Source organism: Bufo gargarizans, chromosome 10 (genome assembly GCF_014858855.1).
Source record: "Bufo gargarizans isolate SCDJY-AF-19 chromosome 10, ASM1485885v1, whole genome shotgun sequence".
NCBI lineage: Eukaryota > Metazoa > Chordata > Amphibia > Anura > Bufonidae > Bufo > Bufo gargarizans.
In genome coordinates, this window is record NC_058089.1 from 126,377,497 (window position 1) to 126,449,585 (window position 72,089).

The following is a 72,089-nucleotide window of genomic DNA, read 5'->3' on the forward strand; positions in this document are numbered from 1 at the left end:
AATTTTTCCTATAAAATCGATATTTTACTCTGTTTTTGTGCGTAAAGCTTTAATTAAATTGTGGGTCTGGTGATCAGTTAAGGCCTTTTAAGCAGCATGGTGATACAAATGAGTGCCAAGGTGACATGGTGTGGAGATGTTAGCATGAGGAGGCCACATAGCGGCACAATGACTGACGCCACAGATTGTTGAGAAAGATGCAGATGGAAACAAATCTGTAGAGCTGTATGATGGTCAACTGCAGATTAATGCAGCCATCAAAATCAAGTTGGGTTTGCCGGTTCCACCTCAGCTCACCAGCAGGGCCCACACCAAAAAATGTTTACTACTGGGTCAGCTTACCTGCAGGCTCACAACTCAAATCTTTTACAGGGTCAGCTCAGCTTCAGGCCCACAACTCAAATCTTTTACTGGGTCTGCTCACATTCAGGTCCGCAACTCAAATCTTTTAAAGGGTCAGCTCACATTCAGACCCTCGCATAGAATTTTTTAGAGGGTAAGTTCAGCTGCAGGCCCTCACATATAAATTACCTGCAGGCCCGCAACTCATGCTGCCTTGCTTTGAAGTAGTAGCCGTAGCCGTTTATCAGGCTCCCTCTCCGAAATCGAACAATGATTCCCCGTTACCGGTGGTGACCATGTTAGGCGAATAAAAGAACATTGAAAGTTGGTAGGGAAGATATTCAAATTGATCGTGGACGTCACAGGAACGTGCAATCAGGCAGAAGTTATCTAGAGTCAACAAAGTGGCAGCAGGGCCTCTCCTGTATAACATTTCCTTATCCAAAATACAGCAGTGACATTTGTGTGATTTTTTATTACTCATTCCAATAACAAAGCATCTTAAGATTCCTGTATTGTTATCTATTGTCACTAAATCCACGAGTCGGAAGTGTTTGATTTGCGCACCACCCATTTGCCTTCCTTGGATGTGTTAGCCGTTTCTCAGTCTCCCTCTCCGGAATCAAACACTGATTCCTCATTACCCGTAGTTACAATGGTTTTGAGCTGAATGTTACATCGAAAGTTGATAGAGAAGATATCCAAATGGATTGTGGACATCACGGGGACGTGCGATCAGGCAGATGTTATCTAGAGTCAACAAAGAGGCAGCAGATCCTAGCCTGTATAATGTTTCCTCATCCAAAATACTGCAGTGACATTCCCTGTAATTTTTTATTACTCCTTCCAATAACAGGGCATCTTAAGAGTCCTGTATTGTTATTTATCGTCACTGCCTCCACGAGTCGGGAGTGTGTTATTTTCGGGCCACCCTGCTTGCCTGTGGATTCCTTGGATGTGGTAGCCGTATCTCAGACTCCCTCTTCGGAATCAAGCACTGATTCCCCGTTAACCGGAGTTTACAATGGTTTTAAGCAGAAAATTAAATTGAAAGTTGATAGGCCAGATATCCGTATGGGGGACGTGCCATCGGCCCCAGGTTAACTAGAGTCACCAAAGCGGCAGAAGGCCACCACCCATAATGTTTTAGATGGTCAGATCAGCAGACCCTTGCTCCTAATGTTTTTGAGGGTCACCAGCAGGCCATCAATCATAATTTTTAAAGGGTGTGTATGATGCACTCCTTATGTGTAACAAAGGGTGTATCGGAGTGCCTCTTCCTTGTAATATTTGGCAGCACTTGCACTTTATATACAAGTAAATATTCAGGAAAGAATGTATTGTTTCTAAAAAAAAATCCTGCGTATTATTGTCATTATGTAAAAGTGGCGTACTATTTGGACAACATAGTTCCCAGCAGCGACCAGCTAGTCCAAGATGCATCTATATATCCTCCCCATGCTGTTACTGAACCATTTCGGTGGTGTTACCAACAATTTCTGACATTTTCTTAAGAACCAGGCACCTTCCCCTCTTCAGAGCAGGGGGTACCTGGTTTAATGCTCGGGTTCTCCCATTGACTTTCATTCAACTTGGGTGAGCACCCGAATATCACAATGAGTTCAGCCCGAGCCCCCCCCCCCCGAGCACTACGGGGCTCGATCAACACTAATCACCACATAAAGTGATATATGTCAGATTTGAAAAAAACTGTCTGGTCCTTAAGGTGAAAAATGGCCCGGTCCTTAAGGGGTTGAAGCAAACAATTTTGTGAGTAAAATTATCTAATGTAACATCACAAATAGTACTGTATATAATGAGGATCTAACAGGCTCAGCAAGTGGCCCCATGATCAATGCAAAGATTAAGGAAAAAAGTGGTCAAACCTGACGAGTATCATTAGTTATGGGAAAAGTTTTGGAGAGATTGCCACCATCAATGCCGAATTAGATTAACACTGCAGCAAGGTATCTTCAATGGACCCTGACAAACGCCTTCTCCATGTCAAGCTTTAGCAGTAAAGAAGGTGTACATTTGTCCGCATAATTAATGACAATTAAATATCTTCATCCAGAGATTGGCCCCTTTCAGACGAGCAAGATTCATGCATCAGACTTGCAGCATGAGTATGTGGCAGCTACCATCCTGACCTCCCAGCACCGATGGGGTCGCATAGCATTATACTGATTTATGATGCAATGTAACCCTTAGAGTTCTGGAATGTATTGTATAAAACTGACATAATGCTGTCAGTGTTATCCAATACATTTCATAACTGTAAGGAGCTATTGCCTTGCCTTAAAAAATTGATCTTTACGCCTCTATGAGAGATTATGAAACAGTCTCTAAGGTACAGTAGATTTTTTGCAAACAGTTGTAGGTCTATATTTAGCAGGGAAATGGGATGGAAATTATCTTTGTAGAGACTTACCTGGTTTAGGAACTGTTATAATTAGAGATGAGCAAAATTTGAAATATTTGATTCAGCAGCTTTGCTGAACGTCGACAAGAAATTTGAGTCGTCATTAATCGCTTTCCATTCTATGCAGCAGATACAATGAAGGGGAACGGCGATCATACTGCCCCCCGTCATCTAACCCCTCAGGTTCCGCGTTCAACACTGATCACGGCACCTGAGACTCACATTCAGGTGCTCAGGGATTAATCTGGCATTAAAAAAATATATATTATACTCACCTCATCCACTTGATCGTGGAGAGGCCATCCACTCCTGTCTTGATTGAAGAAAACCCACCCAAAGACCTGTGGCAAGTGTAATGATGTTACCACGTGATCACGATGATCATGCGTGGTGATGTCAGTGACAAATTTATACTCACCTTATCCACTTGCTCGCTTCCATGAGTGATGACATCATCGCGCAAGGCCAGCGTGATCATGTAGTGAGGTCATCACGCTCGCCGCAGGTCCTTTGGCGTTTTTTTTTTTTTCAATCAAGACGGGAGTGGATGGTCTCTCTACGATCAAGTAGATGAGGTGAGTTTATTTTTTTTTAACTTTTAGCCACCATTTTAGGAAAAATTGATTCATTACTAGGGATGAGCGAACTCGAACTGTATAGTTCGGGTTCGTACCGAATTTTGGGGTGTCCGTGACACGGACCCGAACCCGGACATTTTCGTAAAAGTCCGGGTTCGGGTTCGGTGTTCGTCGCTTTCTTCGCGCTTTTGTGACGCTTTCTTGGCGCTTTTTGAAAGGCTGCAAAGCAGCCAATCAACAAGCGTCATACTACTTGCCCCAAGAGGCCATCACAGCCATGCCTACTATTGGCATGGCTGTGATTGGCCAGAGCACCATGTGACCCAGCCTCTATTTAAGCTGGAGTCACATAGCGCCGCCCGTCACTCTGCTCTGATTAGCGTAGGGAGAGGTTGCGGCTGCGACAGTAGGGCGAGATTAGGCAGATTAACTCCTCCAAAGGACTTGATTAACTGATCGATCTGCAGCTGTGGATCATTGAGCTGCTGATCCTCAATTGCTCACTGTTTTTAGGCTGCACAGACCGTTTGTCAGTCTCATTTTTCTGGGGTGATCGGCGGCCATTTTGTGTCTTGTGGTGCGCCAGCACAAGCTGCGACCAAGTGCATTTAACCCTCAATGGTGTGGTTGTTTTTTGGCTAAAGCCTACATCAGGGTGAAGCTGTGACACCAAGTGCATTTAACCAGCAATAGTCTGTTCATTTTTTGGCCATATACAAAATCAGGGGCAAGCTGCGCCTGTCACCAAGTGCATTTAACCCTCAATGGTGTGGTTGTTTTTTGGCTAAAGCCTACATCAGGGTGAAGCTGTCACACCAAGTGCATTTAACCAGCAATAGTCTGTTCATTTTTTGGCCATATACAAAATCAGGGGCAAGCTGCGCCTGTCACCAAGTGCATTTAACCCTCAATGGTGTGGTTGTTTTTTGGCTAAAGCCTACATCAGGGTGAAGCTGTCACACCAAGTGCATTTAACCAGCAATAGTCTGTTCATTTTTTGGCCATATACAAAATCAGGGGCAAGCTGCGCCTGTCACCAAGTGCATTTAACCCTCAATGGTGTGGTTGTTTTTTGGCTAAAGCCTACATCAGGGTGAAGCTGTCACACCAAGTGCATTTAACCAGCAATAGTCTGTTCATTTTTTGGCCATATCCCAGTCTAATTCTGTCACTAAATCCATACCGGTCACCCAGCGCCTAAATACTAGGCCTCAAATTTATATCCAGCTAAATCTGTCCCTAGTGCTGTAGCTGGGCGAGTTATTTAGTGTCCGTTCAAGCACATTTCTTGTTCTGGGTTGAAATACAATTCCCAATTTAGCAATTTCATAATTTAGTGGTTCCTGCTATATCAGAGCTCTTTGAAATCTATCCCAAAAAGGGTATATAATATTGAAGGTGCACATAGGGTCATTCAGAGTAACTTCACACACACCCGCTACTGTGTATTTCCAAGTCTAATTCTGTCACTAAATCCATACCGGTGACCCAGCGCCTAAATACTAGGCCTCAAATTTAATTCCCTCTAAATCTCTCGTTACCCACCGCTGTACTGTTGTTGCTGGGCAAGATATTTAGTGTCCGTCAAAGCACATTTTTTGTTCTGGGTTGAAGTACAATTCCCAATTTAGCAATTTCATAATTTAGTGGTTTCTGCTATATCAGAGCTATTTGAAATCTATCCCAAAAAGGGTATATAATATTGAAGGTGCACATAGGGTCATTCAGAATAACTTCACACACACCCGCTACTGTGTATTTCCAAGTCTAATTCTGTCACTAAACCCATACCTGTCACCCAGCGCCTAAATACTAGGCCTCAAATTTAAATCCCTCTAAATCTCTCGTTACCGTTGTCCTGTTGTAGCTGGGAAAGTTATTTAGTGCCCGTCAAAGCACATTTTTTGTTCTGGGTTGAAGTACAATTCCCAATTTAGCAATTTCATAATTTAGTGGTTCCTGCTATATCAGAGCTATTTGAAATCTATCCCAAAAAGGGTATATAATATTGAAGGTGCACATAGGGTCATTCAGAATAACTTCACACACACCCGCTACTGTGTATTTCCAAGTCTAATTCTGTCACTAAATCCATACCGGTGACCCAGCGCCTAAATACTAGGCCTCAAATTTAATTCCCTCTAAATCTCTCGTTACCCACCGGTGTACTGTTGTTGCTGGGCAAGATATTTAGTGTCCGTCAAAGCACATTTTTTGTTCTGGGTTGAAGTACAATTCCCAATTTAGCAATTTCATAATTTAGTGGTTTCTGCTATATCAGAGCTATTTGAAATCTATCCCAAAAAGGGTATATAATATTGAAGGTGCACATAGGGTCATTCAGAATAACTTCACACACACCCGCTACTGTGTATTTCCAAGTCTAATTCTGTCACTAAACCCATACCTGTCACCCAGCGCCTAAATACTAGGCCTCAAATTTAAATCCCTCTAAATCTCTCGTTACCGTTGTCCTGTTGTAGCTGGGAAAGTTATTTAGTGCCCGTCAAAGCACATTTTTTGTTCTGGGTTGAAGTACAATTCCCAATTTAGCAATTTCATAATTTAGTGGTTCCTGCTATATCAGAGCTATTTGAAATCTATCCCAAAAAGGGTATATAATATTGAAGGTGCACATAGGGTCATTCAGAATAACTTCACACACACCCGCTACTGTGTATTTCCAAGTCTAATTCTGTCACTAAATCCATACCGGTGACCCAGCGCCTAAATACTAGGCCTCAAATTTAATTCCCTCTAAATCTCTCGTTACCCACCGCTGTACTGTTGTTGCTGGGCAAGATATTTAGTGTCCGTCAAAGCACATTTTTTGTTCTGGGTTGAAGTACAATTCCCAATTTAGCAATTTCATAATTTAGTGGTTTCTGCTATATCAGAGCTATTTGAAATCTATCCCAAAAAGGGTATATAATATTGAAGGTGCACATAGGGTCATTCAGAATAACTTCACACACACCCGCTACTGTGTATTTCCAAGTCTAATTCTGTCACTAAACCCATACCTGTCACCCAGCGCCTAAATACTAGGCCTCAAATTTAAATCCCTCTAAATCTCTCGTTACCGTTGTCCTGTTGTAGCTGGGAAAGTTATTTAGTGCCCGTCAAAGCACATTTTTTGTTCTGGGTTGAAGTACAATTCCCAATTTAGCAATTTCATAATTTAGTGGTTCCTGCTATATCAGAGCTATTTGAAATCTATCCCTAAAAGGGTATATAATATTGAAGGTGCACATAGGGTCATTCAGAATAACTTCACACACACCCGCTACTGTGTATTTCCAAGTCTAATTCTGTCACTAAATCCATACCGGTGACCCAGCGCCTAAATACTAGGCCTCAAATTTAATTCCCTCTAAATCTCTCGTTACCCACCGCTGTACTGTTGTTGCTGGGCAAGATATTTAGTGTCCGTCAAAGCACATTTTTTGTTCTGGGTTGAAGTACAATTCCCAATTTAGCAATTTCATAATTTAGTGGTTTCTGCTATATCAGAGCTATTTGAAATCTATCCCTAAAAGGGTATATAATATTGAAGGTGCACATAGGGTCATTCAGAATAACTTCACACACACCCGCTACTGTGTATTTCCAAGTCTAATTCTGTCACTAAACCCATACCTGTCACCCAGCGCCTAAATACTAGGCCTCAAATTTATATCCAGCTAAATCTGTCCCTAGTGCTGTAGCTGGGCGAGTTATTTAGTGTCCGTTCAAGCACATTTCTTGTTCTGGGTTGAAATACAATTCCCAATTTAGCAATTTCATAATTTAGTGGTTCCTGCTATATCAGAGCTCTTTGAAATCTATCCCAAAAAGGGTATATAATATTGAAGGTGCACATAGGGTCATTCAGAATAACTTCACACACACCCGCTACTGTGTATTTCCAAGTCTAATTCTGTCACTAAACCCATACCTGTCACCCAGCGCCTAAATACTAGGCCTCAAATTTAAATCCCTCTAAATCTCTCGTTACCGTTGTCCTGTTGTAGCTGGGAAAGTTATTTAGTGCCCGTCAAAGCACATTTTTTGTTCTGGGTTGAAGTACAATTCCCAATTTAGCAATTTCATAATTTAGTGGTTCCTGCTATATCAGAGCTATTTGAAATCTATCCCAAAAAGGGTATATAATATTGAAGGTGCACATTGGGTCATTCAGAATAACTTCACACACACGCTTCTGTGCATTTCCAAGTCTAATTCTGTCACTAAATCCATACCGGTGACCCAGCGCCTAAATACTAGGCCTCAAATTTAATTCCCTCTAAATCTCTCGTTACCCACCGCTGTACTGTTGTTGCTGGGCAAGATATTTAGTGTCTGTCAAAGCACATTTTTTGTTCTGGGTTGAAGTACAATTCCCAATTTAGCAATTTCATAATTTAGTGGTTTCTGCTATATCAGAGCTATTTGAAATCTATCCCTAAAAGGGTATATAATATTGAAGGTGCACATAGGGTCATTCAGAATAACTTCACACACACCCGCTACTGTGTATTTCCAAGTCTAATTCTGTCACTAAATCCATACCGGTGACCCAGCGCCTAAATACTAGGCCTCAAATTTAATTCCCTCTAAATCTCTCGTTACCCACCGTTGTACTGTTGTTGCTGGGCAAGATATTTAGTGTCCGTCAAAGCACATTTTTTGTTCTGGGTTGAAGTACAATTCCCAATTTAGCAATTTCATAATTTAGTGGTTCCTGCTATATCAGAGCTATTTGAAATCTATCCCAAAAAGGGTATATAATATTGAAGGTGCACATTGGGTCATTCAGAATAACTTCACACACACGCTTCTGTGCATTTCCAAGTCTAATTCTGTCACTAAATCCATACCGGTGACCCAGCGCCTAAATACTAGGCCTCAAATTTAATTCCCTCTAAATCTCTCGTTACCCACCGCTGTACTGTTGTTGCTGGGCAAGATATTTAGTGTCCGTCAAAGCACATTTTTTGTTCTGGGTTGAAGTACAATTCCCAATTTAGCAATTTCATAATTTAGTGGTTTCTGCTATATCAGAGCTATTTGAAATCTATCCCTAAAAGGGTATATAATATTGAAGGTGCACATAGGGTCATTCAGAATAACTTCACACACACCCGCTACTGTGTATTTCCAAGTCTAATTCTGTCACTAAATCCATACCGGTGACCCAGCGCCTAAATACTAGGCCTCAAATTTAATTCCCTCTAAATCTCTCGTTACCCACCGTTGTACTGTTGTTGCTGGGCAAGATATTTAGTGTCCGTCAAAGCACATTTTTTGTTCTGGGTTGAAGTACAATTCCCAATTTAGCAATTTCATAATTTAGTGGTTCCTGCTATATCAGAGCTATTTGAAATCTATCCCAAAAAGGGTATATAATATTGAAGGTGCACATTGGGTCATTCAGAATAACTTCACACACACGCTTCTGTGCATTTCCAAGTCTAATTCTGTCACTAAATCCATACCGGTGACCCAGCGCCTAAATACTAGGCCTCAAATTTAATTCCCTCTAAATCTCTCGTTACCCACCGCTGTACTGTTGTTGCTGGGCAAGATATTTAGTGTCCGTCAAAGCACATTTTTTGTTCTGGGTTGAAGTACAATTCCCAATTTAGCAATTTCATAATTTAGTGGTTTCTGCTATATCAGAGCTATTTGAAATCTATCCCTAAAAGGGTATATAATATTGAAGGTGCACATAGGGTCATTCAGAATAACTTCACACACACCCGCTACTGTGTATTTCCAAGTCTAATTCTGTCACTAAATCCATACCGGTGACCCAGCGCCTAAATACTAGGCCTCAAATTTAATTCCCTCTAAATCTCTCGTTACCCACCGTTGTACTGTTGTTGCTGGGCAAGATATTTAGTGTCCGTCAAAGCACATTTTTTGTTCTGGGTTGAAGTACAATTCCCAATTTAGCAATTTCATAATTTAGTGGTTTCTGCTATATCAGAGCTATTTGAAATCTATCCCTAAAAGGGTATATAATATTCAAGGTGCACATTGGGTCATTCAGAATAACTTCACACACACACGCTTCTGTGCATTTCCAAGTCTAATTCTGTCACTAAATCCATACCGGTCACCCAGCGCCTAAATACTAGGCCTCAAATTTATATCCCGCTGAATTTGAATACAATACATTGGGCCAAATAATATATTTGTTGTTGTGGTGAACCATAACAATGAGAAAAACATCTAGTAAGGGACGCGGACGTGGACATGGTCGTGGTGGTGTTAGTGGACCCTCTGGTGCTGGGAGAGGACGTGGCCGTTCTGCCACATCCACACGTCCTAGTGTACCAACTACTTCAGGTCCCAGTAGCCGCCAGAATTTACAGCGATATATGGTGGGGCCCAATGCCGTTCTAAGGATGGTAAGGCCTGAGCAGGTACAGGCATTAGTCAATTGGGTGGCCGACAGTGGATCCAGCACGTTCACATTATCTCCCACCCAGTCTTCTGCAGAAAGCGCACAGATGGCGCCTGAAAACCAACCCCATCAGTCTGTCACATCACCCCCATGCATACCAGGGAAACTGTCTCAGCCTCAAGTTATGCAGCAGTCTCTTATGCTGTTTGAAGACTCCGCTGGCAGGGTTTCCCAAGGGCATCCACCTAGCCCTTCCCCAGCGGTGAAAGACATAGAATGCACTGACGCACAACCACTTATGTTTCCTGATGATGAGGACATGGGAATACCACCTCAGCATGTCTCTGATGATGACGAAACACAGGTGCCAACTGCTGCGTCTTTCTGCAGTGTGCAGACTGAACAGGAGGTCAGGGATCAAGACTGGGTGGAAGACGATGCAGGGGACGATGAGGTCCTAGACCCCACATGGAATGAAGGTCGTGCCACTGACTTTCACAGTTCGGAGGAAGAGGCAGTGGTGAGACCGAGCCAACAGCGTAGCAAAAGAGGGAGCAGTGGGCAAAAGCAGAACACCCGCCGCCAAGAGACTCCGCCTGCTACTGACCGCCGCCATCTGGGACCGAGCACCCCAAAGGCAGCTTCAAGGAGTTCCCTGGCATGGCACTTCTTCAAACAATGTGCTGACGACAAGACCCGAGTGGTTTGCACGCTGTGCCATCAGAGCCTGAAGCGAGGCATTAACGTTCTGAACCTGAGCACAACCTGCATGACCAGGCACCTGCATGCAAAGCATGAACTGCAGTGGAGTAAACACCTTAAAACCAAGGAAGTCACTCAGGCTCCCCCTGCTACCTCTTCTGCTGCTGCCGCCTCGGCCTATTCTGCTGCTGCCGCCTCGGCCTCTTCCTCCGCCTCTGGAGGAACGTTGGCACCTGCCGCCCAGCAAACAGGGGATGTACCACCAACACCACCACCACCACCTCCGTCACCAAGCGTCTCAACCATGTCACACGCCAGCGTTCAGCTCTCCATCTCACAAACATTTGATAGAAAGCGTAAATTCCCACCTAGCCACCCTCGATCCCTGGCCCTGAATGCCAGCATTTCTAAACTACTGGCCTATGAAATGCTGTCATTTAGGCTGGTGGACACAGACAGCTTCAAACAGCTCATGTCGCTTGCTGTCCCACAGTATGTTGTTCCCAGCCGGCACTACTTCTCCAAGAGAGCCGTGCCTTCCCTGCACAACCAAGTATCCGATAAAATCAAGTGTGCACTGCGCAACGCCATCTGTAGCAAGGTCCACCTAACCACAGATACGTGGACCAGTAAGCACGGCCAGGGACGCTATATCTCCCTAACTGCACACTGGGTAAATGTAGTGGCAGCTGGGCCCCAGGCGGAGAGCTGTTTGGCGCACGTCCTTCCGCCGCCAAGGATCGCAGGGCAACATTCTTTGCCTCCTGTTGCCACCTCCTCCTTCTCGGCTTCCTCCTCCTCTTCTTCCACCTGCTCATCCAGTCAGCCACACACCTTCACCACCAACTTCAGCACAGCCCGGGGTAAACGTCAGCAGGCCATTCTGAAACTCATATGTTTGGGGGACAGGCCCCACACCGCACAGGAGTTGTGGCGGGGTATAGAACAACAGACCGACGAGTGGTTGCTGCCGGTGAGCCTCAAGCCCGGCCTGGTGGTGTGTGATAATGGGCGAAATCTCGTTGCAGCTCTGGGACTAGCCAATTTGACGCACATCCCTTGCTTGGCGCATGTGCTGAATTTGGTGGTGCAGAAGTTCATTCACAACTACCCCGACATGTCAGAGCTGCTGCATAAAGTGCGGGCCGTCTGTTCGCGCTTCCGGCGTTCACATCCTGCTGCTGCTCGCCTGTCTGCGCTACAGCGTAACTTCGGCCTTCCCGCTCACCGCCTCATATGCGACGTGCCCACCAGGTGGAACTCCACCTTGCACATGCTGGACAGACTGTGCGAGCAGCAGCAGGCCATAGTGGAGTTTCAGCTGCAGCACGCACGGGTCAGTCGCACTACAGAACAGCACCACTTCACCACCAATGACTGGGCCTCCATGCGAGACCTGTGTGCCCTGTTGCGCTGTTTCGAGTACTCCACCAACATGGCCAGTGGCGATGACACCGTTATCAGCGTTACAATACCACTTCTATGTCTCCTTGAGAAAACACTTAGGGCGATGATGGAACAGGAGGTGGCCCAGGAGGAGGAGGAGGAGGATGAGGAAGAGGGGTCATTTTTAGCACTTTCAGGCCAGTCTCTTCGAAGTGACTCAGAGGGAGGTTTTTTGCAACAGCAGAGGCCAGGTACAAATGTGGCCAGCCAGGGCCCACTACTGGAGGACGAGGAGGACGAGGATGAGGAGGAGGTGGAGGAGGATGAGGATGAAGCATGGTCACAGCGGGGTGGCACCCAACGCAGCTCGGGTCCATCACTGGTGCGTGGCTGGGGGGAAAGGCAGGACGATGACGATACGCCTCCCACAGAGGACAGCTTGTCCTTACCCCTGGGCAGCCTGGCACACATGAGCGACTACATGCTGCAGTGCCTGCGCAACGACAGCAGAGTTGCCCACATTTTAACCTGTGCGGACTACTGGGTTGCCACCCTGCTGGATCCACGCTACAAAGACAATGTGCCCACCTTACTTCCTGCACTGGAGCGTGATAGGAAGATGCGCGAGTACAAGCGCACGTTGGTAGACGCGCTACTGAGAGCATTCCCAAATGTCACAGGGGAACAAGTGGAAGCCCAAGGCCAAGGCAGAGGAGGAGCAAGAGGTCGCCAAGGCAGCTGTGTCACGGCCAGCTCCTCTGAGGGCAGGGTTAGCATGGCAGAGATGTGGAAAACTTTTGTCAACACGCCACAGCTAACTGCACCACCACCTGATACGCAACGTGTTAGCAGGAGGCAACATTTTACTAACATGGTGGAACAGTACGTGTGCACACCCCTCCACGTACTGACTGATGGTTCGGCCCCATTCAACTTCTGGGTCTCTAAATTGTCCACGTGGCCAGAGCTAGCCTTTTATGCCTTGGAGGTGCTGGCCTGCCCGGCAGCCAGCGTTTTGTCTGAACGTGTATTCAGCACGGCAGGGGGCGTCATTACAGACAAACGCAGCCGCCTGTCTACAGCCAATGTGGACAAGCTGACGTTCATAAAAATGAACCAGGCATGGATCCCACAGGACCTGTCCGTCCCTTGTCCAGATTAGACATTAACTACCTCCCCATAACCATATATTATTGGACTCCAGGGCACTTCCTCATTCAATCCTATTTTTATTTTCATTTTACCATTATATTGCGATGCTACCCAAAGTTGAATGAACCTCTCCTCTGCCTGTGTGCTAGGCCTAAATATATGCCAATGGACTGTTGCAGTGGTGGCTGACATGAAGCCTGATTCTCTGCTATGACATGCAGACTAATTCTCTGCTGACATGAAGCCAGATTGTCTGTTACGGGACCTCTCTCCTCTGCCTGGGTGCTGGGCCTAAATTTATGACAATGGACTGTTGCAGTGGTGGCTGACGTGAAGCCTGATTCTCTGCTATGACATGCAGACTGATTCTCTGCTGTCATGAAGCCAGATTGTCTGTTACGGGACCTTTCTCCTCTACCTGGGTTCTGGGCCTAAATTTATGAAAATTGACTCTTACAGTGGTGGGTGACGTGAAGCCTGATTCTCTGCTATGATATGAAGACTGATTCTCTGCTGACATGAAGCCAGATTGTCTGTTACGGGACCTTTCTCCTCTGCCTGGGTTCTGGGCCTAAATTTATGAAAATTGACTCTTACAGTGGTGGGTGACGTGAAGCCTGATTCTCTGCTATGATATGAAGACTGATTCTCTGCTGACATGAAGCCAGATTGTCTGTTACGGGACCTTTCTCCTCTGCCTGGGTTCTGGGCCTAAATTTATGAAAATTGACTCTTACAGTGGTGGGTGACGTGAAGCCTGATTCTCTGCTATGATATGAAGACTGATTCTCTGCTGACATGAAGCCAGATTGTCTGTTACGGGACCTTTCTCCTCTGCCTGGGTTCTGGGCCTAAATTTATGAAAATTGACTCTTACAGTGGTGGGTGACGTGAAGCCTGATTCTCTGCTATGATATGAAGACTGATTCTCTGCTGACATGAAGCCAGATTGTCTGTTACGGGACCTTTCTCCTCTGCCTGGGTTCTGGGCCTAAATTTATGAAAATTGACTCTTACAGTGGTGGGTGACGTGAAGCCTGATTCTCTGCTATGATATGAAGACTGATTCTCTGCTGACATGAAGCCAGATTGTCTGTTACGGGACCTTTCTCCTCTGCCTGGGTTCTGGGCCTAAATTTATGAAAATTGACTCTTACAGTGGTGGGTGACGTGAAGCCTGATTCTCTGCTATGATATGAAGACTGATTCTCTGCTGACATGAAGCCAGATTGTCTGTTACGGGACCTCTCTCCTCTGCCTGGGTGCTGGGCCTAAATATATGCCAATGGACTGTTGCAGTGGTGGCTGACGTGAAGCCTCATTCTCTGCTATGACATGCAGACTAATTCTCTGCTGACATGAAGACAGATTCTCTGTTACGGGACCTCCCTCCTCTGCCTGGGTGCTGGGCCTAAATATATGCCAATGGACTGTTGCAGTGGTGGCTGACGTGAAGCCTCATTCTCTGCTATGACATGCAGACTAATTCTCTGCTGACATGAAGACAGATTCTCTGTTACGGGACCTCTCTCCTCTGCCTGGGTGCCGGGGCCTAAATATCTGAGAATGGACTGTTCCAGTGGTGGGTGACGGGAAGCCAGATTCTCTGCTATGGAACCTCTCTCCAATTGATTTTGGTTAATTTTTATTTATTTAATTTTTATTTTAATTCATTTCCCTATCCACATTTGTTTGCAGGGGATTTACCTACATGTTGCTGCCTTTTGCAGCCCTCTAGCTCTTTCCTGGGCTGTTTTACAGCCTTTTTAGTGCCGAAAAGTTCGGGTCCCCATTGACTTCAATGGGGTTCGGGTTCGGGACGAAGTTCGGATCGGGTTCGGATCCCGAACCCGAACATTTCCGGGATGTTCGGCCGAACTTCTCGAACCCGAACATCCAGGTGTTCGCTCAACTCTATTCATTACCACAAACCGTGAGGAAATTTTGGTTTGCGGCGAAATTCGGGTCGATGTCCACTTAGATACTCTGATTTGCTCCACACTAGTTAAAATAGTTGCACACAGCATCTCCTGTGCAAAATGTCCTAACCTCTTGGCTGAATGAAACACTTTCAGTAAATGAGGAGCTAAAATAGTGTTGAACTTTTTGTAATTGTCATTAGGCCTGGGGGCTTGTTAGATTTTAGCATTCCATAATTTCTTGCAAAGGAAAGGCACCAGACCAGTATGTGACTCTTCCGGATAAATAGTTGTAAATTATGAAGTCAGGTATAATAATAAGGTATTGAGTCAGAAATATACTCAGGATTGAAAATGTATAGCGTTTATAATATATAGAATTCTTGTTCTATCTTTAGTTGTTTTCAGATGCTTGCCTAAAAGAGCTCCAGATTTGTTGCCATGACTATAATATGTAGCTTTAAGTTAGTGTAGAGCTAAGTCATACATGCAAGTTAATTAAGTGACGTTGATGATATAACTTTCTTTAGTATAAAGTCATTTGATATGCTGTTAACTTAAACAGAACAAAGCGCATGCAACACTTGCTCCAATTGTTGGGCATACTTTGGGCAAATTTAGTGGAAAACTGAAATTTCACATGGACATAATTATTCAGACCCTTAGCTATGAAACTTGAAATTTAGCTCTGGGGTCTCCCAATTCCTCTCGATCATCTTTGAGATGCTTCTACACTTTGACTGGAGTCCACCTGTGGTAAATTCAGTGGATTGAGCATTATTTGGAAAGACACATTGCTTTCTATATAAGGTATCACAGCTGCCCATGCATATCAGAGCAAAAACCAAGCCACAAGGAGGAAAGAATTGCCTGCAGAGATCAAAATGAAACATGATTGTGTGGAGGCACAGATCTGGAGAAGGGTAAATTTCTGCTGTACTGAATGTTCCCAAGAGAACAGTGACCTCCATAATTCTTCAACGGAAGACATTTGAAATAATCAGGACTCTTCCTAGAGCTGCCCCCCCATCAAACTAAGTATTCTAGTGCAACGTGCCACCCCCAGGACCGATCGTCTCCCAGGTCTATAGGAATGCAGAGTGCTGATGCGGCCTTACTAGTACTACATGTGTCACGGTGCTCCTACCTGGACACTGTTGCTCCCCAGTGTTAGGCTCAGTAGCAATAAAGGCGAGAGTCGTAGCTGGTGGAGAATAATCCAAGTCCAGACTTTATAAAGTTCAACGGCTTTAATTAAATAAACTTGCATCCAGACAATATTTCGTCTTTCTCTGGCTCCAGCAGGTTTGGGGGTAAACTAGCAAGCAAACATGGATACCTTGCTTTGCCTTTCTCTTCTGTGCTGAACTCTGGCTTCAATCCAGTTTATTGACTTTCTGGCAGTTATGGTACCTTTGAGTGGGGTACCTTTGAGTGACCCCCTAGTAATACTCCATCCATAAACTGCAAGGAGTCGGGGTACTCTATGAGCTGCTTCCCCTGGAAGATTCCTGCTGCAGGAGGGGGGAATGCTCCCCTCACTGTGCCATGTCTTGTCTCTTTCCAATTCTTATATCAAATATATATTCCTGTAACCGTTTCCCTGGTAGTAAGCAGGACTAGCCCACTTCTGCCCAAAAGGGGGAGAATGGAATGGTAAGTTCCATGCTATCTAAAGGTCCCTATCTGCCAGATACACTACCACCCGCTGGGTAACCAGAAACAGTGCATGAAATAAAATATATAAGTTACATAGCAATGTTATTAAAGCAGAATATCAAAGGACCTGGAATCAAGTACAAAGATGACATCATTTTTTAACCATTAGCGACAGTAGCAGGGTGTAGGACTGGTAGTGCCCGCTCTGGGGTACTACACTAGGAAGGAATAGCATTGATCAGAGATGTGACCAAGAACCCAATGGTTTCTTTGGCTGAACTCCAAAGATTCTTTGTGCAGATGGGAGAAACGTCCAGAATAACTGCAGCATTCCATCAATTTTAGCTTTATGGCAGAGTGGCCAGAAAGAAACCTCCCCTGAATAAAAGACACATGAAAGCCTGCCTGAAGTTGACAAAAAGAAAAACACCTAGGCTGTGAGAAGCAAGAGTCTCTGATCTGATGAAACCCAAATTTAACTTTTAGGCCTCAATTCCAAGTGTCAAGTCCGGAGGAAACCATGCACTGCTCATCACCTACCCAATACCATCCCTACAGTGAAGCATGATGGTGGCAGCATCATGCAGCAGGGGTGTTTTTTCATAGCTGGGACAAAAAGAATGGTCAGAGTTGAGGGAAAGCTGAATGGAGCAAAGTACAGAGATATTCTTAATGAAACCTAGTCAAGAGTGCACTGGACCTTAGGCTGGGGAGAAGTTCACCTTCCAACAAGACAATGACCCTAAGCATTCAGCCAAGACAACACTTAGCTACAACTCCATGAATGTTCTTGAGCGGCCAAACCAGAGCCCTGACTTAAACCCAATTGAAAATCTCTGGAGAGACAACAAAGGTTGTCCACTGACGTTCATCCATCCAACGTGACAGAGCTTGAGATGATCTGCAGGGAAGAATTGCAGAAAGTCCCCAAATCCAGGTGTACAAACTTTGTGGCATCATACTCAAGAAGACTGGAGGCTGTAATCGCTACCAAAGGTGCTTCAACTAAGTCCTCAGTAAAGGGTCTGAAATTTTAATACTTATGTCAATGAAATTTTTCATGTTTCCTTATTAATAAATTATCAAAGATTTGAAACATTCTTTCTCCACTTTTTTATGGGGTATTGAGTGCAGAATGATGGGGAAAACTTTTTTTTCCCTTAAGCACAAGGCCAAAACATAACAAGATGTTTAAATAGTGAAAGGGTTTGAAGACTTTCCGGATGCATTATATAATTAGAGATGAGCGAATTGAATCCCACAAAGTGGAATTCGATCCGAATTTCAAGATAAATTTAATTCGCCTAGAAGCCGAAATTCCTTGTGCTTCATGTTAGTGAATCCTTTTAACCTGGAATAGTGTAAAAAAATAAATTCATACTTATGGTATCTCTGTCATGCCCCCCTCTGACGATGTGCGGAGGTCGGCCAGGATAGCAGCACGAGTTTAGTATTTGTTTTGGAGCCGTGCTGGATCCGCCTCTCATCAGGTGCACTGGGTGGGGTCATTAGTTTAAATAGCACACCAGCCCAGTGCTCTGAGCGTATTATAGGAATCATTTTGGTCTTGGAAGCTAGGAAGGAAGGTTGTCGGAAAGATAAGTGTGATTTCTAGTTTGGTTGTTTTGTTTTATCTCTCCCATCCAGGTTCTGTGCGAGCAGGCTGCTCCTATTTCCCATCTTCACCATCTCACGGAATTTAGGGTGAATTCAGCCCAGGCACGGGGACACATCATACCTACCATTAAGGTCTGCATGTGGGCTGAGCAGTGCAGGGAAAGAGGTCAGGGATTAGCTAGGAGGTGACCCTTCCCCTGTCTCTCGCCCAGAGCCTGGTTGGTAGTTATCTGTGAGTCTGAGTGCACGCCCGCCATGACAATCTCCTCCATTTGCTTGCGACGGGCCACCAGTCGCCATCTTGATTGAAGATCTCAGCCGAAATCCCGCGAGTGGCGCCAGATCTTCAAGAGAGATGGCTGCGGCCATCCCGAGCAAATGGAGGCGGTAAGTTTGATTTCATTTTTTTAATGTTCATTTTACGCTGCTTTTACACTCAGATGCCGCAATCATGTATGAACGTGGCATCTGAGGGGTACAATGATGGGGGGGGGGGACGCTATCGCAGCTCCCTGTCATTGTATCTGCTACTTACAAAAAATGCGCTTCGTGAGGAAGTAATTTGTCACTAAGCAAATTTCTTTATAAAATTCAGCGAATCAGCAGAATAATTCATTCATATGATTCTTGAGCTCTGATAGACTGATTTTGAGAGTTTTGAGGAATCTAAAGAGAACCACATGACTTAAAAAAAAAAAAAAATTACCTATCATAATCAGAGAACCAGTTTGATGCTTGTTAGGTGCACATATGGCTATGTGTATGTGGAATTCTTAATTACTTTATACAGTATAACTTAATACTAGGTTGTCGCTGGCAGCAGTGCTGACACCTTATTTTCTGAAGTTCTGGACAAAAAGAATTGGTATTTTTTATACTTCAGTCTGAATAGGTATATGCCTTTTATTTTTCCTAGCTTCCCTCCAAATCTCCTAAATGAGCCATTAAAGCCCTTAACATTAATAGATGCAAGTTTAAAAACCATAATGCAAAACAGGTAATTGCTGTATGATTAGACGCACATAAAGATTTAATGACATAGTAATTTCCAAGCAGTATATCAACACTCTCAGTAATGATAACAGCCAGGTAGATTAGAATACAGAGAAGAAAAAAAAAAGAAAAAGAGAACTTACAAGATCATGTACATAAACACTAATGCCAATTTTGAGTGCTATAGGTGGAATGACCCAGTAAATCACAGCTAACAGTTAACTGTTTTTCAAGAGTTAAATATTGTGATTTAATGTTAAAAGCATGCCAAATTGATGTCTATGGACAACAAACAGTTAACACTGGCAATCTTTGACTAGTTTCCAAGGTGATGGGCTGGTCCTTCCCCTGGCTAGTGTAAAGTCTTAGTTCAGCAAAGCTAGAGGCAAGACCTGCATGTGTGAGCTCCTACTATGAAGGCCCAAAGAGAAGCTTCATTCAGGAAACACCATTCCTGAGACAGTAAAGCTGTCATAGAACAATTTAAATGAGAGATTGCCCCTGACAGAAAGAGAACAGACATTCATAAAAAAAGTCTAGAGCCATGAAGCCAATGCTGAATTCAGATAGTAAGGTACCACATGTCTATGGCAATAAGGGTATATTTCTACCCCGCCCCCCCCATCACCCCAGACTGACTGACCATCCGGATCTAAGATCTGGGAACTTCAGAATGGGTTAATGATTATGGAATTGCATGCCTGTAGGTAGTTATTTGGTTAGATTGCAAAATGAACTTAGAGTGAGACTCAGGGAGGATTACTATCATAATTGTTACTGCCTATACAACATTATTGGGAAAAGCCTACTCTGTAGCATACTCTACAGCAGTGTGTATTGCAGCTATATGAACAATTTATTGCAAACAAACCTGCCTGGTCCTTGACTCCATTCGCCTTCCACTGGCTCTGCACCTGCCCTCCTTTTTTGTAACCCATCACCTCCTACATTTAGCATCATGGGCATGGTGCCCCCCAACCACCATCAGGCAGGAGCCCCAGTACCAAAGGATGTCCCAAGGGAAGAAAGGATACACCATCCTTTCACTACATGGGCAGCCCAGGGAGCACTAGAGGGAGAGGGGTTAGCCACTGTGAATGACTACAATCACACTCTGAGGCCACTCCAATTCTCTCCTGGCCTCCAGTAATTAGCTGTGCCTCCCTTGCAGCCCACTGCATGTGACATAGGGGAAATATTCTAACAAAGAGTTCAAAAGAAACCGATCAAGGTTGAGACCTACAGATGTAGTCAATGTTATTTTGATACCAGACATGCAACATCCACATGCAACATCTCTCAAGTGCAACTTTTTAAGTGCACAGACTGAATTATACCAGAATGTAATATTATGGATATTGATTCCACTTTGTCATCACTGCTTACTGACCATCACCCAATTCTCTCATCTCCAGGTATGATTGCATTGAAGCTTACTGCTACACCCAGCTTTTCCAGTCTGATATTGTCCACCCCCTCTCATCTCTCCTTCTAAATCTTGGTATGATTGCATTGAAGCTTACTGCTACACCCAGCTTTTCCAGTCTGATATTGTCCACCCCCTCTCATCTCTCCTTCTAAATCTTGGTATGATTGCATTGAACTATTAATGTCTCTTATCCTGCTGGATTTATTGAGTATTTGTTTACATTGACTATTTCACCCCTGTGTCTGGTGCTATCTTGAGTTGGCCATATGTAGCCCCCTCCCCTCTTGGTCACACCTGATTGATCACTGAGTGGTATAAATCTAAGGTCTTAGGTCTTCCAGACCTTGGTCTTTCCACATGCAACATCTCTCAAGTGCAACTTTTTAAGTGCACAGACTGAATTATACCAGAATTGGACCAGAAGGGGACCACAGGTAATTACAGACATAGTCAATGCAAACAATGTTTACATTTTTCCTCGTACTCCTCCTACTTGTCCATAACCTCCTGAAATACCCCCACATCCATTCACCCAGCAAGGAACTATTCATCTCTTCGTCCATCTTACCTTCTCATCTGACCGCTTGCACAAACCTGTTTGCCAACATAAAACACTTCCTTCCCAAACACACACAGACACCTCATGCCCTCTCCTATTCTCATCTATTAACACTTTCTCTGCTTCTCCTTACTGCTGGTGATATCTCTCCAAATCCAGGACCCCCTCAGCAAATCTCCATTATCACCTCCATGTCCCACTACAAATCTCCGTCTACAAATTTCTACAACCCCTTAAACCTAATAACCATTCCTCTGACCCCTGTGCCTTTAGTTCCTCTTGCAGGAGCATTATGGAACGCGCGCTCCGTCTGTAACAAACTGTCATACATCCATGAACTGTTCATCTCTCAAAACCTTTCCTTTCTGGGTCTCACAGAGACATGGCTGACACCCTCAGACACCACCTCCCCTGCTGCACTCTCTTATAGTGGATTTCAATTCACTCACACCCCCCGCCCTGGCTGCAAACATGGTGGAGGAGTTGGTCTTCTCCTATCAGACACCTGCTCCTACAGCCCAACTCCACTGCCACCCTCCATTACGCTCACCTCATTTGAAGTACACTCTGTTCGCATCTACTCTCCCTCCAACCTTCAAGTAGCAGTCATTTACCGCCCCCCAGGCCCAGCCACCATATTTCTTGACCACTTTAACACCTGGCTACTACACTTTCTTTCTGCCGACATCCCCACTATCATCATGGGTGACTTCAACATCCCTATTGACACCTGCCACTCGGCCGCCTCTAAACTCCTGTCGCTCTCTTCCTCCTTCGGCTTATCACAGTGGTCTTCAGCTCCCACCCACAGAGATGGTCACACTCTGGATCTGATCTTTTCCCGTCTCTGCTCCCTATCTAACCTTTCTAATCTGCCTCTCCCCCTATCCGACCACAATCTACTCACCTTCTCTTCATTGGTCTCTTCTGCAGCTCCCCCAGTCCACACACTAGCACACCCCCGCAGGAACCTCAAACAGCTTGACTTTTGCTTGCTTTCTGACTCTCTTCTCCCACTCTCTACCATCTGTTGCCTCCAAGACCCAGAAGCTGCTACCACCCTATATAACACCACATTAAGTACAGCTCTGGACACTGTTGCCCCCCTCACACACAACAAAATCCGGAAAATCAACAGACAACCCTGGCACACCAACCTGACCAAAAAACTCAGACAAGCTTCCAGGGCTGCTGAGCGGCAATGGAAGAAATCCCATTCTAAAGATCATTTCACCGCATACAAGCAATCCCTCCTCATATTCAAATCCTCACTCGCTGATGCAAAACAGGCTTACTTCTCATCTCTCATATCTTCCCTGTCCCACAGCCCTAAACAACTTTTTAGCACTTTTAATTCCCTTCTCCGTCCCCCAGCGCCCCCACCCTCTCCTCTCTTCTCAGCTGAGGACTTTGCCAAATATTTCAAACAAAAGATAGTCCACATCAGAGAAAGCTTTACTACACAGTCCCCACAGACCCTCTACACAACTGCTCGGTCCTCTTCTCCCAAAACCCACTTCTCTACCATTACAGAAGGTAAACTCTCCACTCTACTCTCCAAATCTCATCTGACCACCTGTGCACTTGACCCAATCCCATCCCACCTCATCCCTAACCTCACTGCAGTGTTTATCCCAGCCCTAACTCATCTCTTCAACCTATCACTAAACTCTGGTGTCTTCCCCTCTGATTTTAAACATGCTAGCATTACACCCATCCTCAAAAAACCTTCACTTGACCCATCTTCCTTGTCCAGTTATCGCCCCATATCACTTCTTCCGTATGCCTCAAAGCTACTTGAACAACATGTCCATTCAGAACTGTCCTCCCACCTCTCCTCCTGCTCCCTCTTTGACCGCCTACAATCTGGCTTCCAACTCCACCACTCGACCGAGACTGCCCTTACCAAAGTCACCAATGACCTACTCACAGCCAAAACCAAGAAACAATACTCTGTCCTCCTTCTCCTTGACCTGTCCTCTGCCTTCGACACTGTTGACCACTCCCTTCTGTTGCAAACGCTCTCATCTCTTGGCATCACTGACCTGGCCCTCTCCTGGATCACATCATACCTCACAGACCGGACATTCAGCGTCTCCCACTCCCGCACCACCTCCTCGTCTCATTCCCTCTCTGTTGGTGTCCCGCAAGGCTCTGTCCTAGGACCCCTGCTCTTCTCTATCTACACTTTTGGCCTGGGACAGCTCATAGAGTCCTATGGCTTTCAGTATCACTCCTACGCTGATGACACACAAATCTACCTCTCTGGTCCAGACATCACCACCTTACTATCTAGAATCCCACAATGTCTATCTTCTATATCATCCTTCTTCGCCTCTCGCTTTCTTAAACTTAACATGGATAAGACAGAATTCATAATCTTTCCCCCATCTTGTTCAACCCCCCCTACAGACCTATCTATCACGATCAATGGCTGCACACTATCCCCAGTCAACAAAGCCCGCTGCCTTGGAGTGATCTTGGATTCTGCCCTTTCCTTCCGACCGCACATCCAAGCCCTTTCCACCACCTGCCGTCTCCAACTCAAAAACATCTCCCGCATCCGCGCTTTCCTTAACTTTGAATCTGCGAAAATACTTGTACATGCCCTCATTATCTCCCGCCTAGACTACTGCAACATTCTCCTCTGTGGCCTTCCATCTAGCACTCTCGCACCCCTCCAATCTATCCTCAACTCTGCTGCCCGACTAATCCACCTCTCACCCTATTATTCCTCTGCCTCTCCCCTTTGCCAATCCCTTCACTGGCTCCCCATTGCCCAACGAATTCACTTCAAAGTACTTACAAATACATACAAGGCCGTCCATAACCTGTCCCCTCCCTACATCTCTGAGCTAATTTCCCGATACACCCCCACACACACTCTCCGATCCTCACAAGACCTCCTTCTCTCCTCTCCTCTTATTGCCTCTTCCCACAATCGACTCCAGGATTTCTCCCGTGCATCCCCCATACTCTGGAACTCCCTACCCCAACATATCAGACTCTCACCTACAGTGGAATCCTTCAAAAGAAACCTGAAAACCCACCTCTTCAGACAAGCCTACAACCAGTGACCCTGCTGCCTCTATACCGCCACGACCTGCTTCACCCGCACCTACTGTGTCCTTCTCCCATACCATGTAGATTGTAAGCCCTCACGGGCAGGGCCCTCTCTCCTTCTGTACCAGTTTGTAACTCATTTTGTTTATGATTAGTGCAATTGTCTGTATTATGTATGTGCACCCCTTATCATATGTACAGCGCTATGGAATGAATGGCGCTTAAATAATACATAATAATAATAATAATAATACCAGCTGCACCAAGATGGTCACTTTAAATCAGTTAGTTATTTCTGTCATGTGTTTTTTTATTTCTGTCATGTGCTTGCATTATTGTGCTAAGACAGTCAAAATAACGGTGGCTACATATGTAAATTGCTTTTACAGAACCACAACCAGCAGTGATCAGCATATAGATATAGTAATGTTGACTTGTATCTCAAAGCACAGAGGAACAGGTGTGATTTTTGATGGGAATCAACCTGTAGAACTTACTAGAGGTTAAACATAAGACCATCTCACAAAATATGTAAGGATAACCATCAAGGAATATCCGTACAGTACCTCAGTACTAGTAATGAAACAAAGGATTGCATATTATCACTTTGCAATGAGGTACCAGTACAAATTAGAGAATAGAAATCAATCAAGTATGAGAAGGTATGTACCACAGAAGAGTCTTCATCCAGATGACTTGGTGAATGATGCCTAGCTGAAGTAGATAAGGTATTAAATGTGAGGAAGCATCAATCTTCCAATAACTGCATTGCCTGTGGTAGGGATCAAATTGTAGTTTTAGAGCAGTTCTGTAAAGGCAAATATTGTTGCAGCAGAATCAGTCTTCTTGGATCAACTAGTTTAGCCTAGAGAACAATCTTTATCATTAGCTGTGCTCACATGCTTCTTATGGACTTTTGCTAAATCAACCATCTTGGCCTCAAAATAAGATGAAAGTATGCTTATATTAGTAATTAAACATGAACTAACTTCTTGAAATTCGTTTCAGGTCCAATTTGATTCTATTCAGATCAAAGGTACTCCTATCGGCCTGCAAATTGGAGTATGACACACTGAGGTCTCCTGGCGCAAATATGCTTTTCTCTTTTGTCCTTCTATATTATTTTTTTTCGAATTTCAATGTCAAGCTTAACACAAACAAATACTTTAAAATAATAATGAATCTTTTGATATATATGTCTTTACAGAGAAAGAGGTTCTAAGTCAGCTGCCTAAAATTAATACAAATAAGTCACAGGGGCCTGATGGGATACACCCAAAGCTATTAAAAGATTTCAGCACGAACTAGCAAAACCAATAACAGATTTATTTAACCAATCATTGGCAACATGAGTCCTCCCAGAAGATTGGAAATTGGCAAATGTTGTGCCCATTCACAAGAAAGGTAGTAGGGAGGAATTGGGCAACTATAGGCCAGTAAGCCTGACATCAATAATGGGGAAATTAATGGAAACCATACTTAAGGAGAGGATTGTGGAACATCTAAAATCCCATGGATTGGAAGATGAAAAACAGCATGTGTTTACTTCAGGGAGATCATGTCAAACTAATCTTATTGATTTTTTTGATTGGGTGACTAAAATAATAGATGGCGGAGGTGCAGTAGACATCACTTATCTGGACTTTAGAAAGGCTTTTGATACTGTCCCACATAGAAGGCTTATCAATAAATTGCAGTCTTTGGGCTTGGACTCCCATATTGTTGAATGGATTAGGCAGGGCTGAGGGACAGACAACAGAGGGTTGTAGTCAATAGAGTATATTCAGACCATGGTCTTGTTACCAGTGGGGTACCTCAGGGATCTGTTCTGGGACCCATATTATTTAATATCTTTATCAGCAAAATTGCAGAAGGCCTCGATGGTAAGGTGTGTCTTTTTGTTGATGACACAAAGATTTGTAACAGGGTTGATGTTCCTGGAGGGATACACCAAATGGAAAATGATTTTGGAAAACTAGAGGAATGGTCACAAATCTGGCAACTAAAATGTAATGTTGATAAGTGCAAGATAATGCACCTGGGACGTAAAAACTCAAGAGCAGAATATAAAATCAGTGATACAGTCCTAACCTCAGTATCTGAGGAAAGGGATTTAGGGGTCATTATTTCAGAAGACTTAAAGGTAGGCAGACAATGTCATAGAGCAGCAGGAAATGCTAGCAGAATGCTTGGGTGTATAGGGAGAGGCATTACCAGTAGAAAGAGGGAGGTGCTAATGCCATTGTTCAGAGCACTAGTGAGACCTCATTTGGAGTATTGTGCGCAGTACTGGAGACCACATCTCCAGAAGGATATTGATAGTTTGGAGAAAGTTCAGAGAAGAGCTACTAAACTATTAGATATAATAGAAACTTTTAAATACATAAAGGGAATCAACACAGTAAAAGAGGAGAGAATATTTAAAAGAAGAAAAACTGCTACAAGAGGACATTGTTTTAAATTAGAGGGGCAAAGGTTTAAAAGCAATATCAGGAAGTATTACTTTACTGAGAGAGTAGTGGATGCATGGAATAGCCTTCCTGCAGAAGTGGTAGCTGCAAATACAGTGAAGGAGTTTAAGCATGCATGGGATAGGCATAAGGCCATCCTTCATATAAGATAGGGCCAAGGGCTATTCATAGTATTCAGTATATTGGGCAGACTAGATGGGCCAAATGATTCTTATCTGCCGACACATTCTATGTTTCTATGTTTCTATAACAACAACTTTACTGAATGATAAAAAATAGACAGATAAATAACAAAATAAACAGTATAAGCACCAAATAACACTAATGAAGTATAGCAATACTACTTTAAATTAAACTATACAGTAAAAATTACATATAATAAGGCTGCAAAAAGTTAGTCACTAATAATAATACCTGATGTTACTTAACAAGTATGACTTAGGTAAGAATTAGTGTTGAGTGAATCTAAGTATCCAAAGTGGACTTCGATCCGAATTTCAGGGAAAATTAGATTTGCTACAAATGTGCTTCATGGTAATGAATCAGTTTTTCAGTAAAAAAAATAATAAACATACTCACCTTCATCCATTTGAGCGTAAAGAGGCCGCGGAGGCATTCTTGATTGAAGATCCAGCACAAAGTCTTGTGCGCGATGATGTATGACGTCACCACGCCGACCAGCCCAAATATTTTATCTCTGAGGCTGCAATCAGCACAAGTCATCAGATCTCTAAAATGTGCAGAGTCAACCACATGGAAAGGGAGGGACTGTAGTACAAGCAACTTGGCCAGGAGTAGATTCAGCTTCTGCACTGTTGAATGAGTGCACGCATACTGTTATCTCTTTGTAATCGCCTTGTGATTGATTGCTGGCGAAACGTGTAATGAGGAATAGGAGGAGAAGCATCCGGACCAGTAGACAATGGGAAGGAAATATAGCTCTCTTTTACTGAGGTGGAGAAGCCCTGACTGCTGGAGAAGGGGTGCCACAGTTTTCCTAGGTCACTTTATGGTTACGCTCCATGTGTTGACATAGGGCCATGGTGCCAAGATTGGCACCCTGGCCGCACTTCACCTTCTGCCCACAGGTCCTACATATGGCCATGATGACGTTCTTGTCAACTTGATAAAAAATTCCCACACCTGCGAAAACTGCATTTTACCTCCAGCACTGCGTGATGACTGCCTGCCGAAGCCTCTATAAACCCGTGCACTGCTAGTTGTTTCCGGACAGGTAGGCTCCTGAGTAGCAGACAGTCTACCATAGGCACGTTTGGCTCCAGATCTCAAACTGCTGCCACCCTGCTGGCTCACAGCCACAATTACACCTTACTTGCTCAGCGGAACGCTGCCATCCTGCCTCTGTCTCATGGGCAAGCTTCCACCCTTGCCCCCTGAATATTAATATCAAGCCCCCTTTTCACCCGACTCCCACGTGATATCGGCTACATCATCATCCACTACTGTCTGCTCGTCACTTATGTCACTATAACCAGTCTCATGTTCATTTCCCTGACCACTTGCAACACTTGCACCCACGTGACTCTTATCTTCGCTACTTGCACTTCTACAGGGGGACGCAATGGACCTCTCCTCCAAATCTGCACTGGGCAGTAGCTGCTGACTCTCCTCAGTAATATCTTCTTCACTGAAAAGCAGAGCAGAACTGGTGGCATACATCAATTGCCTGGCAGAAGGAGCAGAAAAGGAAAGGGGCAGGTTCACGACAGGGGAGGGCACAGAGCTTGTTCCTGGGCCATGCCAACTAAGTGTGGTGTTAGAGGAACCCACAAACTCCTGGCTGTGGGTGTCTAAGGCCAGCTGAGAGGATGTTGTAGACCGAGTCAACCATTCCAGGACAGTGGGATTGGTCGTCAAAACACGACCGCTGGATGACACTGGCAGCTCTGACCTGTTGCTGCGACTGCTGCTACCACCATCCCTTCTTTTAAAATAAGTTATTTAATATCTACAGGTGAAACTTGAAAAATTAGAATATCGTGCAAAAGTCCATTTATTTCAGTAATGCAAATTGAAAGGAATGGCATTAATGCAGCTTAAAATTAGAATTTTTTGAAAAGGTTCAATATTCTAGGCTCAAAGTGTCTCACTTTAGTCTGCTTATTAATCCATACCCCCCTGAGAAAAGGGTACCCCAAAATTGAGACTTTGGGGTTTTATAAACTGTAAGCCATAATCATCCGAATTATAACGAATTAAGGCTTGAAATTTCTCATTTTGCATGTAATGAGTCTATCTCGTATATTAGTTTAAACTTTTAAGTTGCATTACTGTAATAAATTAACTTTGCACGATGTTCAAATTTTTCGAGTTTCACCTGTATGTGGACAACACACTAATGGTTATATTACACAGGTTATTCGCTCCAAAATGAGAATCAAGGCCTGATGGAATTGCTTATCTATGAAATCAGGTGTACACCATGCTAACGGTTAGATTACAAAGGTTATCCATCCCAGTATGAGAATCAAGATCTAATGGAATTGCTTATCTATGAAATCAGGTGGACACCACATTACTCTGACAGCTCACTCCACTTTCACATATGGCTAAAGTCAGTTTTAGCCAAGTCAGATTTATGATCGGTTCTTTAAGACTGTGATAAATGTGGTTTGACGGTAGCAGTTTATCTGTCAGTAAGCAGCTTTACAAAAGTCGCACGTCTTTACGAAAAATTCGCATGTTCTATTAAAAAGTGGCATAAGATAAGCATGGTCCTCACTGGAGTAAAATTGCGCATTTTTTTGCGACTTTTTAAATAGTTGCAATAGTAAATCTGTCTAGAGATTCATTTACATAAGAAAACGCACCCACAATAACGGTTATACTACACAGCTTATTCACCCCAATTTGAGAATAAAGGCACAATAGAATTGCTTATATATTAAACAAGATGGGCACCCTTCAATTAGATAGCCCTGTGCTCTACACAGGGGATTGATGCCACTGCACTTTCTTCTAAAGATCCCTTCAGCTTACAAAGCCTGAACTGCTGTCTCCCAATGCTCTCCCTATGCCCTCCCTACAGTTTTCTGAAAACTCATCGTACGATCATCCCAACACTATCCTTGCACTGTCCGTATTCCAGATTATACTATTAAAAGCTTTGTAAAACACTTTCCCTAGCACTTATCACATTTGTCCCTATGCTCAGTTCACTGTAAAATGGAGGAGATTGAGACAGATGAGGCTTTATATTATCACTTGTTATTCAATTTTTTGGTGGGAGCTAAAACAACCATAAAAGTGAAAATTTAGACTTTTTTCTCAGTTTTCCCATATGGGATAAAGCAGTAACATTAGAGTTTATGAGAATTATACTATGTTCCTTTGGAGCCCTGCCACAGGGGCTCCATAGGAACTAATGCACAAAAGCCTCCTGTCAGACAGGAGGACATGTGGCTGCTGCACACACACTTTGGCTCACCCCACTTGAGGGAGCCGGAACACACCCGGAAGTGCACGCTTCTGGGTTTTTGCGCCTCCAGATGCCATGGTCACATTTCATTATGGCATCAGAAAATGTAAAAGTCTCCGATCAGCTTTACCACCTGTCACAGACATGAGCTCTGGGTACCTGCCGGCAATGGCGCACACTACATGCGTGAATGAGTGCCATATTTAAAGTTTCAACTGCCAGCGTATATATACGTAAGACGGTAAGGAAAGGATTAAACAATGAGAAATTACAGGTTTGGTAAACTGTTTTTAAAAGTTTTTTTGAAGTAAGGCACAATTGGACAAACTCTGTGACCACAATTTATTGGCACACTAAAATACTCTTATTTGTGCACTTTTAAATGGTAGAAAAATTGCCTTATTGGGCATCCCTTAAGTGTGACTAAACTTACACTGCTATTAATTCATTATAATACAGTTATTTGCTCACTTATAAACTTTAGAAAAATTGCAACAGGTTTTTGGAAAAAATACATGTCCTGAACCTGCCTCCGGCAAGTTATGTATGCCACTGGCTCTGCTCCACTTGTCAGCCAGCACCTTTTTTTAGGACAATCAGCAGCTACTGGCCAGCCCAGATTTGGAGGAGAGGGCTGCTTCCTCCTGTAGCTGTGCAAGTAGAAAAAATGTGTTGGGTCTGCGTGTGGTTTGGGATTCGGCCATAAGACTGGTGAGGGTCACATAAGTGACAAACAGACAGTAATGGATGTTGATGTAGCCGGTCGCACGTGGTAGCTGGGTGAAAAGAGGGCTTCATCATCATCATCGTCATCAGGGGGTTAGAATGGCAGTTTGCTTGTGAGAAAGCAGCAGGGTGGCAGCCTGCCGCTCAGCCAGCAGGGTACAAGCGTGGTCGTGAGCCAGCAGTGTGAGGCGAGAGCCAAACGTGCCTGGGGTAGGCTGCCTGCTACTCAGGAGCCTACCTGCTCAAAAACAGTTAGTGGTGCATAGGTTTACAGAAGCAGCAGTAGGCAGTTATCATCGAGTGTTGAGGGTACAATTACATACTCGCCCGTGTGGGAATTTTTCATCAAGTCACTGGAGGACATCAGTGTGGCCTTATGTAGGATCAGTGGGCAGAAGGTGAAGCGCAGCCAGGGTGCCAATGTTGGCACCACGGCTCTGTGTCAACACATGGAGCGTCACCATAAAGTTGTAGGGAAAACTGTGGCACTAATGTACAGGCTGATGCATCTCCCAGCGGCCCGCACCCCTTTTCTAGCAGTCAAGGCTCCATCACCTCAGCAGACGAGAGCTGTGTTTCATTCCCATTGTCAACTTATCCTGATGCTCCTGCTCCTCATCCTACTCTTAGTTATGTGTTTTTTCAGCAATAGATCACTGAGGCGATTGCAAAGAGATAACTGTATGCGTGCACTCATCCAACGGCACAGAAGCTGTATGTGCTCCTGGCCAAGTTGCTGGTATTACAGTCCTTCCCTTTTCATTTGGTTGACTCTGCACAATTCAGCGAACTGATGGCTTATGCCAAGTCAAGGTGGAGTGACCTAAGCCATCACTACTTCCTTAAAAAAGCTGTACCAGCCCTGCATATGTACGTACAGCAGAAGGTGGGCCAGTCCTTAAGGCCTGTAGGTGTCTGGTACAGTTCATGGCAGCGCCGACGTGTAACTATGGTCAAGGACAATATATGCCCACTACAATGCTCAATTGCAGGGTGTAGTATTTCAGCAGATGGCCAGTCTGTCTTAGGGTAGCAGGGTACCTGAAGCTTATCCACAAGCAAGTGATGTAAAGTCCACCCCCAGCCCTACATATGTAATCTTTACTGACTTTGTCCATGCACTGTCCCTTGTAATGGTTATTAACCTTCTGTAAAGTTCAAAACTTTTTTTTGCTCTCAGAGTCAGACACTGGTTTTAGCCTCTTTTCAAGTTACTCTCAGCTCACTAGTCTGGTGTATCCCTGTCGGCTGCTTCTCTCTCAGACACAAGCTACACACTGACTTCTTCACTACTGCTCCCAGATCAGATGGTGGGACCAGTCCACACCTAGCAACTGTATCTATGGAGAGAAAAATTAACACTTACTCATTTATACAGCCTGTAGAACATACACAGTAAAGTCACAGAAACCCATTTAGCAGTGAACCACCATGTCACTGCATTTATGCACTGTGTTTGGTTCTGGTGCTATATTTATGTAATGAGCTTGGTTCTGGTTCTGTATTTATGCACCCTGCTTGGTTCTGGTGTTATACTTTGGTAATGAGCTTGGTTTTGGTGCTGAATTTGTATACTATGCTTGGTACTGGTGCTGTATTTATGCACCATGCTTCGTTCTGTTTTTATGTAAATAATATGGTTCTGGTGCTGTATTTATGTAATAATCTTGGTTCTGGTGCCGTATTTATGTATAATTCTTGATTCTTGTGTTGTATTTAAATAATAAGCTTGGTATAGCACCACCATAGTGATACTGCCAATACAGGTGTCACGGCTTGGTGGTAGTTCGCCGTGACACTTTTGCATGATGGTTGCTGGTGGCAACGTGTTGTTTGTTAAGCATGCGTGTGCACTTCCTCTTTAAGGCCGTTCCCCTTCCCATTTCTGGTGTGTATGGGGTTAAGGTGTGGGCAAGGTGGAGCTGGGTGTGGCCTCTTGGCTCTTATTGTTCTGTGTTGTGAGCCTAAGGTCAGATTGTCTTCAGGGGCTTGAGGAGTTGGTGCTATTCCATCTGCCCAGACATTGAGGGCCACCATATAGGACATAGATGTCACCCGATGTCATCTGATGTCACCCCTTTGTGTCTGTTTCTGTTTCCCTACCTCACTTGTTGTATGTTTGGGGTTGTTGTTATGTCTGTTTGGTGTTTCATGTCTGGCCTGTTTGGTGTTTCAGGCCAGCATGGATGCCAGCCATATCCATTGTATGTCCTAAACCTCGGGAAGGGGGTTCCTGGAGTTCCCTAGAGGGGGAACTACAAGCAGCACAGCCTGGTGCCGCCATGGTTCATGTTGCATGGTGGTCCAAGTTTTTTCTACTAGATTCTGTGTTAGGTGTTCGTGCAGAGTCCTGCCTGGTGTGTGTGTTTGGGCCTATGAGCATTACCAGGATCCTGTGGTAGCGGCGTGGACTGCTCGAGTTCCTGTTTCAGCTGTGACAGGTAGGTGTCCATGTTGGTCCTGTCGGCAGTGGTGTTTTCTGCCACTGGACACTTACCTGTCGTCCACTGCTGGCTGCTTTCTTCCTCTTAGTTGCTAGGCCTGTTGGAGACTCTGGTTTCTCCATGTCTTTGAGGAATCGGTTGTCTCCACCTTCTGACGCCATAATGCAGGGACCGTTAGGGTTAGTAGGGCCCAGGTTCAAGAGTATGAGCCCCCCCCACCATCGAGGGCGGCTCATACAGTCAGGAGGTCAGGGATAGGATTTAGGGATGCTTAGTTGGTTTCCAGCTCCCTTTTTCCTTTTTTCATGCCTAGCTGCCACCTTTTTCCCTCACTCCCCACCATGACAACAGGGCGCCATGGCCATTATGCAAAGAAATAGATTATGTCCTATTATTGTCCACAATATGGATAGGACTGTTCTGCGACCGTCCCGTTCCTCAAAATGTGGAATGCACAAGGTCTTTATCTGTGTTTTGCTGATCCACAATTTTGCGGACCACAAAACATCCAATGGTCGTATGCATGAGCCCTTATTCTGTTTCATCTTGGCTTAAGAATCAGTTTATGCAATTTCTTAGCCCATTAACAAATTCAACCTACTAAAACTGTTATTACAGAAATGAGACTGAACACAAGAGTCAGTTACTCAGGCAGACCTTGGTTGCCCAGGATTAGCATAGGTGGAATATTCCAGTTACTGCTGATCGTCCACATAATGGAGGGGCATGAAGGAGCACAGAGAAGATGATATTATTATTGTTATTTACTGTGTCATGTCAAAAGAAAACATAAAACAATTTGGTTTGACAAATAACCTACAGATTTATGTTAAAACTATAATATTTTACAAGAATACTCATTATATTTGGTAATTGCTATGACCATCTCAATGGCACGTATGGGTAAAATGTCAATAAGTGGTATTAGCATCAGGCAGTACATATCGTCCAAGAAACAAACACACATTACCCTGTCACAGTAAATAACAAATGGATTATTGAGGAGACACGCATTAAACTCTTATAAAAATGCAACAGCTGGCAAACACATTAGACTGTTAAAGCAAGCAAAAAGCTTACCAGCTACTTTTCTGATCTGTGACTATCAGAAAGAATGCATGAGCCACCAATATTTTTTATTTCAATGATACTCCTCAAATATACTGCCTGGTAATTTAAAATATCTTCTACCTGGTTTTGTGTACTTAGATCTGCATTATATAGCAGGTAGAGATGGAGATACATGAACCCCTCAAATATATTTATTAGGACCATAGTTTGTCATTTGGATACTTAGATACAATTTGCAAAGTTCCAACTTTCAAAAACTACTCAGGGTGGGGGTATGGCATCTCACAGAAGAGACACAGAAGGGCACCAAGAATTATTTTTTAGGTGATGTTCTGTGGGTGAAAAAAATATGAAAATTTGCATATACTGGTTTATCTGGTATGGGATCATTCTGATTAGAATTCTGAGTTTTTAAAAATATGGCCTTCATGCTTTGAAAGGAAATACAGCATTGATATGTTGAAGTGACATATTTTCTGGAAAATGTGTTTTAGTGGATATACTAAAGCTAATAAGCAGCAAGGCTAAAGTTAACTCATTCCTGATGCAGCCATTTTCAGCTTTTGATTTTCTCTTTTTCCTGCCCGCCTTCCAAAATTGCTACACAAAAGAATGATTTTCTTTTCTAAACATGCTCTTATTGTGTAAAAAAATAAATAAAATAGACATATTTGGTATTGATGCGTCTGTAACAACTTGCTCTACAAAAATATCACATCATCAACCTCATCAAGTGAACGGCGTAAACAAAACAAATACAAATTATGCCAAAACAGCTTTTTTTAGTCACCTCACCTCCTAAAAAAACATAATATCAATCAAACGAAAAGTCTTATGTAGTCCAAAATAGTAGCAATAAAAACATCACATCAGCCCGAAAAAACAAGCCCTCCCACAAGACCATAGCTAGAAAAATAAAATAAAATATGGCTCTAAGAAAATGGCAACACAAAAACATGATTTATTTTACTAAAAAGGTTCTTATTGTGTAAAAATACATATTTGGGATTGTTGTATCCATAACGACCAGATCTACAAAAATATCATGTGATCTACCCCATCAATTCACCGTTGTAAAAAAAATAATATGGAAAAATTACACCAAACAGCTTTTTTCATGAGTTCCCCTCCCCAAAAATTAGATAAAAAGCTACCAGAAGCCAAATGTACCCCAAAATGGTGCCAATAAAAACTACAGCTTGTCCCACAAAAAATAAGCCCTTGTGCAGCTCAGTCAAAATTATCGCTCTTAAAAACCTTGACAAAACATTACATGTTAAAAAATCCAGATGTCTCTCCTTCCCTTCTGAGCCCTAACGTATCCCCAAATAACATAGAAACATAGAATGTGTCGGCAGATAAGAAACATTTGGCCTATCTAGTCTGCCCAATATACTGAATACTATGAATAGCCCCTGGCCCTATCTAATATGAAGGATGGCCTTATGTCTATCCCATGCATGCTTAAACTCTTTCACTGTATTTGCAGCTACCACTTCTGCAGGAAGGCTATTTCATGCATCCACTACTCTCAGTAAAGTTATACTTCCTGATATTACTTTTAAACCTTTACCCTTGTGATTTAAAACTATGTCCTCTTGTAGCAGTTTTTCTTCTTTTAAATATTCTCTCCTCTTCAATCTTGTTGATTCCCTTTATGTATTTAAAAGTTTCTATCATATCCCCTCTGTCTCGTCTTTCTTCCAAGCTATACATGTTAAGGTCCTTTAATCTTTCCTGGTAAATTTAATCCTGCAATCCATGTACTAGTTTAGTAGCTCTTCTCTGAACTTTCTCCAAAGTATCAATATCCTTCTGGAGATATGGTCTCCAGTACTGCACACAATACTCCAAATGAGGTATCACTAGTGCTCTGTAGAGTGAAATGAGCACCTCCCTCTTTCTACTGCCTCTCCCTATACACCCAAGCATTCTGCTAGCATTTCCTGCTGCTCTATGACATTGTCTGCCTACCTTTAAGTCTTCTGAAATAATGACCCCTAAATCCCTTTCCTCAGATACTAAGGTTAGGACTGTATCACTGATTTTATATTCTGCTCTTGAGTTTTTATGCCCCAGGTGCATTATCTTGCACTTATCAACATAAAATTTTAGTTGCCAGATTTGTGACCATTCCTCTAGTTTTCCAAAATACCTTTCCATTTGGTGTATCCCTCCAGGAACATCAACCCTGTTACAAATCTTTGTGTCATCAACAAAAAGACACACTTTACCATTAAGGCCTTCTGCAATTTCGCTGATAAAGATATTAAACAATATGGGTCCCAGAACAGATCCCTGAGGTACCCCACTGGTAACAAGACCATGGTCTGAATATACTCCATTGACTACAACCTCTGCTGTCTGTCCCTCAGCCACTGCCTAATCCATTCAACAATATGGGAGTCCATGCACAAAGACTGCAATTTATTGATATGCTTCTATGTGGGACAGTATCAAAAGCCTTACTAAAGTCCAGATAAGCGATGTCTACTGCACCTCCGCCATCTATTATTTTAGTCACCCAATCAAAAAAATCAATAAGATTAGTTTGACATGATCTCCCTGAAGTAAACACATGCTGTTTTTCATCTTTCAATCCATGGGATTTTAGATGTTCCACAATCCTCTCCTTAAGTATGGTTTCCATTAATTTCCCCACTATTGATGTCAGGCTTACTGGCCTATAGTTACCTGATTCCTCCGTACCTTTCTTGTGAATGGGCACAACATTTGCCAATTTCCAATCTTCTGGGACGACTCCTGTTGCCAATGATTGGTTAAATAAATCTGTTAATGGTTTTGCTAGTTGGCCGCTGAGCTCTTTTAGTAGCTTTGGGTGTATCCCATCAGGCCCCTGTGACTTATTTGCATTAATTTTAGGCAGCTGACTTAGAGCCTCTTCCTCTGTAAAGACACATTATTATTTTAAAGTATCTGTTTGTGTTAAGCTTGACATTGAAATTCGAAAAAAAAAAAAATAATCATAGCATATTTGCGCTAGGAGACCTCAGTGTGTCATATTCCAATTTTCAGGCTGATAGGAGTACCTTTGATTTGAATAGAATCAAATTGGACCTGAAACGAATTTCAAGAAGTTAGTTCATGTTTAATTACTAATATAAGCATACCCGCATCTTATTTTGAGGCCAAGATGGTTGAATTAGCAAAAGTCCATAAGAAGCATGTGAACGAAGCTAATAAAAAAGATGTGGAAATTGTTGCTCTCTAGCACCTCCGCCATCTATTATTTTTGTCACCCAATCAAAAAAATCAATAAGATTAGTTTGACATGATCTCCCTGAAGTAAACTCATGCTGTTTTTCATCTTTCAATCCATGGAATTTTAGATGTTCCACAATCATCTCCTTAAGTATGGTTTCCATTAATTTCCCCACTATTGATGTCAGGCTTACTGGCCTATAGTTGCCCGATTCCTCCCTACTACCTTTCTTGTGAATCGGCACAACATTTGCTAATTTCCAATCTTTTGGGACAACTTCTCTTACCAGTGATTGGTTAAATAAATCTGTTAATGGTTTTGCTAGTTCATTGCTAAGCTCTTTTAATAGCTTTGGGTGTATCCCATCAGGCCCCTGTGACTTATTTGTATTAATTTTAGACAGCTGACTTAGAACCTCTTCCTCTGTAAAGACGCATGCATTAAAAGATTTTCCTTTGTAAAAACTTAACAGAAGTATTCATTGAGGCAGTCAGCTAGTTCATTATCTTCTTCCATATACCTTCCTTCTTTTGTTTTTAAATAGGTAATTCCTTGTTTTAGTTTCCTTTTTTCATTTATGTATCTGAAAAATATCTTATCGCCTTTTTTCACTGACTGAGCTAATTTCTCTTCTGCCTGTGATTTAGAAGCTCTTTTAACTTGCTTGGCCTTTCTCTGCCTAATCTTATAAATTTGCCTGTCATCCTCATTTTAAAAAAAATATAATTACTAAATGATATCTTTTTGTTTTTAATGATTTTGGCCACTTCTGCTGAGTACCACTTTTTTTGTTTTTACTGACAAGCCTAATGGAATTATCTGTTGCCTTCAATAGTGCCACTTTCAAGTAGTCCCATTTCTCCTGGACTCCAATGAAACTGTTCCAATCTGATAGGGACTTGTATAGTCAGTTTTTATAAAATGTTAAACTTTTGTTTTTGTGTGGTGTGACTCAGTCACTGTACTTATAGTAAACCACACTGACTGGTAATCACTAGATTCTAAGCTTTACCCTACAGTAATAGCAGATACCAAATTCCCATTTGTGAATACTAAATGTAAAATGGCCTCCTTCTGGGTTGGCTCCTCCACTACCTGCTGTAGAGATAATCCCAGTAGGGAATTTAGAATATCTGTACTCCTGGCAGAACTAGCTATTTTGGTTTTCCAGTTTACATCAGGAAGATTAAAGTCTCCCATAATTATAACTTCCCCTTTCAATGTCATTTTAGCTATTTCCTCAACTAGTAGATCATCTAATTATTTGACTTGGCTAGGTGGTCTATATAACACACCTACATGAGTTACCGTATAATAATCAAGCTGCAACGTAGCCCAAACTGACTCTAAATTGGTCTTGCTAACGTGTATTAAATTAGATTGTATGCTATCTTTCACATACAGGGCCACCCCTTCCCCTTTCTTGCCTTCTCTGCCTTTCCTATATTGAGAGAACCTTGGTATTGTTATATAGAGATGTCCCCCAACTATTTGCCGGCGAACAGTTCCCGGCAAATATCGCATGTTCGCGTTCGCTGCAGCGGGCGAACATATGCGATGTTCGGTCCGCCTTCTATACGTCATTATTGAGCAAACTTTGACCCTGTACCTCACAGTCAGAGGACACAGTCCAGCCAATCAGCATACCCTCCCTCCCAGACCCTCCCACCGCCTATCAAAATGCAAGGACAGCATCCATCTTAGATTAATTCTGAAGCTGCAGTGTCACAAAGTTGTAATCACAATGCGATTAATACAGGTTATATTAATCGCATTGTGATTACAACTTAGAGCTGGGTTCCTAATGGTTATATTGATAGAATATAACGAAGATTGAGAATATAGTGCTATATTCGTTGTCAATTCCAGCAATACAACCATTAGGAACTCAGATCTAAGTTGTAATCGCAAAGCGAATAATGCAGGTTATATTAATCGCATTGCGAATTCAACTTAGAGCTAAGTTCCTAATGATTGTATTGCTAGAATCGACGAATATAACGAATATAGCACTTTATTCTCAATCTTCGTTATATACTAGCAATACAACCATTAGGAACCCAGCAGCTCTAAGTTGAATTTGCAATGCGATTAATGTAATCTGCATTAATTGCATTGCGATTACAACTTAGATCTGAGTTCCTAATGGTTGTTTTGCTAGAATTGACAACGAATACAGCACTATATTCTCAATCTTCGTTATATTCTAGCAATACAACCATTAGGAACCAAGAAGCTCTAAGTTGAATTTGCAATGCGATTAATGTAACCTGCATTAATCGCATTGCGATTACAACTTAGATCTGAGTTCCTAATGGTTGTATTGCTAGAATTGACAACGGATATAGCACTATATTCTCAATCTTCGTTATATTCTAGCAATACAACCATTAGGAACCCAGCTGCTCTAAGTTGAATTTGCAATGTGATTAATATAACTTGCATTAATCGCATTGCGATTACAACTTTCTAAAATCTGACAGTAAATTCTAGCATGGAGCCGTTCCCATGGTGATGGGGACGCTCCATGAGCACGGAAGTTGGCAGAAACTCTAAGTTGATATCGCAATGCGAATAATTCAAGTTCTATAAATCGCATTGCGATTTCAACTTAGAACTTCTGCCGACTTCCGTGCACATGGAGCGTCCCCATCACCATGGGAACGACTCCATGTTAGAATGTACTGTCAGATTTGAGAAAGTTGAAATCGCAATGCGATTAATTCAAGTTCTATAAATCGCATTGCGATTTCAACTGACCACACTCTGTGTCAACTACGTAATTTTCCATGGGAGTTTTGCCATGGATCCCCCTCCGGCATGCCACAGTCCAGGGGTTAGTCCCCTTGAAACAACTTTTCCATCACTATTGTGGCCACAAAGAGTCGCTGTGGGTTTTCAAATTCACCTTCCTATTGAAGTCTATTGCTGTTCGCCCGGTTCGCACGTTCGCAAACGGAAAATTTTATATTCGCGACATCTCCATTGTTATATCCCAGTCATTACTCCCATTGAACCATGTCTCAGTAACAGACACTAAATCTATATTCTGAGATGCCATTATAGACTCAAGTTCATTGATCTTTTTCCCTAAACTGCAAGCATTTGTAGACAAGACTCTGAGCGTATCATTTCTTAACCTATGTGCTACTGGCATGTTCTGGCATTGTTCCGGGGGGCAGTCGGACTGCTTGATTATCACTCTTTTAATGATGCATCGTCTGTCCCTGCTAGCGGTAGCACCAGGGAGATATCTCACAAGACCATTTTCCTCAAACTTCACACCTCTTATGATAGAATCGCCCACCAAAAGCTGCTTACTATCAGTCCTCACCATATCCTTTTTGTCTTTGGCTGCAGTCTTGCATACTTTAGGCATAGGAGATGATTGTTCCTCATCCACTGTGCCTGAGCCATCCTCCATGTTGCTCTTGCACTCTGAAAGTGCTTCAAATGAATTATGGAGAGCCAAATCAACAACTCTAAGTCTACCAGAACCTTCAGTAACCCATCTTCCATTTCTAGGAGGACTCTGTGTCAGTGGCATTGCAATGTTCCCAGCCTGAGTTTGTTTAACAGTTAATTTACAAATCTCAGATTTCAAAAATGATATTTCCTGCTGCATTACAGAGAGCTGTCTACAGATCAGACAGCATCCAAACCTCTGAAGAGTGGAACCTGAAATAAAAGCACAATTCCTTCACAGAACCAGGTCTGCCATTTTAAAGAGGTGAATTTTAAACAAACAAATTTTACTTTTTTAGATTGTATCCACCTCCAGAATACCTCCTGAGCATCTCCTGAATATCTCAGATGCACTTAGTAATGCTGCACTTTGAGAATGCTGCAACCTATAATTAGGCATGCCAATACTATGTTGCTATATATACACACACTCCCACAAAATCTCCTCCCCCAACAACTAATTTAACACCTTAATCACCCTATGCTCATTTGCAATCAGACAATAGCAAAACTCTGTCTAACAAAGTCCTTACCTGTTTTGGAGCACAATGTCTGAGTAGCCACCAAAAACACAGCTGGAGTTCTGTTACAGTGGAAAAGCTCTAAGTTAGTCTCCTGAATATCTCAGATGCACTTAGTAATGCTGCACTTCGAGAATGCTGCAAGCTATAATTCTAGTTTACGACCAAAATTGGGGTGTTGTGAGGGGATATTCTCCTGTTATCTTTTATGAAAAAGAAAGTTTGGGCCTAAAGCACAATTTTGTAGTAAAAAAAATGTAATTTTTAATTTTCATAGCAAAGGGTTATAAATAGGGTTGAGCGAACCCAAACTGTAAAGTTCGGGTTCGTACCGAACTTTAGGATTTTTGGACCCCGGACCCAAACCCAAACATTTCAGTAAAAGTTTGGGTTCGGGGTCGGTGTTTGGCGATTTCTTAGTGCTTTTTTAAAGGCTGCAATGCAGCTAATCAACAAGCATTTAACTGTCTGACCTTACAAGCCATCACAGCCATGGCTACTAATGGCATGGCTGTGATTGGCCAGTGCAGCATGTGATCCAGCCTCTATATAAGCTGGAGTCACGTAGCGCTGTACGTCACTCTACTGATACTAGTATAGGGAGAGGATGCTTCTGGTGATTTCAGGGAGATAATAGGACAGAATCTGTGATCAGAACTCAAATCTAACTCAGCGATCTACATACATTTAGTTGTGTAGGTGCAGTGTGCAATCTTTTTACCCTGCCAGTGACAGAATTTTTATTTTTTTATCCTTCTGTTAGTTAGGTGGGCGGCCTAATGCAAGCTCAGTGCACCAGCACTGCATCTGAGCTTTTATGACATTCAAATCCAAGCTTGGAATACTGCACTAATAATCTGGTTTTAAAAAAACACACCCTTTTTTGGCAATATACAGCATCTGGTGAATTTGCAGGATTAGTCAGTGTGCAATTTAAGCTAGAAATACAGCCATAATTTTCAGGGTTTTTAAAAACACCCTTTTTGTGCAAAATACACTATTTTACAGCCCTAGCTGCATCTGCACGTGTAAAATTATATTGTTTTATACAGCTTTCATATTCTGTTATAAAAGAAACAACCTTTTTTTTTCAAAATACTTAATATTGCAGCACTTGCTGCATCTGTGATTGTTAAAAACAAGTTTGAAAAATGTAAATAATTTTCTTGCTTTGAAAAAAAAAAAAAGTCAATATCCAACATCTAGATTATTATTTAGTGTTCAATTCAAGCTAGAAATACAGCCATCATTTTCAGGGTTTTAAAAAAAAAAAACTTTTTGGGCAAAATACACAATTTTACAGCCGTTGCAGCATCAGCACGTGTGAAATTCAGGGGTTATATACTGCTGTCATATTCAGTTATTAAACAAACACCCATTTTGGTCAAAAAAGTTAATTTTGCAGCCTTTGCTGCATATGTCATTGTGAGATACACACTTCAGATAGTGTGGTTATAATCAGTTATTTGAAAAACAGCCATTTTGCGCACAAAACTTAAATTCTGGCCTAGTCTGGATCAGTACGTGTGAGATACACCCTCTAGATACTAAGGTTCTATTCAGTTATTTGAAATACAGACATTTTGTGCACAAAACTGAAATTCCGGCCTAGTCTGCATCTGTATGTCTGAGATACAACCTTTATATACTGTCGTTCTAGTCTGCTATTAATTAAACACCCATTTAGGGCAAGATCCTAAACTTGAGAAATATGAGGAGAGCGTCAAATAAGGGACGTTTATTTAAAAGTCCCTTTTAGAGACCCTTGGGATATTACATACAATTCAAAACACGGTCTGTGGGACCAGTAATCCCTTTAGGGGTCCCTAACTAATGTAAATATAATTCTTATCTTTATTAAATCTATAAAGGACATACAAACACTAAAGAAAACTATTTAAAATTATCAGAGTGCCGTGAGTATTAATAGGCAATTTGCATTTTCAATGGTTGCCCTTATAGCACTCTATTTGTCCACTGGTGCCTATTGGGAGCACTGCTCGAGGTGCATGGCAGTATCTCCTATACAGGATCCATTTTGTGTGTTAAGTCTGTGGGGTAATTTACGCCGATCACACTAACCAACCTTTATATTTAGGTCGTAGCGTGTTACTTTAATTGTTATGTTGATCATTCATTTGGGGTTACAATTCATTGCATCACCTTCCTTGTGTGTTACAACTGCAGCACATTGCTAACGCGCTACAGTTGTTGCGATCAAAGTGAACAACTCCTATGTCATTTGTAGTAACAGTCCAACTGTCCACTCATGCTCCTATTGTACGTCACTGATCGATGTCTCACACTGAGTCTACTACAGACTCCACTTGGTAGCTACAATTCAGGCCCCAATGATAGTTTGTATTCTCTGACGTGACACAGTCATTTTAACCTCACACTGTATCTACTTTGGCTGCCTACGTCGCTTGCAGTGTTCCCTATTAGCTCACTTGCCCTGTCTACAAAGCACACTACACTAATACACCCCTCCCGACATGTTTCGCAACCTGCGTGGCTTCGTCAGGGGAAGTGGGGTATAGAATAAATAAGGGAAGTGGCCCAAGTTGTGGTGCTGCTGGTGGAGCTTCTGTTGCAGGAAGAGGACATGGTCGATCTGTGCCAGCTACACGCACAAGTGGTGCGAGACGTAACAGAACCTACAGCGGTAATTGGTCGGGCCTAATGCGGCTCTACGAATGGTGAGGCCAGAACAAGTACAGGCAATAGTAGATTGGGTTGCTGACAGTGCATCCAGTTCCTTCACATTGTCTCCCACCCAGTCTCCTGCTGAAAGATCAGAGTTGGCACCTGCAGCCGATGTCCATCAGTCTTTCACCTCACCCCCTTGCAAATCAGACAAGCAGTCTTAGCAGCAAGTTATGCAGCAGTCTCTTCTGATTTTTGATGACTCTGTTAGCAGGGTTTCCCAGGGCCATCCACCTATCCCTGCCCCAGAAGTGGAAGAGATTTAGTGCACCAATGCCCAACCACTTATGTTTCAAGATGAGTACATGGGAGGACCAGCATAGCACGTCTCAGATGATGACGAAACACAGGTGCCAACTGCTGGGGATTTCAAAAGTGTGCAGACTAAAATGGAGGGCAGGGGTGAAGACTGTGTGGAAGATGATGCGGAGAACGATAAGGTCCTCGACCCCACATGGAATCAAGGTCATGCGAGTGACCTATGTAGTTCGGAGGAAGAGGCGGTGGTAGCACAGAGCCACCAGCACAGCAGAAGAGGGAGCAGGGTGCAAAAGCAGAGCAGACATCCTCTAGACATTACGCCTGCTACTGCCCACCGCAGCAAGGGACCAAGCACACCAAAGCCAGCTCCAAGGAATTCCCTGGCGTGGCAATTCTTTAGACAATGGGCTGATGACAAGACACAAGTGGTTTGCACGCTGTGCAATCAGAGCCTGAAGCGAGGCATAAACGTTCTCAACCTGAGCACAACATGCACAACCAGGCATTTAAGTGCAAAGCACGAGCTGCAGTTGAGTAGAAAAACCAAGAAAGGTCTCTGGCTCCTCCTGCCTCTGCCATCCACCTCTGGAGTGACAGTGCCACCTGTCACCCTGCAAATAGAGAATCTGCCAGCAACACCAGCACCTGGGTCACCAAGCATCTCCACAATGTCCCAACGAAGCGTTCAGCTCTCCATCTCCCAAACACTAGAGAGGAAGAGGAAGTACCCCCCTACCAACCCGTGATCCCTAGCCCTGAATGCCAGCTTTTCAAAATTACTAGCCTTTGAAATGCTCTCATTCCGTCTGGTGGAGATGGAGAGTTTTAAGGGCATTATTATAGCGGTGGCTGTCCCACAGTATGTCGTGCCCAGTTACCACTACTTTTCCAGGAGAGTCATGCCTTCCCTGCACAACCAAGTGGGGGACAAATTTAGGTGTGCACTGCGCAACGCCATCTGTGGCAAGGTGCACCTCACTAAGGATACAAGGACCAGTAAGCAAGGTCAGGGACGTTATATCTCCATAACAGCACACTGGGTAAGTTCACCACCAATGACTGGGCCTCCATGCGAGACCTGTATTCCTTGTGGCGCTGTTTCGAGTACTCCACCAACATGGCCATTGCCAATAACGCAGTTCTCAGTGTTTCTTTCCCACTTCTATGCATTCTTGAAAAAATGCTGCTGGCGATGATGGAAGAGGATGTAGCACAGGAGGAGGAAGAGGGATCATTTCGTAGGGTTTTCGGCCAGTCATTCCCAAGTGGCTCCGAGGGTGGGTTCCTGCACCCACAAACGCCAGGTACACAATTGTCCAGCCAGAGCTCAGTTCTGGAGGATGACGAGGTGGAGAATGAGGAGGAGGAGATGGAGGAGGAGGAACCTTGTTCACGGCAGGGTGGCACCCAGACCAGCTCATGGCCATCACTGGTGCATGGCTGGGGGGATACAGAGGATACAGATGATACACCTCCCACAGAGGATAGCTTTTCATTGCCTCTGGGCAGCCTGGCACACATGAGCGATTACATGCTGCAGTGTTTCCGCAACGACCGCCGAGTTGCCTACATTCTAACCTGTGCTGATTACTGGGTGGCCACACTGCTGGATCCCCATTACAAGGACAATGTACCGTCCTTAATTCCCCTTTACTAAAGCATGATCGTAAGATGCGCGAGTCCAAGTGCATGCTGGTATACGCACGACTGGTGGCATTCCCACCTGACAGCGGGGTCACAGTGGAAGCACAAGGCAGAGGAAGAGGTCGCCAACGTAGCTGGGGCACCGCCAGCACCTCAGAAGGCAGGTTTAGCATGGCCAAAATGTGGAAAAGCTTTGTCAGCACACCACAACAACCAGCACCACCAGCTGATATGGAATATCTTAGCAGGAGGCAGCATTTCACCAACATGGTGGAGCAGTATGTGTGCACACGCATTCACGTACTTAATGACAGGTCTGCCCCCTTCAACTTCTGGGTCTCAATATAGGGCACATGGCCCGAGCTTTTCCTTTACGCCTTGGAGGCTCTGGCATGCCCTGCAGCCAGTGTATTATCTGAACGTGTGTTTAGCATGGCGGGGGGCGTCATCACAGACAAGCACAGACACCTTCCTCAGCCAATGTGGACAAGCTCACGTTCATTAAAAGGACCGGTATGGATCCCACACCTTGTGCAGAATAGACATGTATACCGGCCTTAACCAGCCATTGTTATACTACAGCACAATTGCTCATTCTTGTATTTTGGATATTGCACACTCTTTTGGAGTGTACCCTAATTAAAAAATAAAAATAAACATAAAACCAAAAACCAGTGTTGGCTACCTCGTCCTCCTCCACCGCTGTTTTCAACTACACTGCTACGTCCACTGCCTCCTCAAACTCCTACTCCATATGGGACTCCAGCTCATAAATCAATTTTTCTTTTTTTATTTGTACGTATTTTTTTTTGTCATTTGTCTGTTACATTTTCAGGTGAAATTCACAAATTTTTGGGTGTAATATACCACTGCTATACCTAGTAGACAGGTAAAAGAAAAACACAAATTTGTCAGTTACATTTTCGGGTGAAATTCAACAATTTTTGGGTGTAGTATACCCCTCCTCTACCAAGTTGACAGCTTAATAAATTTCAATAATTTATTTTACATTTTCGGGTGAACATTTTACGTGAATAAACCCCTGCTCTGTATAGGTGACAGGGAATAAAATTTCAGAAATTATTCTTTAACAAGTTGTACCACATTGCGATTCAATAATTTGTCCCATATTTGCACTTTACTAATTTGTACCACATTGCGATTCAATAATTTGTCCCATATATGCACTTTACTAATTTGTCCCACATTTGCGCTTCAATAATTTGTCCCACATTTGCGCTTCAATAATTTGTCCCACATTTGTGCTTTACCAATTTGTCCCACATTTGCACTTCAATAATTTGTTGCACATTTGCGCTTCAATAATTTGTTGCACATTTGCGCTTCAGCAATTTTTCCCACATTTGCGTCTCAATAACGTTTCCCATATTTCCGCTCGATCCCCAAAAAAGTTAACACCTTTATCTCCCTTGGATGTGGTCTCTCTTTCTCCCGCTCCCTCTCCGGCGTGGAACCCTGATTCGCCAATAACCATGATCAACATGGTAGGCTCAGAAAAGAACATTGAAAGTTGATAGAGAAGATGTCCAAATGGATGGTGGATGTCACTGGGGCACCTCTGTATAGGTGACAGGAACATAAATTCAAAAAAATTGTCTGTTAGGCCGAATGCACACGGCCGTTGTTCACTTTAACAAGTTGTCCCACATTTGTCCCACATTTGCGCTTTAATACTTTGTCCCATATTTCCACTCTATCATATTTAATTTGAAACAATTAACCTCCCTTGGATGTGGTCTCTCTTTCTCACGCTCCCTCTCCGGTATGGAAACCTGATTCGCCGATAACCATGATCAACATGGTAGGCTCAGAAAAGAACATTGAAAGTTGATAAAGAAGATATATAAATGGGTGGTGGACGTCACAGAGACGTGCGATCAGGCAGAAGTTATCTAGAGGCAACAAAGCGGCAGCATGGGCTTTCCTGGCTAACGTTTCCAAATCCAAAATACCACAGTGACATTCCCTATAATTTTTTTATTAATCATTCCAATTACAGGGCTTCTTAAAGAGTCCTGTATTTTTATTTATCGTCACTACCTCCCCGAGTCGGCAGTGGGTAATTGCAGCAGGCCGGACCCATTCGTGCAGCGGGCCGGACCCATTCAACTTGAATGTCTGTCAGACTTGTGGTCTGTCCGCACCGCAAAATAAATGACATGTTATATTTATTTGCGGTGCGGAACAACAGAAAGAAACACCACAGAAGAAGTCCGTAGTGCTTCCGGTGTTCCGTTCCGTGACTCCATTCCGCATCTCCGGAATTCACTTGAATGGGTCCCCATCCATGATGTGTGGTGCACATTGTGTCTGCGGGCCACAATACGGCCTAATATGTATTGAGGTTTGTTTTTGTTGTTAACCCTTGATGTGTTACAGGAAAAAAATTATTAAGATGGAAAATGTACAAAAAAAAATGAAATTTTGAAATGTCACCTCTGTTTTGCTTTAATTCCTGTGGAATACTTAAAGAGTTAACACAATTTCTAAAACCAGTTTTGAATAATATGAGGGGTGTAGTTTCTAAAATGGGGTATTTATGTGTGGTTTCCATTATGTGAGCTCCTCAAAATGACTTCAGAACTGAACTGGTCCTTAAAAAAATTGATTTTGGAAATTTTCTTAGAAATTTCAAAAATTGCTTCTAAAATTCAAAACCTTCCAAAGTCCTAAAATTTTTTAATTACATTACTAAAATAATGCCAACATAAAGTAAGACATAAGGTGAATGTTAATAAATTAGTATATTATTAGTTATCACTATCTGTCTTAGACCCCTGAGCGTACCTCCCGCAGCGAGTCCGCATCGCAGCACCCAGCCTGAACTCCCATCGCTGCCGGGGTTTCACAGCATTTTATTGATTTTTGATGCTATGTAACCCTTAGGCCTCTTTTACACATGTGATGGACAATGGAATGAGCGTGGAGCCATCACATGGCCATCAAATGGCCCATCACCATGGTGATGGACTATGTAATGAGCGCAGTGACATCAAAGGTCCTTTTCCTCCCAGGTCCTCAAAGAAGAAGAATGAAGACGAGCCGAGCTTCACAAACAAGTGGATGAGGTGAGTTTAACACGTTCAGGACCTAGGACGAGAATACTCGTCCTGGAGCACTGGTACTTAGCACTCCAGTACGAGTATACTCGTCCTGGCATTAAACAGTCACCATGTCTGCAGACATGGTGACAGCACTGAGTGCCGGCTGTTACACACAGCCAGGCACCCAGGGTCAATGCAGAGGGGGGTCCTGTGACCCCCCCCCCATATCGGCGATCACTGCAAACCGCTGCAATTCAGACCTGCGGTTTGCAGCGCTTTCTGTAGGGATCAGAAACTTTTAAATGGCCAAAGTAAAAAAAAATAACCCCCCCTGCACCCCTGAATGATTTTAGGTCGGCGGGGTGCAGGGGGCGGGTTGTGGGCGGTGCGGGCATTTGCGGGCAGTGCGGACAGTTGCGGGAGGTGGGCGGTGCGGCAGGCGGGATCGCGATCCCCGCCGGCCTCCCCCTGAATTTTCACTGGTGGTCAGTGGTATATCAGAGTGTCAGCACATTGCTGACACTCTGGTATAAACAGCTGACATCGCTGCAATGTCAGCCGTTTCACCCTTTCCATACCGCGGTCCGTACGGACAGCTGTATGGAAATGGTTAAGTCAGGGAGCTCCCTCCCTCTGTCATCGGGGGGCTGCTGTGCCTTTGCAGCCCCAGATGGATGGGGTGACAGAGGGAGGGAGCTCCCATCCTTCACCTTCCCCGTCTGCTCAGTTGTGGAAATTGAAATTTTTCCCAACAAAGGTAATAAAAGTGATCAAAAGAGTCGCATGTACGCCGAAATAGTACCAATCAAACCGTCCCAACGGCCCAAAAAATAAAAAAAACTATGGGGACACTATAACATGATGTTTTTTTTGTTTCAAATATGATATTATTGTGTAAAACTTACATAAATAAAAAAAAGTATACATATTAGGTATCGCCGCGTCCGTATCGACCAGCAATAATAATATCACATGAGCTAACCCCTCAGATGAACACCGTAAAAAATAAAAACTGTGATAAATAAACAATTTTTTTGTCAACTTACATCACAAAAAGTGTAATAGCAAGCGATCAAATATCAAAGATCAAGTCATATGCACCCCAAAATAGCGCCAATAAAACCGTCATCTCATCCCACAAAAATCATACTCTACCCAAGATAATCGCCCAAAAACTGAAAAAAACTATGGGTCTTAGACTATGGAAACACTAAAACACTAAAAACTTTTTCTTGTTACCTTGCCTCAAAAAGTGTAATATAGAGCAACTAAAAATCATATGTACCCTAAACTAGTACCAACAAAACTTCCACCCTATCCCATAGTTTCTAAAATGGGGTCACTTTTTTGGAGTTTCTACTCTAGGGGTGCATCAGGGGGGCTTCAAAAGGGACTTGGTGTTCAAAAAAAATGTCTAGCAAAATCTGCCTTCCAAAAACCGTATGGCATTCCTTTCCTTCTGCGTCCTGCCGTGTGCCCGTACAGCAGTTTACGACCACATATGGGGTGTTTCTGTAAACTACAGAATCAGGGCCATAAATAATGAGTTTTGTTTGGCTGTTAACCCTTGCTTTGTAACTGGAAAAAAAATTGTAAAATGGAAAATTTGCCCAAAAATTGAAATTCTGAAATTTCATCTTTATTTGCCAATAACTCTTGTGGAACACCTAAAGGGTTAACGATATTTGTAAAATCAGTTTTGAATACCTTGAGGGGTGTAGTTTCTTAGATGGAGTCACTTTTATGGAGTTTCTTCTCTAGTGGTGCATCAGGGGGGCTTTAAATGGGACATGGTGTAAAAAAGAAAACTGTCTAGCAAAATCAGCCTTTCAAAAACGTATGGCGGGAAAATTTGTGTGTTGCTGTTAGGACTAAGGGAAAACAAATTATCGTTAGAAATTAACGTTTCCCTTACGTCCTACCAGCAGCACAGATAGCAGGGAGATAGCAAGAAGAATTCCCTAGGGAGGGTCCTCATGCAGGAAAACTCTGCAGGAACCAGAGTGCGCCTGGACAGTTTGGTTATCGCCATGTCCACCTTAGGTATGGAACCCCATGATTCCACTAAGGGTTTAGCCATCGGAAACATTAACTTAAATTTCCGGGTGAGGACTGGACCTTTTTCTGGCTTTTTCCATTCTGTGCGCATCACAGAAAGAAGGGTCTCATCTGCCTTAAAGACCTGCTGAGTCCGGCAGGCGGGATCGGAAGACTCCCCTATGTCAACATCATGGTCTCCCGACCTGATGGACTTTAGTAGCTTCTGTGTCTTTTCGGGTGGAAAGAAACATGAAGTTGATTCCTCCTCATCCGAGGAAGCTGACCCCACAGAAAGGGGCATAGGTCTGTCAGTAGGGGCGACAACCTCCATCGGAGTCTGAGAGGGAACCGGTAACCTCTCATTTAGAAGGCGTACGACACCCTTGATGGAGTCGTCCACGTACGTCTTAGCCCACTGGTACATATCCTGCATAGACGGTTCTGTAGCGGTGCCAGAACGGCAGCTGTCGCACCTGGAATAGGGGGCAACTATTGTCAAGAGGCGTGTTGCAATCATAACAGGCCAGGTGTTTCCTCTTGGCCGCAGACTTCCGTTGCTTGTCTGACTCTCTAGGAGAAGCCATAGCTGAAACGAAAGAAGAAAATTAAAACATCCCTAAAAAAACTAAGGGAGTAAAAGACATTAATTAGCGGCACGAACCAGAGGAGAAAAAGTCAAGCACTTTGAAAGATAGAGGCTGAATGGAATTCAGATGATAGCAAAAAAACTCTCACTGAAACACAAGAGACTCTGGAGCTAGCTTGTTAAAGCAGCGCAGCCAGAGACAGACTGAAGCTATCAGGGAGCTTAAGAAGGGAACAGCTCCACCCAGGGGAGGGGCCCAGCCACCAGCACTCCCCCAGGAGTCATCGTAACAGCTATATGTAGTTAAACATTACTGTGGTAAAAAAAAATACATCTTAATTGCCTTTATATCCCCACCCCTCCTGTGAAAACAAACCCCCGGCTGGCAAGAACTTGTTTGCTTTAAGCAGAAGGGAAAAACGACATCAGCCGAAAGACCGGAAGTGACGCCGCAGCCGGCAGCGCGTCACTTCCGGTCATGGCGGCGCCCATGCCACGCCTGAGTCTGAGCGAGCCGAGGCATCCAGGAGGGGAAAACTCAGTAAGTAAAGAGAACACATCGCCCCTAAATATCGCTAAACATAGCAGCTGAATGGGGGAATGAAAATATTTGGCGCAGGGAAAAAAAGCGCTAGATGTAAGGACAAAAATAGGAGAACAAGGAATCATTAGAGTAATGGTCTCCAACTCCCAGAGAGGGAGAGCTTCGCCAGTCCACCTGTCCAAAGGACAGAAAAAAACACGCTGGGCTGGGGGGCGAACCCCTCCCTTTAAGGAAGCTGGAGTTCTTCTATTGGTTATTCTTTGGGCTCATTAAAAATTCTGCCGGTCCTACCAGTCCAGGCAGTTAACCCCATCTGTGCTGCTGGTAGGACGTAAGGGAATATGTATTATAGAAGTAGAGAAATTGAAACTTGGAAATTTGCCATTTATAAAAAAAAATGTAAATTTTGTATTTTTTTCTAAATATTTTTTTTTTTTTTAACTTCATTTTACCAGTGTCATGAAGTATAATATGTGCCGAAAAACAATCTCAGAATGGCCTGGATAAGTCAAAGCGTTTTAAAGTTATCACCACATAAAGTGACACTAGTCAGATTTGCAAAAAATTGCCTGGTCCTTAAGGTGAAAATGAGCTCTGTCCTTAAGGTGTTAATTATTTTAATTTTAATCCCTCATTCACTTAGCAATGTTATAAGGGAAAATAATAAAGATTGGGTCCCCATCCCGATCGCCACCTACTAACCATGCGTGAAAATCGCACCGCATCCGCACTTGCTTGCGGATGCTTGGGATTTTCACACGGCCCCATTCACTTCTATGGGGCCTGCTTTGTGTGAATAACACACAATATAGAGCATGCTGCGATTTTCACGCAACGCACAAGTGATGCGTGAAAATCACTGCTCATGTGCACATCCCCATTGGAGTGAAAGGGTCCAGATTCAGTGTGGGTGCAATGCGTTCACCTCACGCATTGCACCCGTGCGGAATTCTCGGCGTGTGAAATGGGCCTTACAGTTCTGGAATGTACTGGATAACGCTGGCATAATGCTGCCAGTGTTATCCAATACATTCCAAAACTGTAAGGGTTACATAGCATCATAAATCATTATAATGCTATGTGACTCCCAGCAGTGATGGGAGGTCAGGCCGGGTGCTATAATGTGGACTCGCTGCGGGAGGAATGCTCATCTGAAAGGGGTCTTAAAAGCAGAGAGATTAAAAGTTAGAAAACAATGATTTTTTTCAAATGTTTGTTAACTTTTGGCTCCCCCTATCCTTATCCTTACCACCCTCACTCTCCCTATCCCCATCCGTATCATTCAAACCCTGTAACGATGCCCCCAATGCCCCGCTACCCCCGCATCCATAGCCCTTTTACCCCCTATCTGTTCCGCAATACCTGATACTCCTGACCCCTGCATGCCCCAAGCGGACAGTGGTGACCCCATCCCAGGTCCCGCCAGTCCTTTTACTAGCTCCCGCAAACTCAGTAATAAATCCCCAAGCCCACCAGCTACGGACCCCCCGGGTCCCGCCAACCCCGGAAGCCCCCCCCCCCCCGTGACAAGCAACCGCTAATGAGGACTCCCGCTCCCATCGGAACCTCCAGAAACTGACTTTGACTGGCGCCGATCTCTCCTCTGGCTGTCATCTGGACTTCAGCACTGCCTGTGCCACCACTTGCTGCTGCTGCTACTGGAGTCTGCACTTCCGCAGCTCCGCTGCTAGAGGCCGCCCCTTACACGAGCCGGAGCCATCTCTGAGCCAGCCACATGCTGACAGCGGTGCGTGCCGGAGGGTCCCCGGAGAGGCTCCTAACCCAGCGCCGGATCTCTTCCGGACTAAAGCGCGCCAGGGGCCTGGTCCTCCGCGGCCGGTTAATAGGGGCATCCGTAGAAGCTGGATTCCTCGACCCCGGCAACAGGCCCACCACACTGTTAGCACTGCCGCTGGTTCCAAGCCCATGTTATTGCTGCTATTATTGTGTGTGGGACTCAATATGGATGTGTCCAGTATAGATTCCGGTGTTTTGTCACTGCCATTTATGTGACTGTGACGCTTCTTGGCCTCCTGTTCACCTACTATTAGTTGCGGGTCACCTGCGTTCCACAGGGTCGCGGACTACGCATGCGCTGCACGGCGCCATCTCGACGCGCTCCGTGACGTCTGCAAGCGTCGCGCATGCGCGATGAGCAGACGTGGACGCGCCAAGAGATGGCGTCTCGCATCATGGAGTTTTCCACGCCCGCACATTGTGGACCGCAGGTGCCCCACATAGAGGTAATTTCTCCCTACCCACCCACCCCCATTTCATCCTATATATACCCTGCCTACACACAATCCAATACCTCCTGACGAAGCCGTAAGGTGAAACGCGCGTCGAGGTTGTGCGCCCAGGGTCTGACTGTCCACTCACCACCATGTCCTCAGGTACATTCTGAATCAGTATCGCCTCACACCACCGATTGGGTCTCCTGCATATGTCCATAGCGAGTCCCTCACACATCCATGGTGCACATTGTTAATACCTTCCTTTTTTGACTGAGATTCCTACTTTTATATTGAGTACTCGTCATTACTATGGTCTGCTTAATTGCTTAAGCACTGTGTTCGGTGTGAGAAAGCTCACTGTTTACCGGGTATGGTCATTCGCACGATTTGTGCATAGTCTTACTGTGGTGATATTACAGCTTGGCCATCCTCGTTATCTCTGAGCTTTCATTATTATTAATAGATTGTACCTTTCTGTGTGTTATAACCCACAGTTACATTAGTGTTTTGTGGCGTTTATGACCCTGCGCTTCTCCGTATCTTTGCATCATCTGTAGTTGTTCCATTCTTTATATTCTATAATAAATTTATATTTTTATACATTATTTCCACTTGTTCGTTTTGGTAGGCCCACCACATAAGCCTGCAGCCTCTCCTGACCCCTACTCTCCTCTACCGCCTGGAGTTGCGCCAGCAGCATGTCGATTGCAGAAATCGTCGCAGGTACCCAAGAGCCACTAAAGAAGTAATGCAGCAGCTCTGACAATGCAGCTGCTGCAGATATGGCTGTTCCCTGCAAAATGGACCCTCTTCCCGCTCCTCCCACCCCCTTTAAAACCTTACCCCGTCCCCCTAATGCAACGCCCACCTAAAACCTACCAATTAACCCCTTAACTCCCTAACAGCTCCACTCCCTCCAGGCCTCTGTCATGCCAGGCCTCCACCCAGTCTTGCAGCCCTAGGTCCGGCCTGTACTGGACACCACTCTCAAAGTCAGACCAGTGTGACAGGTGATCAATTGGATTGCAGCACATAATGCTTCCAGAATATTATACAAAAGACCATGCAGCTCCTAAATCCACAATTGAAGTATCAGTATTCAAAGGCACACAGAAAGCTTATTTTCGATGCAATTGATCAGGGGCAAAAAAGACGCATCATTTGATTTTATATGCATTTATTTGTTTTAAACTTTGCAGGTACAATAAAAAAAAAAAGTGTGACCATAAGAACCCCTGCGGTACTTCACCATTTTGGGTTGTCTTGCTAATATTTAGGAGACAAGAAGTCCGAATGGAGAGGAAGCCCTGTTGTTTATGCAGTGATCAATTGTATCGGAAATAAGCTGTCTGTGTGCCTTTGGATACTTCCATTGTGGATTTAGGAGCTGCGCGCTCTATTGTGAAATATACAGGACTAAGTGTGAACGCTAACCTACCTCACCATAGACCTGCTCCGCTCCAGGAGGAATTGCGGTTTGAGACTTTGTTTTACTTTATTTTATTTTTATATTTGAATTTTTTTTTGTGTGCTGATTATAAGATAATGCTTCCAGTCGGTTAAGCACCACCCTGTCTATCACAAAGTCCAGTCTCAGTAGCCAAGAGTCTGGTCAACAGAATCCTCACTCTGATACTCCTTCCTCCCACCATGGAGACTCTTGGCAAACTAGTGATCCCACACTCGGATATTCCGACGAGCTCTTTTCAGCGCCATTCCTTTAGCCCTCTCGCCAAGGCCATTTAAAGAGGGACATAAGGAGATCTTGTGCCCTGATTCCCAAACTCTTGAGAATCCACAGTCACAAGAAGATGACGGTGGGGAATAGCAATTCGTGTTTCACGAGGTGGATGATGAGGATGAGACACAGTTGTCAATTACTGAGGTTGTTGTTAGGTCAACAAGTCAGAAGGATAACCAGAGAGAGGAAGTCGAATAGGAGGTGGTGGACGATGAAGTCACTGATCCCACCTAGGAAGGTGGCAAGCCGAGCGAGAAAAGCAGTACAGAGGGGGAGGCATCTGCAGCACCGCAACAGGATGAAAGAGGCAGTGGGGTGGCAAAAGGGAGAAGGTGAGCCACAACAAACAGGCCCACAACTGTTCCCCAGGACACCGCCTTGCGGCAATCTCTGCAGTCTGGCGCTTTTTTGAGGAAAGTGCTGACGATAAAAGAATTGTCATTTGCAACTTGTGCCGTACCAAAATGAGCATGAGCATGAACATTAGCAACCTCACCACCACCAGTATGATCCGCCACATGTCATCCAAGCACCGTCTTAAGCGGGACAAACGCCTGGGTCCACAATCTGTGTCTGCCAGTCACACCACTGCTTCCCCGTCCCCTGTGTTACGTGTTGACCAATCCCCTGTCAAAGGCGCAAGCCCGGATGCCTCCCGCCCTGCACCTGGACCTTCGCAAGCACCATCAGCGACCACATCCACTTCCTTGTCCCAACGCAGCATCCAAATGTCCTTACCCAAGGCATTTGAACGCAAGCGAAAATACCCAGCCACCCACTTACAGGCCATAGCACTAAATGCGCACCTTTTCAAATTGCTGGCCCTGGAAATGTTGAGGACACTGAGGCTTTCCGCAGCCTGATGTCGGTGGCCATCCCGCGTTACTTTGTCCCCAGAAGCCAATATTTTTCAGGATGTGCAGATCCAGCCTTACACCAGCATGTGTCCCGTAACATCACCTGTGCCATGACCAACTCAGTTATTGGGAAGGTCAACTTAACGACTGACACATGGACAAGTGCTTTTGGCCAGAGACGCAACATTTCCCTGACGGCACACTGGGTGAACGTTGTGAAGGTTGGGAGCGAGTCATAACCTGGTATGGTACAGGTGCTATCGACGCCACAGATTGCGGGCCTTACTTCCATCAGGGTTTCCGCCACCACCTACATTAGTGGCTGCAATCCCCCCTTCTCCACCTCCTCCTCCACTTCCACCTCTGAATTATCATCTTGCAGCACCAGTCAGACATCAGTCAGTAGCTGGAAGCAGTGTAGCACTGCAGCGGGGAAGCGGCAACAGGCCCCGCTTAAAGGATCTGCTTAGGTGACAAACAGCACAAAGCTGCAAAGGTGTTGCAGGGGATAAGGGACCAGACTGAGCTGTGGCTCTCGCTACTCAACCTACAACCAGGCATGGTTGTGTCTGATAATGGCCGTAACTTTGTAGCAGCTTTGGAGCTCTGCAAGCTCACACACATACCATGCATAGCCCACGTGTTCAACCTAGTGGTTCAGCGGTTTCTCAAAACCTATCCCAATTTGCCTGAGCTACTGGTGAAGGTGCACCGCGTGTGTGCATTTTTCGCAAGTCATCGACAGCTTCCGCCGGTCTGGCAACGCTGCAAAAGCTCTTGCAATTGCCAGCTCACTGACTGTTGTACAATGTGAGCACGCGCTGGAACTCCACATTCCACATGTTGGCCAGGCTTTGTGAGCAGCAGAGGGCAGTAGTGGAATACCATCGGCAAAATGGTTGTCGCCTTTCCAGTCAGCTTCCGATCTTCACAAGCGACGAGTGGGCATTGATGTCTGACCTCTCTGAGGTTTTACGCAACTTTGAGGAATCAACACAGATGGTGAGTGGCAATTACGCTATTATCAGCGTAACCATCCCACTTCTGTGTCTACTCAAACGCTCGCTGCTCACAATTAAGGTGCACGCTTTGCATGTGGCGGAGGTGTAAATGGGGAAAGACCGTACACGGATAGCCAGACCACCCTCAGTTCATCTTCTCAGCGCAAATTGGATGATGAGGAGGAGGAGCAGGAAATGGTTGCCTCCGCTGCAGAGGGTAGTACCCATGGAAGTTGTATTCTATCTGTTCAGCATGGATGGGTAGAAGAAGAGAAAGATGAGGAGATTAAGTCATCCTCCTGATGAGGATAGTGAAGTCGTGTCTGTTGGTACTCTGGCACACATGGCTGACTTTATGTTAGGCTGCCTTTCCCGTGACCCTCGCGTTGTACGCATTTTGGCCAACACCGATTACTGGATGTTCACCCTTCTCGACCACTGATACAAAGAGAACTTCTCATCTCTCATTCCTGTGGTGGAGAGGATGAGCAAAATGGTGCAATACCAGAAGGTCCTTGTTGAAAAATTGCTCCAAAAATTTCCATCTGACAACGCTGGTAGCAGAGTCCGTAGTTCCTTGGCAAACCGAGGAGGGGAGACGAGGGGAACACACAGCAGTTCCAACAGAGGCAGGGCAACACTCTCCAAGGCCTGGGACAGTTTTAGGACACCCCGCCAGCACCCTCAACCTCATGATTGGCATAGTGTCACAATAAGGGATACATTTTGGAAGATGGTGAAAGAGTACCTAGCAGACAGTGTCAGCATCCTCAGTGATCCTTCTGTGCCTTACAACTATTGGGTGTCTAAGCTGAACATGTGGCATGAACTGGAGTTCTATGCCTTGGAGGTGCTGGCCTGTCCTGCCACCAGCGTTTTGTCAGAGCGGGTATTTCGTGCTGCTGGAGGCATAATAACTGATAAGAGCATCCGACTGTCAACTGAAAATTCTGACCGGTTGACTCTAACCCAAAAATTATCAAGGCCTGGATTGCCCCTGACTTCTCTACTCCACCAGAGGAAAGCGGCTGAACATAAAGGCACTCTAAATGTGGCTTTTATGGTATATTCCCATGCAACCCTTTCAAAACTAAAAAGGGTATATGGTTCAATCTCCCTTTTCTCGTCCTCCTCCTCCATCATATCAACGTGCTTATTAGACTGCCCTCGCTCCTAATGTTTTAGAGGTTCAGCTCAGCAGCAGACCCTCACCCCTAATGTTTTAGAGGTTCACCAGCAGGCCCTTGCCCATAATGTTTTTGAGGGTCACTAGCAGGCCTTTGTTCTTAATGTTTTAGAGGGTCACCAGCAGGCCCTCGCCCCTAATGTTTTAGATGGTCAGATCAGCAGCAGGCACTCAACCATAATGTTTTAGAGGGTCATATCAGCAGCAGACCCTCAACTCTAATGTTTTAGATGGGGCCAACTGTCAGAACAACATTGGAATAGAAGATTCAGGATTCAGAAAAGCACCTTTAAGCAAGGATTAGGATCAGGCCGTAGTTTTGACCAGTGTAAGACTTTCATAATATTACAAGCCTAGTCTGAGCAGTAGCTTTCTTATGTATTACAAGAGCCTGTATTTCATTGAGGATTTGTGTAACGGATCTCTTGGCACCCCGACCAGGAACCTCCGTCGATGGATGCTCCTAGTGTTTCCCGAGGACCCCCACACTTTACATTGTAAGAACTGCAGACCCCACGAACCGCCGAAGCTTGGTTGAGGTATCACCGTCTCCTACCCACCCTGGACCTACAACAAGGCTCCAGGCTCCAGTGGGTGAACCTCTCCTAAATCCAGAGAGCAGGAGCAGCTCTTACAAGAGCTAGGAGTTATAGCCAGGGTATACAGCATATAGCAATCCCCATACACATGAGACGAGGCTCTATGTTGAATGTAAAACAGGAACTCTTTATTGAACACATAAGCATTGACTTATATACACATTTATGAAGAGGTATGGTGGCTCACTCTGTTTATAGTTATGGAGTGGGTGCTGCTAAGCCTGGTATGACTCACCCAGTCATAAGTAAAACAATGTAAAGGATATAGAAAGGCTGAGCACTCACCACCTGGACCAGACAGAGACACAGACCATGTAGTAAATGACAATATTTATTATACCTAACTGTAATCTAGACAATTAAAATCTATATTAAAACAAAGGATAATAATAATCATAAAAATCGCATAATATAGGAGAACACAAAATATATCAACACATCTAATATATATAAACAGCTAGAAGAATAAATATTAACAGTCAAATGGGATAAAAAATCGATAAGAATAAATCGATAAAATAATCGGTGAGGAATTCGATAAGAACTTCGCCAATAAGATGCTCGATGTTCGTGCAAATGGAGCTGTAGACAAAATTGACTCTATAAAGTCAATTCGATTGTTTGGAGTCAGTTCAAACATATAAATAGAGTCGGCATATAGTCAGTTAGTGGATTACACCTCTTAATATAATTCAATTGCCGTCTGACATGAGATTGCAGTGGCGTCCCACGTGGGTCACAATGTCAGATCCAGCGGTACCTGATTCCAGTTGATTTTTCGGAGTAGTTCGGGTAGTCATATAGTTCCCAATCCGAACAGTCTCCCGATGATATTCACCGAATTTAGAGTCAGGACCTGGTTTAAAGATATCGAGGTGTTCATTCCACGCTGAAAAAGTTGAATTTCAACGGAGTTTGAAGTCGGGTTATCAGGATGTTGGGGTCTTCTAAATGTCCATCAGCTGAAGTACGGGTCTTGCAGAAACCAGACGCGTTTCGGGGTACTTTCCTGGCCCTTTCCTCAGTGGGGAGGAAGGGGCCAGGAAAGGACCCTGAAACGCGTCTGGTTACTGCAATTCCCTTTCCCTATATGTATGGGAGATTGTGCTTAATGCCAAACTGTATCAAGAGACTAATTTAATGCACTGGATGTGTTGTTATTAGAAGTCCTCTTCAGTAAAGTTTCACTTTGAATTTCATCCTGCTTGCCTCACACTCAAGTTCCTCTATTAATACTATAGTAAATGGTTGTACCTCCATACAAAAAGTAATGGTGTCAAGACTACAAGGGACCTTGCCACTGGCACTTTAATACAGACCACCAAGGGTACCTCAAACCACCATCTGGCCAGTGTCCCTTACACCAGAGTGTGCCCCAGAGAATCCTTGTGCTGTTCTCCTTTTCACTTTTATGCGAGCCTGCCCAAGGACGACATAACTGTGAGTAACCAGAACTGTATTTACCTCGGCCCACCTATTGCTCACACCGTGACCTCACACATAATTCCCCTGCAAGGTCTGGCATACTGCATCAGCAGCAGACCCTCACCCGTAATGTTGTATATGGTCAGATCAGCAGACCTTTGCTCCAATGGTTTTTGAGGGTCACCAGCAAGCCATCTATCATAATTTTTCAAGGGTGTGTATGATGCCCTCCTTTATGTGATATACAGGTTGTATCGGAGTGCCTCTTTCTTGTAATTTTTGGCAGCACTTGCACTTTATGTACAAGTAAATATATAGGAACAAATGTTTCCTAACAGTTTTTCCTCTAAAATTGATTTTATTTTTGGTTTGGTGCGTATTATTGTCAGTCTGTAAAATTGGTGTGCTACTCAGACAACATCGTTCCCAGCAGCGACCTGGGAGTCCAAAATGCATCCAGACACCCTCCCCATGCTGTTCCTGATTCATTTCAGTAGTGTTTCCATCAATTTCTGACCTTTTCATGTGAACGAGACACTCTCCCCTCTTTAGAGTAGGGGATGCCTGGTTTAATGCTCGGGTTCTCCCATTGACTTCCATTGTGCTCGGGTGCTGGGTAGAGCACCTGAGCATTCTAAGGTGTTCTACTCGAGCACCCGAGCACTGTGGTGCTCGACCAACACTAGTCATGTTAAGGAAGGTTAAGGAAGTAGAAGAAACAGAGCGCTGCATGGCATAGGAGAAGAACCAGTGTTTATTGAAGTTCCAGTATCTCTAGCTGCTTAGGAGCCCCTGCTCTGACTCCATATACAGTGTATGGCTTAAGGCCTCTTTTAAACGAGTGAGTGTGATGTGAACGCATAGCACCCGTGCTGAATCCTGACCCATTCATTTTAATGAGTCTGTGTACATGAGCATTTGTTTTCACGCATCAGTACTGTGTTTCGTGAAAAACACAGATGTTTCTATATTCTGAGTTTTTCACGCAGCCCTGGCCCCATAAGAGTGAATAGGACTTCAGTCAAAAACGCATTCCATCCGCAAACAAGTGCAGATGCAGTGCGTTTTTCACTGATGGTTTGCTAAGAGATGTTGTTTGTAAACCTTCAGTATTTTAAAAAACTAAACAACTGAACTCAATCGCAGACAAACCTGACTGAACTTGCTGTCAAAATATTGCGAGTTTCATTGAACGCATCCTGAACCCATTCGGAGCCAATCCGCCATGCTCGTGTGAAAGAGGCCTAAGAGTCCCTGCTCTGTGTCCATATATGGAGTTACTATGAAGTTGAAGTGCGGTCAGTATCCTTCGGGACACTGACCCAAGTGCAGTCAGTATGCTTGCATATTTAAGAAGTATCCTATTATAATTTTTTAATAATTACAAAACATTTTACGCAATAAAATAAATGTCAATGAACACAAAACTGTCAATTATTGAAGTAGAGCAATTAAAATTACGTAAGCGCTGTCTCCATCAAATGATGGAAATGAAGGTCACCTGATGAACCGCATTGACTGTAGGGCCTCATGAACGTTACTGTATCAGTTTTGTGGTCCGCAAAATATGGAAAGCGTCTGTGTGCCATTCGCATTTTCCGTGGACCCATTCACTTTAATAGATACGGAGATCACATTTTATGGGCCAGAATAGAGCATGTTCTATCATTTGTATTGGAAAAAACATACGGATGTTGACCACAAAACAGATTCAGTTGTGAGAATGAGTCCTTACAAGCAGAGTTTAAAGAAGATGGTGACATTGCAGAGGAGAGGGGCAGACTTGGTAGCAGCAGTGATGCTAGCATGTATGTCGCAAATGTGATGGCCTAGGCTAAGCTGAGAAAAGGCCGCCGCACTACTGTGAACGCCGGTGCCTTTTCAAACAGCTGATCGGCGGGGGTCCTGGGTGTCCGACTCCCACTGGTCAGATACTGATGACCTATCCAGGACATAGGTTATCAATATAAAAGTCTTGAAAAACTTCTTTGAATCCTGGACAATACAATAGCAGAATTCACAAATATATCAAAGGCCTACTACAAAGCAGGACATTCTGAAGAAATACATTATAGAGTTGCCAAGTGAAACTAAATTGACAGAGCTGACTAATAAAAGCCTTTATACTGACTGCAGTCCAAAGTAAGGCTTATTTCTGCACATTTCTGTGCAGATTATTGACTTGTACTAGTCACCACTGAGCATTTGACAAAAATACTATGCTTGGGAAATGTCATGTTTCATTTAAATTCTGGCTGTGCGTGAGCCTTGTTTATAAATTAAATGTTAAATCTTTGTCTTTAGGGTATATTTCCATTTTAATTAAGTGCGAAAAAACCTGGCCTTTTCAATATCTCTATAAAACAAATGGTTTGAAAGTGTTAGTATTGGCTGTTTATATTGTATATGGGTTTACTTGAACGAAATCTGTTATGAGATCCGAGATTGTTTTTATAATACTGATGAAGTAGCACTTTATTAAATGAAATTACCATATTTCCACTATAAAGCAAAAGTAATAATGTTGATTGGATGCTAAGTCTCCTTTAATTTAAGAGGGCCTATCTTTTCATGACATAGTTCTCTAAGAGAATTATCCTATTTCAGCAAATTATACAACTGGAAGAATTAGGAGAAGGTAGAAGTACTGAAGCACAAGTCAAAACGGACAGGACATTTCATAATTAGTGATGAGCGGCAGGGGCAATATTCGAATTCACAATATTTTGCCAATATTTTGTAGATTATTCGTCATATATTCGTGAATTGGAGATTTTGCTATTATTTTCTTGATTGCGAAAATCAACAATGTAATATTCACGTAAAGCAAGCTCAATACAGGCGTGGGTCACTTTTGCTACATTTTCTAAGCTGCTAGAAGTTTCATGAGACTGGAGAAAATGGTTGGCATGGCAGAACATTAAAAATGGCTTTATATGCAGATAGAGTGCTCCAATATATTTGCAATTGTGCTAATCGGCAATTAATTATGTGCATATTTTGGCGCAATACGTGAAACTTAACATTTTAGCAGGTCTGACTGCATATTACTGATTGGTGCCCTATGTATTGTTGTGACAACACAGCACTATGTCTGTAGCATGTACGTATGGACAGCAGAACCTATCACACTACCTAACACCCTGCACTGCACCTGCTACACTATATCAGGATATAACCTACACTGACTATCTCCCACTAACTATCTGTATTATATATATATATAGATATATATATATATATATATAAGCTAACTATCTATCTAATGTAATGAGTGGAAAGCACAGAGCACAGCAATGTCACTGCTGTCTCTCTCAGAACTCTGGTTCTTATATAGTTAGGGGTAGGCAACTTTCCTATTGGTTGCTAGGGATGTTGCTAAGCTATGACAGAGACATTGCAGCCTTCTCACTGGCCCACAAGCAAGAAGCAGGGAGGGATCATGGGTTCAGATGAAAAAAAAATCTAGAATATTCAAAAATACAAATATATATCACTATATTCAAAATATTTGCAGATCCTCTAAGTGCCGATATTCGCGATTAATATTCGCTATTTGAATATTCGCGCCCAACACTATTTAGAATGGGTAAATAGTTGAAAGAGTACTTTCAGCTATAACTCTTGACATGATAATTTATTATTTGAAAGGGTTAACTGTGCTGTGGAAACCTTAAAGGTGTTGTTCACTTTTTGGGACATTAGGACAACCTCCCTCCTGGCTGGACCTGCAAAGGGAAGCATATATGACCAATTAACATCAAGCAAGCAGGATAGGTCACTGCTGCGGCCACTCATTGTCCGAGAGGTGTCAAAACAGATATTGATCTGAGGGAACCGAGGAACTGAGCAGTCCGGCTGGGGGAGGGGGGTTCCCAAACCTCCCTCAAAAAATGAACAACCCCTTTAAGCATCACATTCCTGGTTGGCTCTGCAGTGGTAAGATGTATGGCCCTGTGTACAAACTAGAATAACATCCATCCCACTGCTCTTCATAAATTAAAATGTATTGTCACTAGGGATGAGGAAATCGACTTCGGATTAAACATCTGAAGTCGATTTGCATAAAACTTTGTTTGAAGACTGTAAGGAGCGAGCGCTCTGTACAGTATTAGAATGTATTGGCTCCTACTAACCAAAATTAAAACTTTGCGAAGCCTCACGAGACTTCGGGTAATAACTCTTTTTTACTGTAAAAAACAATTTCCTGAACTCGGGTTCGGTTCCAAGTGGTACCTTGGAACCGAACCCGAGATCGGGAAATGGTTTTCTACAGTAGAAATCAATTTATGAAGAATAACTTCGGCTCATAGGAGCCAATACAATCTAATACTGTACAAAGCTCTCACTCCGTATAGTATTGAAACAAAGTTTTAGGTGAATCAACTTCTGATGTTTCATCCAAAGTCGATTCGCTCATCCCTAATTGTCATGTTCTATTTAGTGGTCTAAGTCTGTGTGAATGTTGATAAGGGATAGTTCACATCACCGTTATGGTTCCATTATACTATGAATCCATTTTGAAACAAACAGATTTGTTAACTTAACCCCTTCACTACCAAGCCATTTTTCACCATCCCAGGCCGATTTTTGCAAATCTGACATGTGTCACTTTATGTGGTAATAACTTTTACTTATACAAACCCTTTAGCTTATCCAAGCCATTCTGAGATTGTTTTCTTGTGACCCATTGAACTTCAGGATAAATTTGAGTCAATATATTTCACATTTATTTATGAAAAAATCCCAAATTTACCAAAAAGTTAGAAAAATTAGCAATTTTCAAAATTTCTATTTATTTGCATTTAAAACAGATAGTGATACCTCATATAATAGTTATTACTTTACAGTTCCCATATGTCTACTTTATGTTTGGATCATTTTGTGAATGCCATTTTATTTTTGGGGGACGCTAGAAGACTTAGAAATGTATTGCAATTTATTATCACACCACCGATCACCATCCTATTCCAGGTTATCGGGTCACCGGAGACCTGAATAACTTGAAAACGCAGCAAACCGCACTTCTGAATTGACCTGCGGTTTGCTGCGATCGTCACAGGACCCTCCTCGGCATTGTCACGGAGGGCCTGCTGAAGGATTTCAGCATGCACTATTTTCCTATCACCGACCGCCGCACAGCAGTGATCGGAAATACACAGGGCATACCTGTAGGCCCTGTGTTCTTAAGTAACAGGACATCAGGGCATACCAGAATACCCTGTGTCCCCAAGAGGTTAAGGGGCAACTGGTATATAACACCAGTAGAAATATTTATTCCAATAGCGTTTGTCACTCTGTGTAGATGCGGTAACTCAGCAAAACTGCAAACAAATGCTGCACTACCCAAATGCACTATATAGAAAGTATATTATTGGTATATAACACCCCTGCCTAAATTAGTTTTTTTGGGGGGGGCAACTGGTTTATCACACTAGTAGAAATTATTTGTTCCAATAGCAAACAAATGCTGCACTACCTACATGCACTGTATAGAAAGTATATTATTGGTATATAACACTTTTTTGGGGGGGCAACTGGTATATAACACCAGTAGAAATTATTTGTTCCAATAGCGTTTGTCACTCTGTCTAGCTGCGGTAACGCAGCAAAACCGCAAACAAATTCTGCACTACCCAAATTAACTATATAGAAAGTATATTATTGGTATATAACACCCCTGCTTCAATCAGTTTTTTATGGGGGGGGGGCAACTGGTATATCACAACAGTAGAAATTATTTGTTTCTTCTAATAGCGTTTGACACTCACTGCACACAACTGCTGCACAATACAAATGCACTATAATATACTTTCTATGTTAGAAAGTATATTATAAGTATATTACTCCCCTCAGTAAGTCACGCCTATCAATAGCACACCTATATCAGTCCTTTTGTGGCCCTATTAGCTAGCGTTTGGTGACCCTAACAGTCTGTCCCTGCTCCACACAGCAACCTCTGCCTACACTGGTAAAAGACTGAATATAAAATGGTGGCCAGATAGGGTTTATTAATAAGGTAGGGGGTATGTTCATGTGCTGAAACGACTCAATTGGCTGTCCTGTACCACCTGATGGATGTGTCATGGGTCAAAGTTCTTCACAATGTAAAAGAATATGGTGCTGGCAGACATCGCCATATGTTTGCCAGTTCAGCTAACCGTGAATTAGCAAAGTTCGCAGAGAAACGACCGCCGGGCGAACCACAAGGCCATCTCTACATATAACTGCACCGCTGAACAGCATATATACTTTTTTTTGCCGTTAACTGCCAAAAAGGGCTGAAATTTTCTCACTTCACCACACAACGGCACACGACTAATACATGCCAAAAAGGGCTATAGAACATATAATTGCACCGCTGAACGGCAAATAATATATATTTGCCACTAATATATGCCATAAAGGGCTTTGGAACATTTAACTGCACAGCTGTCAGGCAAATAGGCCCTTATTTTTCTCCACTTATGCACTGCACAAAAGGCTTTAGAACAGATAACTGCACCGCTGAACTACAAATAATATTTTTTTTGACACTAATACATGCCAAAAAGGTCTTTAGAATATATAACTGCACTGCTAAATTGCAAATAGGACCCTTTTTTCCCCCACTTATACACGCCACAAAAGGCTTTAGAACATTTAACTGCACCACCGAATGGCAAATAATATAAAAATGTTGCCACTAATACATCTCAAAAAAGGCTTTAGAACATATAACTGCACACAACTGTAGCTTCTTCAACTTATGCACGCCACAAAAGGCTTTAGAAAATATAACTGCACCGCTGATCGGCAAATATATATTTTTTTGCCACTAATACATGCCAAAAAGTGCTTTAGAAAATCTAACTGCACCGCTGAACAGCAAATAATGTATATTTTTCTGCCATTAATACATGCCAAAAAGGGTTTTATAACAAATAACTGCACCACAGGCAAATAGGCCTTTTCTTTTTTCCACTTACGGTATACACTACACAAAATGCTCTAGAAAATATAACTGCATTGCTGAACAGAAAATATATAATCTTTTGACACTAATACACGCCAAAAATGGCTGTAATTTTCTCACTTCACCACACAACGGCAAATACTTTTGTTGTGCACCTAATGTACAATAAAAAGGGCATTAGAACATATAACTGCACCGCTGAACGGCAAATAGACTCTTACCTTTTCCACTTATAGATGCCACAAAAAGCTGTAGAACATATAACTGCACCGCTGAACGGCAAGTAATATATATTTTTTCCCACTAATACAAGCCAGGTTCCCTTTAAGTACTGATTAAGTATTTTAAGTACTGATTAGTCTGTCCCCTTTAATTCTATAACCTTTAATATTAAGTATAATGATATTCCTTGTAACGTAGTGAATTAGGTACATACAAAACCCCCTAATCCCTATTGTAATCCGCAGTGGTTATTTCAGTGACAATGGTGCTGCAGTGAGAGTTGAGTGCCTGCTGTATAATACAGCCGCACTTGCAAGTCATGCTACAAGCCAAGCTCCTAATCCTGCACCATCACCATGAAGTACTATTACTTCACAGAGGATTAAGGTGTTAAAGGGAATGTATAACCTTATCTGCATGCATGACTTTTTGTCCAACAGAAAGCCGGCATTATGCTGGAAAGCAGCTATATTCAGGTTGAATCCTTTTGTAGTTAATGGGGATCTGGCGCTTCCTTGCATTATCCTACTATACCAGGATATGGTGAACGCTGGCAGGCTGTTCCTCTGGCACTTACTGGATTTCAAAAGGCTCATGTGAATGTAGCCTTATCTGAACTGCTATTCTGACCTGTAAACATCACTTACAGAAATGTACTTTACAGAATAAAGACAAATAAAATAAAAATGACTGGCTAGCCTCTATGGGAGAGCCTTGTGAGCATGCCATGTGTCATATGCATTGTTTACTGAGGGAAAGAGGTGGAAAAACTGGGCAGACCTTATATTTCTCATTGTAAGTGGCTTTTTTTTTAAATCTATCCGTAATCCTATCTTATCTACTTCTAGCCTTATACCCTAGGTGTTAGTAGTACCTTTCATTGTGATCCTGCTTTTGATGACAAATACCATAGATGACTGCTTATTTCTTCAGTGTACACAGTAGATAAAATGGAATTTTAACAAAGCAGGAAGTGTTTGTTCATTGTGAAAACATGTGCAATTGGCGCCTCCCCCTAGGGCCCTCTAAATATCGCACCTCCCAGGTGTAGGAAATGCTGAGTGGTGTGTTGCGGCCTAAAATGTCTCTTTATGTGTGTCACGGTGCTCCTACCTGGATATGACTGGACCCCAGGCTTTGCCTCCAAAGCAATAAATAGGGGGAATAATTGAGGGATTTGGAAAAATAACTTGAGTCCAGACCTTAAGATGAAGTTCAATGGCAGCTTTACTTTGAATAAATGTTTCTTCAAACAGTTTATAAGCTTTGTCTTGGTTCCAGCAGGCTTAAGCATTAAACTGGCAGGCAAACTCAACTCTGCTATATCCTTCTCTCACTCTGCTGTACTGACAAGCTGACTTGGTAACATGGCTTCTTCTTTATGCTGCACTTCACTTTTTAGTCAGACTTATCTTCAGCCAAGGAATAGGTTTAAATCCTGGCAGCTCCAACATGGAGTCTCAACCAGCACAAACCAGAACTGCCCCATTTCCTTCTGGTAGCAAGCAGGACTGGCCCACTTCTGACAAAAGGGGGGTGGGGAATGGTGAGTTCTATTCTATCTAACTATAGCTCTGCCATGTTTGCTGCCACCTGCTGGTGAACCCGGCACATTACATGAGCAATTGCATAACATTATAATAAATGTACAGTGTTGAGGGACCTGGAAATAAATATATAGGTGACATACAGGTTAGCCCATAAAAGATAGTAGCAAGGTGCAGAAGTGGTACAGAAACAGTAGTTATATGCTAAATTGCATAGTAGCATAGTTAAGATAGAAGATACATAAATCTATCAAGCCCAATCTATAATCCTATAGTGGTTTGTCTGAGGTTTACTAAACAAAACCCCGTCGGGGCAACAGCTAATTCTTTCTCAACTCCACATAATGCAGTCAAACTAAGTCCCTGCATCAACAAGCCATCTCCATCAAGTACAGTAAGTGCGCATAACTTGAGATGACTTGAAAACTTGTTTAACAAATCAGCGTTGAAAATGTACTGTGGAAGAGTTTTATCATTTCACAGCTTTTTAGGTGGATTTACACAGCCCAATGTTCAGGCTGATTATCGGGAACGAACATTCCCACGGATGCTCGTTCCCAATAATCGGTCCATGTAAAGGGGCCGAAGATTACTAAAATAAATGAGAGAAACACTCGTTCATCGAGTGAAATGATCGGAAGTCTGGACACCTCAATGATTGTTCTTGGGCATCAAATCGTGCTGTCTAAACAGGTATGATTTTGTATGGGGATGAGCAATAGCAGCAGCCATCGCTCATCCCCATTTATTTTGTGGAGGTGATCACTGTATGTAAATACAAAGCTTTATGTCTACTTAACGAGCAGCTGACTGTAGGGTAGGCCTTATAGTAACCCCTATGTCTGTAGGTATAGAAACCTTCTTTTCTATCGATATCATGAATATCTCCTTTTTTCATGGTTATAGATCCAGATATAGCAAGATATATGTATACTTTGTAAACTGAATAATCACAAGTTTGGTTATCCTAAAAAAGCAAAAACTATTAGAAAAATATTCCTTTAAATTTACCAAGGCAAATCTTATAACTGTCTGAGCGAGTTTCCCAATGCATCAGAGTGGCCTGCAAATTGCTAATCATTTTGAACTGATTTTTAAATCATTGGAGCCTGACATGGGTGAAACAATTTGCTCATCTTTAATCAAGACTTAGAATATACTGTGTAATCTTTCTGATTGCAGCCTGTAGAGTATTTATCCGCCAATCTCAGGTGCAAGAAAAATTGCTAACTACTACCTTTTTTCTGGGACCTAGGCACGCATTAGGCCAGATCTATAACTAGAGTTTTTGCAGCACCTGTAATTGAATTTAACTATCAAGCTACAACTACAGTCCAAATCAATAAACTCTGTAAACCCGAGTTCGGGAAAAGTTTTTTTTACAGTAGAAATCAATTAATGAAGTTATTATGTGAAGTTTCGTGAGATTTTGCAAAGTAAATATCGGAGCCAATACATTCTAAGGCCTCTTTCACACTACAGTATGTCCATTTCAGTGTTTTGCGGTCCGTTTTTCACGGATCCGTTGTTCCGTTTATTTGCTTCCGTTGTGGTTCCGTTTCCGTTCCGTTGTTCCGTTCCGTTTTTCCGTATGGCAAATACAGTATACAGTAATTACATAGAAAAAATTGGGCTGGGCATAACATTTTCAATAGATGGTTCAGAAAAAACGGAACGGAAACGGAAGACATACGGATGCATTTCCGTATGTGTTCAGTTTTTTTGGCGGACCCATTGACTTGAATGGAGCCACGGACCGTGATTTGCGGCCAAATATAGGACATGTTCTATCTTTCAACGGAACGGAAAAACGGAAATACGGAAACGGAATGCATACGGAACACATTCCGTTTTTTTGCGGAACCATTGAAATGAATGGTTCCGTATACGGACCGTATACGGAA